This window comes from Arachis ipaensis, chromosome B2, assembly GCF_059453495.1.
Source record: "Arachis ipaensis isolate K30076 ecotype BB chromosome B2, ASM5945349v1, whole genome shotgun sequence".
NCBI lineage: Eukaryota > Viridiplantae > Streptophyta > Magnoliopsida > Fabales > Fabaceae > Arachis > Arachis ipaensis.
The window spans coordinates 121,120,054-121,192,142 of record NC_142437.1 but is presented as its reverse complement, the minus strand read 5'-3'; the positions used below and the strand labels follow the sequence as shown (position 1 = coordinate 121,192,142).

At 29.2% G+C, this 72,089-nt stretch overlaps 11 protein-coding genes and 2 pseudogenes across 11 annotated transcripts in view; 9 read left to right on the top strand and 4 right to left on the bottom strand.

The window, feature by feature from the left end:
* Window positions 1-2,793, top strand: part of LOC107626183 (pectinesterase) — a 3,159-nt gene extending 366 nt beyond the window's left edge. The window contains exons 1-3 of the mRNA XM_016329000.3: window positions 1-733; window positions 1,084-1,407; window positions 2,233-2,793. The exon at window positions 1-733 is cut by the window's left edge and continues 366 nt beyond it. Of these exons, the coding sequence (XP_016184486.1) occupies window positions 1-733; window positions 1,084-1,407; window positions 2,233-2,600 (1,425 nt within the window). The 3' untranslated portion in view covers window positions 2,601-2,793. The remainder of the gene's footprint in view (window positions 734-1,083; window positions 1,408-2,232) is intronic.
* An 11,485-nt stretch (window positions 2,794-14,278) lies between these two features.
* LOC107626182 (putative pectinesterase/pectinesterase inhibitor 41) lies at window positions 14,279-17,365 on the top strand. The gene is made up of 3 exons (XM_016328999.3): window positions 14,279-15,097; window positions 15,390-15,832; window positions 16,271-17,365. Exons 1-3 carry the CDS (start codon window positions 14,328-14,330, stop codon window positions 16,960-16,962), a joined length of 1,905 nt encoding a protein of 634 aa, XP_016184485.2. The 5' UTR covers window positions 14,279-14,327; the 3' UTR covers window positions 16,963-17,365.
* A 2,313-nt stretch (window positions 17,366-19,678) lies between these two features.
* Window positions 19,679-20,564, bottom strand: LOC107627954 (uncharacterized). Its single transcript, XM_016330762.3, has one exon. It carries the CDS (start codon window positions 20,523-20,525, stop codon window positions 19,962-19,964), a length of 564 nt encoding a protein of 187 aa, XP_016186248.1. The 5' UTR covers window positions 20,526-20,564; the 3' UTR covers window positions 19,679-19,961.
* Window positions 20,565-22,235: 1,671 nt separating this feature from the next.
* On the top strand, window positions 22,236-23,118 carry LOC148575441 (uncharacterized; annotated as a pseudogene).
* Window positions 23,119-23,599: 481 nt separating this feature from the next.
* LOC148575440 (uncharacterized) lies at window positions 23,600-24,708 on the top strand. Its single transcript, XM_088506236.1, has 3 exons — window positions 23,600-24,008; window positions 24,098-24,460; window positions 24,557-24,708. The coding sequence occupies exons 1-3, from the start codon at window positions 23,600-23,602 to the stop codon at window positions 24,706-24,708; spliced, it is 924 nt and encodes a 307-aa protein (XP_088362362.1).
* A 3,556-nt stretch (window positions 24,709-28,264) lies between these two features.
* LOC148575439 (RING-H2 finger protein ATL2-like) lies at window positions 28,265-28,855 on the bottom strand. The gene has a single exon (XM_088506235.1). The coding sequence runs from the start codon at window positions 28,853-28,855 to the stop codon at window positions 28,265-28,267; it is 591 nt and encodes a 196-aa protein (XP_088362361.1).
* An 8,969-nt stretch (window positions 28,856-37,824) lies between these two features.
* LOC148575438 (uncharacterized) lies at window positions 37,825-39,267 on the top strand (annotated as a pseudogene).
* A 6,785-nt stretch (window positions 39,268-46,052) lies between these two features.
* LOC107626181 (uncharacterized protein At5g01610) lies at window positions 46,053-46,724 on the top strand. The gene has a single exon (XM_016328998.3). It carries the CDS (start codon window positions 46,163-46,165, stop codon window positions 46,658-46,660), a length of 498 nt encoding a protein of 165 aa, XP_016184484.1. The 5' UTR covers window positions 46,053-46,162; the 3' UTR covers window positions 46,661-46,724.
* An 836-nt stretch (window positions 46,725-47,560) lies between these two features.
* On the top strand, window positions 47,561-51,260 carry LOC107627953 (uncharacterized protein At5g01610-like). The gene is made up of 2 exons (XM_088504137.1): window positions 47,561-50,461; window positions 51,035-51,260. The coding sequence occupies exon 1, from the start codon at window positions 49,946-49,948 to the stop codon at window positions 50,447-50,449; it is 504 nt and encodes a 167-aa protein (XP_088360263.1). The 5' UTR covers window positions 47,561-49,945; the 3' UTR covers window positions 50,450-50,461; window positions 51,035-51,260.
* On the top strand, window positions 47,996-48,544 carry LOC107626180 (uncharacterized protein At5g01610). The gene has a single exon (XM_016328997.3). The coding sequence runs from the start codon at window positions 47,996-47,998 to the stop codon at window positions 48,542-48,544; it is 549 nt and encodes a 182-aa protein (XP_016184483.1).
* A 2,042-nt stretch (window positions 51,261-53,302) lies between the features above and the next one.
* LOC107628585 (indole-3-acetic acid-induced protein ARG2-like) lies at window positions 53,303-55,265 on the bottom strand. The gene is made up of 2 exons (XM_016331213.3): window positions 55,139-55,265; window positions 53,303-53,924 (listed from the first exon to the last, which is right to left on the bottom strand). The coding sequence occupies exons 1-2, from the start codon at window positions 55,219-55,221 to the stop codon at window positions 53,699-53,701; spliced, it is 309 nt and encodes a 102-aa protein (XP_016186699.1). The 5' UTR covers window positions 55,222-55,265; the 3' UTR covers window positions 53,303-53,698.
* A 3,114-nt stretch (window positions 55,266-58,379) lies between these two features.
* Window positions 58,380-59,545, bottom strand: LOC107626179 (indole-3-acetic acid-induced protein ARG2). Its single transcript, XM_016328996.3, has 2 exons — window positions 59,369-59,545; window positions 58,380-58,799 (listed from the first exon to the last, which is right to left on the bottom strand). Exons 1-2 carry the CDS (start codon window positions 59,419-59,421, stop codon window positions 58,577-58,579), a joined length of 276 nt encoding a protein of 91 aa, XP_016184482.1. The 5' UTR covers window positions 59,422-59,545; the 3' UTR covers window positions 58,380-58,576.
* A 1,832-nt stretch (window positions 59,546-61,377) lies between these two features.
* LOC148575437 (uncharacterized) lies at window positions 61,378-63,846 on the top strand. The gene has a single exon (XM_088506234.1). The coding sequence runs from the start codon at window positions 61,378-61,380 to the stop codon at window positions 63,844-63,846; it is 2,469 nt and encodes an 822-aa protein (XP_088362360.1).
* Window positions 63,847-72,089: the final 8,243 nt, after the last annotated feature.

The window sequence follows — 72,089 nt, the reverse complement described above, 5'->3', positions numbered from 1 at the left end:
CAACAAAGCTTAGAGTATTTATCAAACACCTTCACCACAATCAATCAAACTAGTAATAATAATAATAATCTTCTTCCATCTTCACAAGCTGAAGATTTTCAAACATTTCTTAGTGGGGTTTTGACCAACCAACAAACTTGCTTAGACGGTTTATCATTACAAACCTCTACTTCTAATTCGGATCAAGATTTGAAGAATGAACTATCTTCATCATTATCCAATGACACAAAACTCCATAGTGTTTCCCTTGCTTTATTCACAAAAGCTTGGGTACCAAGCAAGAAAATCATAACATCATGGCCAAACAACAAGCACAACTTCAATTTCCATCATGGAAATCTACCACTGAAGATGTCCAAAAAAGCTCAAGAAATTTATGATCATGCTAGGAATTCCAAGCATGGGAGGAAATTGCTCCAAAATAATGCGAACAACGGCAGCAGCAGCGGCGACGATCAGAGTGTTTTGGTGAGTGATATTGTGGTTGTGAGCCAAGATGGGAGTGGAAACTTTACAAGCATAAATGATGCCATTGGTGCAGCACCAAATAATAGTGTTGCTAGTGATGGATACTTCTTTATCTTTGTAACTGAAGGTGTGTATGAAGAGTATGTTTCCATTGATAAGACCAAGAAGTACCTTATGATGGTTGGTGAAGGAATTAACCGCACAATCATTACTGGTAGTCACAATGTTGTTGATAATTTCACAACATTCAATTCCGCAACATTTGGTAAGCAACAAAAACTTTAGCCTCTCTTATATTTGACTCGTTTATAGATAGACACTTCAGTAAAAATAATTACTTTTCAACGTTCAAAAACGTCCATCACTTTTTAAAACGCGAGACATCTAATTTTTGTCGAGAGATCGATTTGTCTTTATATATTTTAAATTGAAGAACTTAAATATCTCGTATTTTAGAATGTCAAAAATGTTTTTGTATTTTTAATTAATCAAAAATTTATATATGTATCTTCGAATGAAAAAATTAAGAATTTATTTATCTTTTTCTTTATATTATAATTAACCCGTCATCAAAAATAACTATTTTTTACGTTTGCTCGTATGAATTGCATGCAGCTGTGGTAGGTCAAGGGTTTGTAGCGGTAAACATAACATTCCGCAACACTGCTGGACCAAGCAAGAACCAAGCAGTTGCTTTAAGAAGTGGTTCAGATTTGTCTACCTTTTATAGTTGCAGTTTTGAAGGATACCAAGACACGCTTTATACGCATTCTCTTAGACAATTTTATAGAGAGTGTGATATTTATGGTACAGTTGATTTCATATTTGGTAACGCTGCTGTGGTGTTTCAAGATTGTAACATCTATCCTCGCCTTCCAAACAAAGGACAGTTCAATACTATCACTGCACAAGGCAGAACCGATCCAAATCAAAACACAGGTACGGTTTCTATAAGATAACTTTACTAATCACTGACGTTAATTGTGTTTTTGTTACATTATTTTGTTAACAATTATGTTAGATATATATATCAAAAATCAGCCATCAAATTTATTATTCGTGTAAAATATATATTAAAAATAAATTAAACATCACATGATAATTGATTTATTGGTTAATTTTATTATACTCATAGTATTTTTGTTTTATTAATTATATTATGTAAAGATTAATTACTAAAAATTATATTTCAACTATATTACATAGACACTAAAAATTATTTTAAATTTATGGTTCATATAAAATATATATTAAAAATATAAAATACACATAATATGTGGTAACAATATATATGTGATAACAAACTAACAATTATTGTATTCTAACGACGATTTTTTAGAGTTTTCCGGATTTTAGACCAACCTAACTCAGAATTCCTATAACTTTTATGGTTTTGAAAATCGGGTTGAGCTTACTGTTTCAATTGGATTAATTAGAAATTGGTCTCTAAATTTGTATAGTTCAAGACAAAATTCGATCGTAAGCAATTTGGTCAAAAACTCATAAATCAATCAAAGTCAGTCGATTTTTAACGATAACCAATCTAAAATAATATAACAAAAAACATTCTTTTAAAAAATATATTTCAATGATAAATATATTATATTATTATATTTAGTTGAATTTCATTTGAGTTCCATTAAATATTTACATCTTTGAATTTCTAGTTCTAGGTACCTGTTTAATGTCAGATTCGATTGTTGAATACTATACTCTCTTGTGAATATTACCTTAATTATTATCTGTTCGAATCTTTAATAACAGGAACTTCGATTCAGAATGCAACCGTAAAACCTGCCGATGATTTAGCACCAAATGTTGGTAGTGTTCAAACATACCTTGGTAGGCCATGGAAGAATTATTCAGTGACAGTGTTCATGGAATCATTCATGGATGGTTTCATAAACTCTGCAGGTTGGCATGAATGGAGTGGTGATTTTGCGCTTAGTACATTGTACTATGCTGAATTCAACAACACTGGGAATGGTTCTGACACTTCTAACCGTGTTACATGGCCTGGTTATCATGTCATTAATGCTACCGATGCAGCTAATTTTACGGTTTCTAATTTCTTGAGTGGAGATAATTGGATTCCTCAAACTGGTGTTCCATATTTGAGTGGATTAAATTAATGCAGTTAGTTATAAATCCAAGTTAATTAGACACCAAAGTTGTTCAATTATTATTCATTTAATTGGTTTTATTATTTATTAGTAGTTCATGTATGTGTATTATGGATTTGATTTGTTGTATATGTATGTTTAATTAGATATGAATAATAAGGCCTTTATTTTGTTATTATATAACATGTGCTGAATTAAGGAATTCTTATGAGCTTGAAATTATTGCTTGATTATTATATTGTTAGATCACTTAGATGATACTGATAGTTGAGTAGTTAAGTTAAAAAGATAGTTTTCACGGTTACTTGACATAGAAGCATTGTAGCAAGTAGTTGGGCTTGGCGGGAAATTCTGTTAGGAAGAATGCCAGCTTGGTACTTGGTAGTTAGAGTGGTCATTAGGAAGTGATGTAATCTGGTGTGATTAACCATTAGGGGTGAAAAAAGGCCAGCAGCCTTGTCTGTATTTAGTCTGACCTGTCCTGTTATAAAATAGGTACAGCCTCAAATTCATATAAAAGCTTTAATATGTTAGTAGATCAGGTCTAAACTTATTAATTAATCTTATTGGTCTATCAGACCTACTTGAACCTATTAATACATAATGACATATATAAATAATTTTTTTATTACTAATAAAATTATGAGATATTTTAAATTTATTATATTTAATTATAAATACTTTGGTATATTCTAAATATTTTAAAAGTTTAAAAATTCTTATAAATATTAAATATGACATATTACATATAAATATTTTTATTTAAAAATAGTTTTTTTGTAACTAATATTTTTATTTTGTAAAAAAGAATTATCAAGTCTTTTAACAGGTTTTAAATCAGGCCCGACTGAATAACAAGTCAAGTTTAGTACTTAAAAAAAGTCTATAACAAACTGCAGACTAGATTCAGGCCAATTAACTACACGACAAATTAGGCCTATTAAAAACAAAACTTGGCCTGATGTGGTCTGTTTTCATCTCTATTGACTATAATGCACATTTCCTAGTTCTAATTTTTTGCTAGTTTCATTGCGACTCGACTTTTTCTGCTCATTCTCGAATTGAAAATTTTGCTCTCTAATGCATGATTATGTACCGCATATTTAAATTTTATTTAGGAGTTTATTATTAGTTAATAAATTGATGCATAAATAAAACGAAATTTGTACTCACAATATTTATTTAAATATGAGTGAATTGACTATTCCAACTAAATTCAAATTGATTTATTAGTATGTTTGAATTTCGATGGTGAGACCTCTCTAAATGTCTAAATGCATGGGACATGGGAGACGAGATAGAGTGAATAGAATTATAAAAAAAAAAAATAGAGTGCTTACTAATGTTATGAAATAAAATAACAAGAAATAATTAAATATGTCCGTGGAATTTTTTTTCCCATCCCTTTTTGGGTGAAAAATTAAATCTCTTCTTTATTGTGTTGGTTTGGTGGCAGAGGATATGCATATATAGCTTTACTTTTATTTGTCTTCTTCAACAACTAACCCTTAATTTTCAAAAGTCAAACCCCTCCAAATTTTGCGTATATATGGATCCATGTTGGAATGATGGAAGGTTGTTGGTGAATTCATAAGTTGGTGAATTCATAAAAATTTGATCTGTTCATTATTTGTTTCCCCAGTAGTTAAAAAAATGCTTAACTCGGTCTTCTGAAATGAGAAAATTTATACAACCATAATGACGGCTAAGAATTTAAAATAAATAAATAAATAAATAAAATTACCTTTGTTCAAGTCTTCCAAACTTTAAATCAAATAAACATGAATGATAAACAATACAAATTTTCATGCCCAAACACGCTTTGAAGGAGTCTAAGGACAAATTTGGATTGGATTTTTAAGGAAAGAATATATTTTTATTGAAAAATATTTTTATATAATTATAATATAATGATGTTTGTATATATAATTATTAAAAAAATACTTTTATTAAAAAGCAAAAAAAAGGGCTTAGCTTTTTGAAAAAATAAAATTTTAAGAAGATTTTAATGAATTATTTACTAAAAAAATACTTCTTATATTTTCTCTCCAAATACAATATTTTTTAAATTAAAGAAATTAAAAGCAATTCAAACTCACACTAAAACTCTTAGAATATGTTTAGGCATGAGATGATATATAGACAAAAACATTATATTTATTTTAGGTTTAATTATTTTATTGGTCCCTATTGTTTTATTAAATTTGTAATTAGGTCTTTATATTTTTTTTCTTTTTAATTCGGTCTTTATATTATTTTTAATTTTATAATTAGGTCCTTTTTAGCGTAAAAAATATTAGAATTAACTGAATATTTTTTTACAAATTAAATGTATTTATAATTAAAAATCTAATTAGATTTTTGATCGAGTGTATTTTAAAATAAATATCTTATTAATTTTAATATTTTTGACATGAAAATAATATAATTACAAAATTAAAAACAATATAAAAATTTAATTAAAAAAAGTATAAAAACATAATTAAAAATTTGATAAAACTAAAAAGACGAATCAAATAATTAAAAATTTTATTTTATAAAGAACTTCTAAATTTTGATATTTTTTAATATCTTAGCAAATTTGGATCCAAAAATAAGTTAAAACCTACAAGCCTACAACGAACTAAGGGCTCAACAAAACCAAATGCATTCGCATGTCATATCTCTTCCTCTTCAATTTAAAAGTCTCACATTCAAATTCTATCAATTATAATCGAGGAAAAAAAATCTGATAAATATGTGAGAGGTGTGTAGGTGTGTATGTTATGTACTTAGAATTGAGAATTGTCCAATTCATTTAGAATACTTAAAATTGGAGATTGTCTAATTCACTAACAAAAAAAACAAACACATTCATTGACTTTTCTATTACTTCAACTCAAGATTGTTGGCTTTATTATAATTAGTTTAGCCATATATATAAGGCTAAATCATGATTAGAATAGGTTTGGCAGAATAGACATTGGAGAGGAAGACTTCTAAACTTGAGAGAGAGGAGTTGCTGTTATATATAATCTTTTCTACATGTGTTCTTAAATTACATTCAAAATAGGTTACTCCTTGGTGTCAAGTGTCAACTAGCTTTTGGTAAGAAAACTTAAAACTAAAGAACAAAAGACAGTTCCAATTGCACTTCATTTGAGTTAGGCATCTAAATAAAGTGACCAAAATATTATTTGTAATTGAAGGGTAACCAAAAATTGATTAATTACAAGGCTTGACTTTTTTATTTAGTTTTGATACGAGCATTAAGTTAAAATAGAATTATATATACAACTTTAATTTCTTTATTGCAGAACTGTTTGTTGGTTAATAAAAGTAATTAAATAATTAAAGAGAAAATTCCACTCCCCTCCCCTGCGAGATGTTAAAATGACACTCTCCTCTCCTCTATTTTATAAATGTACATTCTCTTCCCTTCTAACTTTTAAAAAACCTCCTCTTTAATCTATTTTAAATTTTTTGTGTTAAATAATGTTAACTTTATCTATTTTTAAGAAAAAAAATTATTTTTTGAAAAAATACCCATTAACAAAATTTTTTTTATCATTAAATTTTACTTACCAAAATACCCTTTAATAAATTATTCTTTTATTGATTAAATTGTATTTTTACCAAAATATTTTCAAAAAAATTAATAATTAAATTATTTTTTTCTAAGATACCTACCCTTCAATAATTTTTTAATTATTAAATTGTGATTTTACTAAAATTTTTGTTAACAATTATTTTTATATTTACTATTAATTTTTCGATATCAATATATATTATTTTAATATTAAATAAAAAATCTTATCACTGTTAATATGTATAACAATTAATATATATTGATATTGAAAAATAATCTTACTAAAATTTTTTATTTAATATTAAAATAATATATATATATATATATATATATATATATTGAAAAATTAATAGTAAAATATAAAAAAATTGTTTACGAAAATTTTGGTAAAATTATAATTTAATAATTAAAAAATTATTGAAGAGTATTTTAGAGAAAAAAAAATATAATTATTAAATTTTTTTAAAAATACAATTTAATTAATAAAAGAATAATTTATTAAAGGATATTTTGAGAAGCAAAATTTAATGATAAAAAAAGATTTTTGTTAATGGGTATTTTTTTAAAAAATAATTTATTTTTTCTTAGAAAATGGATAAAGTTAATATTAGTTAACACAAAAAATTTAAAATAGATTAAAGATGAGGTTTTTTAAAAGTTAGAAAGGAGGGGAATGTATATTTATAAAATAGAAGAGAGGGGAGTGTTATTTTAGCATCTGGGAGGGAAGTGAAATTTTCTCATAATTAAATTAAGGAACAAATCAAACAAAACGAATATTATATAATAAGTTGGGTTTATTTAGAGGAAAAGGGAAGAAAATAATGAGGTTTATTAGTGTTAAACCTTTCTTCTCCCTTTAAATGAATTTCTCTTCTCTAAAATCTTTTCTTTTTTTTTTTTTGGTGACAAAATTAAACAAACGCTCTTGTTGACTTGTTAGCAAATTCTTTTGAAATTATTACCTATTCAAGCTTTGATATAATCATTAATATTCAAAACTAAAAACGCGATATCTACTTATAATTGAGGACTAAACCATCGTTTTCAGTACCCATCACTCATTATCAATAGTTATGACTTGTTTATTTACATCTTGACTCTTATGCAGTCATTCAATTCTAGGGATCAATAATAAACTAATTAATTAACCTCATCTACTAACATGACAACTTGGAGATTGAAGATTATAATTCACTAAAATTAATACTCTATATTTGAATACTCTTTCGGTCTAGAAAACGTGTTACCTTTTTTGGAGTTTTTAAATAAATTCCAATTTAAAAAAGTCATGTATGTGAAGACAATTTTTTTTCCAATCATAACCTTTTGAATTTATTTATTGGCATACTTTTTAAATTGTTTGTATCTCTTTTAATTAGTTTAAATTTTTAAATAACATAGTTCATGATATAGTATTAAAATTTTTATAATTTAAAAATTTGAAATTTGATCCTTATTATTCAGAACAAAAGAATTCGACATAAGATAAATAATAAGTAACTATTTTAGTTATTTATGGGTAATTTACTCATATAAATCATATCAATACTAAAATTATGAGATTGTCCTAAAAGTATTATTTGGGTAATTTATTATTTAAATTGTTTACTATTTTTAATTTCATATACTATTTATAGAATATTTAAAAAATACTGTTGCACTTAAAGAAATATATGGATATAAAATTCTAAATCTATATATATAATTGAAAAAATTATATTAATCTGTTGTTAAGTGTTTTTTATTATTTGAGGAAGATAAATTTAATATATCTTATATGCAAAATATAGATAAAATATCATAAAAAATTTTCAAAATCAAATATTCCAGAAAAGTTGAACAAAGATACTTTAAGTATAAATACTAAGTAGTATTTTATAATAAATATTGTGTGTATTTTATACTTAATATTATTAGTAAGCAGTTCAGCTCCACATTATATAGCTCCGTTGAGTTATATTACCGATGCAATATAATTATGCAAATTTACAGTGATAACTAACCTTAGCTTTTGGCTTAAGCTTTTAGTTCGTTAGTTGTTACCCAATTAGAATCCAGCAATAGATAACATGATATAACTTCACGCAAAAGCCATTTGTAATTAGCTTATTAATTCTGTGTTAAGTAAGCTAATAAAGATCACATCTTCTTCATTAATCTTGATAGGGAAATATAATGACATCCGAAATTCATATTAACTAAATTTTGTCATATTTTTATTCAATTACTACTAGTAAGACGGAATTTGATTTGTGTATGTCTAGAGATCCAAAAAAAAAGGGACGATATATTGAAGAGAACATTTTTTTTTTCCAAAGAAAAAAAAAATCATTTGTCTGATTTTTTGTGGAAAATTAGCACTGGAGTGGCTATCATTTTTATGGTAAATTTTAATATAATTTTCTGAATTTCTAAAAGGGAGAGACAGATACAGAGAGTTGGTAGGTGTGCTTTTTATTTTATTTTTTAATATTTTATATTTTTAAAATATTGTAAAAAATAATAAAATTTTATTATTTGTTTCTTTTTTTGTTATTTTTTAAAAATAAAAAACACTAAAGTTAAAAACACGAATTAAAATCACAAATTAAACGCACAATAGGAATGCAATTCTATCATCTCACCGTTTTCGCCATTTTTGTCTTGTAACGAAAACCATTAACCAAAATGGTAGCGTAATATATGGGAATTAAAACAGGCGAAGAACTTTTAAATCAAATAAAATATTTCATCATCTAATAAAAGGAAGTAATAATAAACTATTGCTTTGCTAGTTACGGGTAGAAGAATTATTATAGTGTTCTTGAATTTGAACGCAATGAGATTCTAATCAACAGGAAATAATATTATATATCTATTAGGTTTTGATTTTGATATGGTGCTTATCCAACTTAATTCCTTTATAGCTCTCTAAATAATCATAATCATTACACCATGATTGCACTTTTTCCATAAAATCATCATCTAAAACTTTACGTTTTCATTATTATTCTTCCTGATTAATTAATCAGTGCACACTAAGATGCATGCATGATGGCTTAATAAGTAATAACACATACTCTTAAATAATTTAATTTTTATGTATTATTTATAAAATAATTTTACACCTACATTATATCTAATTATATGATATCATATCAATAAAAATAATTATTTTTTATATTTATTATGTGAATAATTATTTAAAAAATAAATATAATTAACAATATAAAATATTTTACATTGTCAGTATATCAAATTTAAATTCTACTTTTAAAACTTAAATTTGCTATTTTTTTTCTCTTACCCACTAAATGAAGTCAATATACTAAATTTGACTTCTAATTACAATACTCTTTTATTCTTTCATATTAAAACCATTTTTAATATCCGTTTTCAAAATGTAGTAGTTAACAGTGCACTGTTAACTCAGAAGAGTAGTGTATATCATAATGTATATATTAGTATAATGTCAAATTGCATTCATGCAAAATAATGCAGACCTATGTTAGATGAAGCTTCGTGACATTTTCAAACACCGCCACATATATGAATAATGAATCATTTCCGCGTTCAATTTCCAAGGCTAGAACTGGGATAGTGGGGCTCTCTAATTTTTTTCCTTTCTATTTATTGTATTTTTTTATTAACTTAAATTTTTAAAATAATTTTATAAAATGATATATATATATATATATATATATATATATATATATATATATGATGAAAAATTTGGAATTTAATTATTCTTATTAAATAATCACCCTTCAAAAAGCTAAATTTTTTGTACGAAGAGAAAATATTTATATTAAAAATATAATTATTTTTATATTTTTTATTAATTTAAAATTTTTAGAATAATAAAAATTGGAGAAAACAACGAATAAGTCCTTAAATTTTTTATTCGAAGATATTTAAGTTCTCGAAAATTTGAAAATACATTTAAATTTTTAACCTTTTCAAAATTTAGACATATTGATCCCTTATATTCACTTGGGTCTGTCAAATTTAACGGAAAAATCAAGCGTGACTCCCGTTGTACTGATCTGATTGATACGGATGTACACGTAAGAGAGTTTTTAAAATTAAACAAATGAGACTCAAGGATCGATATGTCCAAATTTTGAAGAGGCCAATGATTTAAATATATTTTTAAATTATCAAAAATTTAAATGTCTGCAAACTAAAAAGTAAATTTGTCATTTTCTCTAAAAATTGTGTAACATTTATTACAAGCATATTATACTATACTACTATACTGGTAGACTTTGCTTTTTTCGGTCTTTCTATGCTGCTAGACTTTAATTTCTATGGTTGAGTGAAGTCTTAACTGTATATAATTTGTTGACTCAGTTGTCTTGTGACACAGCTTGCAAAATTTGGCATTTTATATTGAAAGGTTCTAAGATCTTCAACGGTTTGTAGGGAATATGTATGTAGGGACATTTATTTCTGTAAAATTTCCAAGAGGTGACAAATACTTTACGCGTTTAGAATCATAAATTCATAATAAAGGTTTTTCCTAAGGTCAAAAGTAGATCCTAGACAGTACTCTTCTTTATCAAACATATATGTAACCAATCATCTTAGTCCAAATTGCATCAATCTTCTCGTAGGTAGTTCTTTATTCATTGATTGGTTTTATTTTGTTTTGTTTTATTTGGATTTGCAAATAAAGTAGGATATTCATTAAATCATAGTCCAATCTTGTGGATTTAGTTAAACTTTGATCCCTTTATCATCACAATACTTTAAGGGTGTTTATTTATAGATACAAAATATTGAAACAGAAATATAAAAATATAAAATTATATTTAAAAATATTAAATTCATATATTTTATATTTATTTTAATAAAAAATATAAAAATATTAATAAAATATATTATTTTTTAAATTTTTAAATAAAAAATAAAATAAATTAAAATTTTTATAATTTATTTTAATTTATTATCAAATAAATATAAAAAAAATACTAATTTTTTTATTTTTATTTTTTTATTTTATTTTTAATATTTTATCTTATTCTATTTTTCGATCCAAATCAGCCTTAATTATTTCAACTAGTATATCGTAAGTAGAGTATTTTTCCTTTTTTTTTTTTTTACGTACACTTATTTCACTTCTATAGATTAATTGTGAATTTCACTCATTTATACTCCTCTATCTTTTTTTTTTTTTTTGACAAACTACCATCTTCACCTTTAAATCTAAGATGTAAAGTATACAACAAACTGGGTTGTATAGTTATAATTATCTCTTTCTTTGTTTTGGAGTCATAAAAATGCTCTGATGACATACATTGACATTGATTTAAAACACTCTATCGCTATAGAAAAACACTAAATTTTTTAAATGATAATATATTAATATATCATAAATATGGCATAGATGTATATAATTGTAATATTTATACTTTTTAATAAAGCACACCATCTGGATAATAAACCTTTTTTTTTTGTGTCCGGATAACCAATAATTGGCCAATGGATTCAAATTACAAAACTTTAATTTATCACATTAAAGGACCTATTCAAAAATACACTAATCAAAACTTTAGAAATACACACTAACTAATTCGGCCTCTCTTCTTTTAATAAAAAAATGTGTGATAAATTAAATCAATTATATAATAATTGTTAAAACCGAACCTGTGATTAAACTGATCAAACTATTAAATTACTGAATCATTGATTCAATTGATAATAAATCACTGATTATATTGATTAATTCAATCCTACGTAAATAAAAATTAAAATAATAAAAAACTTAAAATTAAAATCAGACCAGACCCTTGGCAAGTTCACCTGATCTGATTCCACTCATAAATCCAAATTATATCAATCTTTATATTTTGCACCTTCTATAAATTATATCTGACTATAATGATATTATAAAATAACTAATAAAATTAATAACAGCGTTAGTTTTCTTATTTTCTGAATGTGGTTCCAAGTTAAAAGTCACAGATTTGCCTAATTTTCATTATTAAATGAAGAGGTACTTTATGAGTAGTCATGCAATGCAACTAGTTAGGCATGTTATTGACAATACGTATATAATTCCAAATGCATTGATACCAAAAGGAGGCAAACTTTTACCAAACGTTTTCCATCCCTTCTGACTGTCCCTTGGCCCCTTCAATATTTTCTCTAATTTTATGTATTATATTTATATATATTGTATGTCTTCCTAATCTGAAATAACATTGGACCTAGTAGCTAATTTACAATGTTCATCATCATTAACTAAACTATATATGTAATTAAATTGCATCTAAACAAATACAAGTATTAACTACTTGAATTCAAGGTGCATTTAGAAATTTAGATTGTATACTACGCTTATTTTTAAATGCTCTTTATTAAATAAAGAGTGCTGCATTTTCTTTTACCTAAATAAATTTTAACCATCTATTCATTATATTTTATATTAATAACTTAAATTTAGAATTTAAAATTTTTTATTTAGGCTTTAAATTTTTAAAAACGCTACATTTTCTTTTTTTTGGGTACGCATTAAGCCATTAACATTTGTCCATATATATTACGACGTATACATACGTAGTAGATATATTAATACTTAAAACTTTTAATTTGTGGTAAACCTTAGCTTTATAATGACGTCATAATCCATTACTATAAAATTTTAGATATTCCATGAAATTAAACAAGTATACAACTGATTACGGAAAACTTTTTAAGCGGTTCAAACATGAGCATTGATATTTTAGATACGTAGAATATATGACTCAAACTCTCATTGATAAATGCTAAAGGAATAAGAATAATGTATATTGTCAATATACATATACAACCCTTGCAAATTTCAATATCTATAAATTGAGCAATAACAATGCTTTTGGAGAAAAGAAAAAAAAAACTAACTAGATATTTCAAAAAATAATTACATCCGCTAAAATAGATCATGACCCCAAACATACACATTAAATCTAACTTTAAAACTTTTATGATTCATAATTATTTAATGATTTCTAATCACCGAAAATCTTAATAGTTAATTATTCTAGTGGGAAATCCATTACCACATATAATCGCCAATAATATAATCTAATTAAATAAAGTATTAATTTGAGAGTAGTTAGAAAGTATGCATACATATATATACCGTTGAATGCATGATCCTATTATATATTGACCCCGTCGTCCAAGTTAGAAACTTTGCATACAGCTAGGTAATAATAATAAATAAATAAATATATAACATCCTTCCATCCTTAATTGTTATCAAATTTTATCGGATTTTATGTGACGGTAGTAGGGATCAACGCGCATCAGACAATTGTTTTAGTTGACTTCACACACGTAATTTAAGCTGCTCTACAGTGCATATATACAACACCGTCATGAAAACAAATATTAGAATTTTATTTGAAAAAAAATTACAAGAGACACAAAACACAAAACCAAAGACAATGATGTATTAAAGTGATAGTTATCTTTGAATTTTAATTTCTAGATTAGTTAAAAAATGTTAATGCCAATAAGATGAATAATTAAGTCCATTTAAAAGTAGAAGTGTATGCATTAATAATTTAGTATAGAAAAAATAAAAAAATTTCAATCATACAAATTTTATTAATATTATATCATAAGATTATTTAAGTTTAATTATTTTGTTGTTCTTTATAATTTTATTAAATTTTTATATATATTTTTTAATTAAGTCTATATATATATATTTTTTATTTTGTAAGTAGATCCTTTTTAGTATAAAAAATATTAGAGTTAATTGAATATTTTTTTCACAAAATAAAGGTATCTATAATTAAGAACCTAACTAAATCTTTAATTACATATTTTTTGAGAGAAGTATTCTATTAATTTTAACGTTTTTTACATGAAAAAGATCTAATTATAAAATTAAAAATAATGTAAAGATCCAATTAAAAAAAATTAAATATAAAGACCTAATTTAAAATTTGATAAAATGATAAAGACTAAGAAAATAATTAAATCAATTATTTATTCAAAAATTAAACTATTAAATGGAGATATATAAATAATTATATTTAAAAAAATAAGAAAGAGAAAAAAAAAAACTACGTTCAATGTAGAAAGAGCTTTATTCTTTATTCTTTATATATGCTATTCTATAGTAATAGTTTTTGCCACATTTACAACGACTAGTCTTCTTTCTATGGTATGTTTGCACTTTGGCAGCCAGCATGTATAAACTTAAAAAACCCATCACGCAATCACAAAATCATAATCTAATTAAAAAGAAAAAGAAAAATCCCTCACTTTTCTCCCCTATAAATTCAACTCAAATCCAAAACCCAAATCACCAAAAAAACACTCATCACACTCTTCAAATAAATATCAAACTCCATCGCTCTCATCATAATAACTTAAAACACAAGTTATTGTTACACCCAACAATGTCTAAGCTTCTCAATCTCATCATTCTCTTTCTACTCCCTTTGTTCTTTGCTTCCATAGCTTCTTCAGACACACCTCCTTCAACTCCAATCACCCCAACAAATCTATGCAAATCCACACCCGATCCAAACTACTGCAAATCCGTTCTCCCTCCAACAAAAAACGCCAATGTCTATTACTATGGCCGCTTCTCAGTTAAAAGCTCCATTTCACAAGCCACAAAGTTCTTGAGCCTTGTCAACAAGTATCTTCAACGGAGCAACACGCTTTCTGTCCCCGCGATTCGAGCACTTCAAGATTGCAAGACACTTGGAGAACTGAACCTGGATTTCTTGACGAGCTCGTTTCAAACGGTGAACAAGACGACGAGGGTGTTGGGGAGTTACCAGGCTGATGATATCCAGAACCTTCTTAGTGCCATTCTTACGAACCAACAAACATGCTTGGATGGGCTTCAAGAAGCTTCTTCAGCTTGGAGTATCAAGAATGGACTCAGTGTTCCACTTTCTAATGACACTAAGCTTTATAGTGTCTCTCTTGCTCTCTTCACTAAAGGGTCAGTATTGTTCTTCGCTTCGTTCGTCACCTTAATTTTGAGACAATTTTTCTTATAAAAATATCTTCGTATAAAAATAATAATTTAAATATTAACACATATTATATTAAATAATTTAATTATTTAATAATTTTTTGTTAAAAAATTTTTAATTTGTAACCTCTTAAATAAATATAAAAAAATTATGCAATTTAAGTTATAATTCATTGGATTGATATGATAATATATAATTAAATATTTGTACACGAAGTTAAAATATTTTCATTTATTTGACTATTATTTTGATTTATAGGTGGGTTCCAAAGACAAAGAACAAAGTTGGAACATCTTCAGTTCAAGTGACTAGGAAGCAACTTGGATTCAAAAATGGTCGCATGCCTCCAATGCAGATGTCGAGCCAAACCCGAGCAATCTACGAGTCGGTGAGCCGCCGGAACCTTCTAGAACCAGTGGTGGGGACGCAGGTGAAGGTGAACGGCATTGTAACCGTTAGCCAAGACGGCACAGGAAACTTCACCACCATCAATGATGCCTTAGCGGTTGCACCCAACAAGTCCTCGTCCACGGACGGGTACTTCTTGATCTATGTTACTGCTGGAATTTACGACGAAATCGTGTCCATTGATAAAAAGAAGACTTATTTGATGATGATTGGAGATGGAATCAACAAAACAATCATTACAGGAAATCAAAGTGTCGTTGATGGCTGGACAACCTTTAATTCCGCCACTTTTGGTACGTATAATGATACATCGTTTTCAATTTTCATACTTTATGGATGATAAATATGCGCTATTATTTGTTTTCACGCTTATCTTATATGTTAATTTGACTGTGGAAACTCAAGTGCAGTTGAAACTCAAGTGCAGTTGACTTCACGTAAAACTTCACCTTGAGTTTCCATCTAATTTTTTTACATAATTTGTTTTACAAAAACTTTTCTGTTTTTAGAATTATTTATAAATTTTTCTATTACTACTTTTGAGTAAGCTAAGAGAATTTGAATCCAGTTCACACCTGCCAAATTGTCTTGAAAAAAAAAATCAATTAAATAATGGCTCAATCAATGCAAAGTAGTTAGGATTTGAATTGAATTTATTTATTTGTTTAATTAGTAATTAAAATTAAATCATACATTCATCTTAATTAATAATATCTTTGACTATGTTGCAGCCGTGGTAGGCCAAGGATTTGTGGGAGTGAACTTCACCGTCCGGAACACTGCCGGCGCTGTGAAACACCAAGCCGTAGCACTCCGAAACGGGGCCGATCTATCCACATTCTATAGTTGCAGCTTTGAGGGGTACCAAGACACACTCTATGCACATTCTTTAAGACAATTCTATAGAGAATGTGACATATATGGTACCGTTGACTTTATCTTTGGTAATGCTGCATCCGTGTTCCAAAATTGTAACATATACCCTAGACTCCCAATGAGTGGACAATTCAATGCAATTACCGCCCAAGGCCGAACCGATCCAAACCAAAACACTGGAATTTCAATTCATAATTGCACAATCAAGCCGAGTGATGACCTGGCCGCGAACAGTGGCGCGGCCGCGACCTACCTTGGTAGGCCGTGGAAACAATACTCTAGGACGGTTTACATGCAAACTTTCATGGATAGTGTGGTTGATTCTAAAGGGTGGAAAGAATGGGATGGTGATTTTGCATTGAGTACATTGTATTATGCTGAGTATGATAACAATGGACCCGGTTCAAACACTGCCAATAGAGTCACTTGGGCTGGTTACCATGTCATTAATTCTACGGATGCATCAAATTTCACTGTCTCTAATTTCTTGCTTGGAGATGATTGGTTGCCCCAGACTGGTGTCACTTACACTAGTAGCTTGATATAGTTATTATATTATACCGTAAAAACTTATATGCAATTAACCTTATATGAAATTGATAGTTGAGAGTCGTTAAATAATTTGACAGTTTGATTAAATTGTTATTTTACGACTCTCGTCTACTATCAACTTTATATAAAGTTAACTGTTAGCTGAGTTTTTACTAAACTATATAGATAGCTAAATATATATACATGAATTAACTTGATCACATCCTTAATTACTTTGTTATTTCATATTTTGTTGTATTGATTCTTTTGGTTCTCATTCATATAAAATAAGTGGTGGGCATAGTAATATAATTAACTAAGCCCACGCATCTTGTATGTGCAATGTCAAAACTACACATTGTATGAAAGTTATTTAATTAATGAGATTTATATATGAAGTCAAGATTATTATTATATATTAATTAAGGTTGTAATACATCTTATAGTTTATTGTTGTTGTGATGACCCACCTAATTACTTAATTTTGTATCAAGTGCTTGTCAGCTGTTTAATTCAACCGCTGATTTTGACTTAGATATCATAGAGAATAAATAAGATATAATACGTAGTTGGATCTTAGCATTATTGCATACTCAATTGGGAATAGAAAAGATCATTATTATTCCTAATTTCTTTGCCGCGTCTAAGATTGTTTAATTTGACTAATGTAACATCATTGACCTCTTTCTTTTCTTTTTTTTTTTTTTCTACATACCTCTTTTTTATTATCTGATCTAGCTAGTGAGATTTTTCATAGTCTACTAAAATAGTAATATCATTGACAAACACTTTTTCCTTTGTTAGACACCGTTACAATTTGCAATTTCGAAAGATCAGATGTACTAAAAATAATAACCAGTATATATAAAAGAGAATGAAAGAGTAATTTTTTTAAACTATATTTCTTTTACTTCCCCGCTTATTTGCTTTTCATTATTTATGGTTCCAAGTGGTTTTTTTAAGCGTTTCAATTAAGAAAAAAAAAAGAGTTTCAATTAAGAAGTAAATTTTTTTCGGTCAATATTAGTTAATTTTTGTAAAATAATTATTTTTATCTTAACTTTTAAATTCCAATTTATAAACTCTCATTTTAAATTTTAAATTAAAAAATAAAAGTTTCACCATTAGAAAACAAAAATTGACTAACGTTAATTAATTAAAATTAAAATATTAGTTTCCTATTTTTTTTTAATTAGCAGAAACATGCAGCTTTATGCATGTCTCTACAAATATTATACCTTTTATTTTTAAATTGGCTAAGTTACAAGTGTTATCAAGTAAAATCACACATTGGAATGCCATGCATGTAAGATAATTATTATACAGGGTAAAGTATACTTTTTATCTTTAAAGTTTGGTAAAAATTTTAAAAATACCCCTAAATTTTATTTTGTTTTAATTTTATCCCAAAAGTTTTCAATTTGTATCAAATATACCCTCGATGGCTGAATTTTTAAAAAATTTAAGACCAATCTAACAATAATGCATAAAAATTATGCTTAATTTACTTGTGTTGAGGGTTGTTCTTATGAAATTGTTGTTGAATTGATCTTAATTTTTTTGAAAACTTAGCCATCAGAAATATATTTAATACAAATTAAAAAATTTTAGGGCAAAATTAAAACAAAATAAAACTTTAAGATATTTTTAAAACTTTTGTGAAATTTCAGGGATAAAAAATATACTTTATCTTTATTATATAATATATGGTATAGTCGTATGGATCAATAATTATTCTCCCAAGTTCCAAAGAAAACCAATGGAATACAAACGCTGCAACGGTTGAAATTAAATTAAATATGGAACAAGTAAAAAAATATAGATAATGTAATGTATCCCCCAAAAAAAGGAAAAGAAATCCAAAGAACAAAGAACAAGTGGTTAATGGCCAAGTCAAAAAAGGACAAGCGTCCTATCTTCAACGTTAATCACCATTTCCACTGGCTACCATATCGCCTTGTTTTATTAGTCAGTCAATAATTCTCATTTCAAAATACAAAACTTGTAGAACAAGGTGGGGATGCACAAGAGTCGGACCAAGTCAGGTATAATTAAATTTCAGTTTTATCTTAATATTTTATTGAATTTATTTTAACGATTTAAATTTGATATTAAATTAATTTCAAATAAATTAGATTAAATTGAATTTACTTAATATATATATTTTATATAATCAATTAATACATTTTTAATATTATAAAATAAATTTAATAAATATTATATAATATTTTATTTTTATTTTCATAATATATATTATTAAATACGACTTGAATCTAAATCGATTCTTAGATTCAAGTCTACGTAAAAATATGACCCAAACCTAATTCAAAAGTTATATCGGATCAAAATAATAAATCTAAATTTTGACCTGATAAAACCTATTTTGTGTTATCATCAAATTTTAAGTGGAGTTAAATCTTAAATCCTCCGAATCAATGGCGAAACTTAAAAAAAAAATTGGATATGCAAAATAAAAAATATTAAATAATATATTGTATCTTTAAAAAATGAATATTCTAAAAAAAATATCAAACTAACCATATTAAAATTATTTTGGATAATTTATACCAAACAAAGAATAATTGTTTTAGTGCATATATATAAATAAATTCATCACCTCAATTTTTACACACTTAATAATAGAAATGGTGGGTTAATTAGCAAAAATATCTACAATAAACAAAGTAACTAATAAGATTCACTATATGTTATTTGCCAAAAAAAAAAAAAGAATAAAAAATAAACGATAATTAAATTTGTATGTATACAAAATTGCTGCAATCAAATTAATTACATACAAGTTTTTCCTACAAAATCCAAAAACGGATTTCATGCTCATGTAAAAGTGTACACATAGATAAGATGACATGATACATAAAAATCATCTCTCTTTATAACAAAATTTATGAGTAATAAGATATAGAAATTCAACCATAATAATAATAAGGTAGCAAAAATCTCCAAAGAGATGCTATAGTAGTAGTAGTAGTAGTAGTGGTGTTGGTTAAATTAGAATTATTTAGGCTTCATCTTAGAAGAAGAATCCAAGGCCTTGCTAAGAGAAATGGCAAGGTTGCAAAGATGGCGAAAAGCTCTACTTTGTTGGGACAAAATATCATCATCACCAGGAATTGAAGCATCACAAGTATCAATGGCTGCCAATGCTGCTTGAAGCCAAACTTGAGCATCATGTTCTTTGTTTGCCAATGTGGCAGCAATGGTGTCCTCAAGTTGACCCTCGGCATCCAACAAGGTCTCCTTGCAATCAGCCAGACCTTGTTGGAATGCCGGGTCAAAATTTGGGTCGTCGATAAGCGTCTTGCATTCTGTTAGGATGCCGGACGCATTCGCCGCCGCGACCTTAAGAGATATCAAGACTAGGTCTTGTAGGCTTGCTTGAGTACATGATGGGTCCGAGGTAAGTACCTTAAGACATAGATCCTTTGTTTGTGACTCGCTACATACTAGGTTGATTAGTTCGTTCCCTTTGAGGTTTTTATCAAATGCAACAGTTTTGTGATTTCCTAGGATAATGCAAAAGATGGTCAAGAGGGGCAAGAATGTTGTGATTGTCTTCATGTTTTTATTTTTATTTTTTTGGTTTGGAATTTGTTGTGATAAAAAAATAGTGTTGAAGCTAAGATCACAATAGTGTGGGAGTTAAATAAATAACATTGAGAATGATGTTTTTTTTTTTTTGAATGGTTGTGTTTATGTTTCTAAATTGGGGATGTTAATTGACGATGGGTATTGTTCATAGTCTTGATTGACTAACATCAATTGCTAAATTCGATTTGTTTGCTATAATTGACACCCAATTATTGCTGATCAACGTTCATGGCTTTCTATTTTCGATTAGACTAACATAAGTTTAATGGTGATACTAGCATGGTTTACCCGTGAGATGCGCCTAATGGCAATATTTCATGCTAATTTATATTAATTTAAAAAGTGTATATTATTAAGAGGTGATTTTTCACACTGCTAGAATTTATAGTGTTAACAATGAATTTTTTGTTAACAAAAATGTTTATATAGTCGTAACTTTTTAGAGGTGTATGAGGCTACTTTTTAGGAGTAATATATAATTAAGCAAGATATTTGATATATGAGTGAATGACAAATTAAAGAAAGTGAAATTAGCTGAAACTCAAATGCATTGAGTGAATAAAAAAGAAGCCTTGTGGTTGGAAGAGAGTATACTAAAGTTGTTAGTACCTCGTTAACAGTATCATTATATTCTAAAAAATGAGGCAAATAAATGTCTTTAATATAATTATTCTAACATGTGGATATAATGGTTTAATTTGGACGTTAAATATATATTCAACTGAAAAATCATGATAATAATGCTCAGTTATACATGGCTGGACATCTTGTCACAATTATGGTCTTTTGTTTGTTGCGAGAGTCATCACAACAGATTATTACATATTGATAAAAATCAAAATTTAATCACTTGTTCTTTTCAAAGATGTCCCTAGACCCTAGCTCACTCAAGCAGCTGTTACTTCTATATGATTTCAAATTAAATTTTTCAATTAATTACATCCATGTCTAAACCTGTCATGTATATGTGATTACATGGTTCTGAAAACCGAACCGGATTGATCGGTTCAACCGGGTTATCGAGAACCAATCAGCTGGTCGATCCGGACAAGTCTAGAAATCGTCTGGTAAAAAACTAATGAAAAATCGGTCAAATCGGCGGTTAACCAGTGAACCGATAAAACTGTCCGATTTTTTAGAGGGTTTTTGGTTCAAAAACACACCCTCTAAAACGCACCGTTTTGTGTATAAAAATTTAAAAAAAAAAAAAGAAGAAGAAAAAAAGTAAGTGCTGAAGTGAAGTTTGAACCTTAAATCACCAATTCAAGCCACTCATCTCTCCTCTCTTCCCTAAGAAGTGAGAACTATTGCAGCCACCACCACCAATCGAGCAGCCCGCCGCCACCGCGTTCCGCAGCCTCCGCGTCCCGCAGTCACAGCAGCGACGGGTTTGACCACCGCAGCCTCCACCGCGTCCCGCAGCCGGTAAGTAATACTCTGTTATTTTATTCCTCCTCGCCGCCTTCTGATTTTCTGTTCCAAGATTTTCTGATTTATTTATTTGCTGGATTCATGATTTGATTTATTTGTTATTTGTTCATGATTTACTTGTTTGCTGGACTTCATGATTTTGGTTGCTGAATTCATGATTTTCTGAGGTTATTTTGAATTTATGATTTGCTGTTTTCTAAGGTTATTTTGGTTGCTGAATTTATTTGTTTATAAATTTGTATGTTACAGATGGAACAATCACAAAGTAACCCACAACCACAAGATAATCCTTTTCAAGATTCTCAAACTGGTTCTTCTAGGGATAAATCTGATCCAACTTGGTAATATTTTACAGTGAAGTATGACAAAAATAACAAGGCTCAATATACATGTATTTTCTGCTTGAATACTTACAATGGAGGGGGATATATAGAATGAAATATCATCTTGCAAAAATTCCTGGACAAATTAAAGTTCGTAACAAAGTAACTGAAGATGTTGAACTTCAATTCAAAATGCTTTTGGAGGAAAACAAAAAAAATAAGGCAGAAAAAACAAAATTTGCAAGTGATTGTTATGATGTGAAAACACAAGCGAAAGAAGAGTGTGAGCCTAATCCTGTACAACCTCCGGCTCCTGCAACAATGGGAGACAAAGGAAAGAGAAGAGCTATTGCTGCTACTCCAATTGGAAGTTATTTTAAGGGAAGGACTACGCCAGACTCTCAATCAACTTTGAAAAGTGTCTTGGCCAGTAAACAAGTTGTGCACAAGGTTAAGTTGGGGCTGCAAAATGGATCGTTGATGCACGTATTCCATTCAATACAATTCAATCACCTTACTTTCAACCTGCTTTGGACGGCGTTGCTGCAATTGGACCTAGTTTCAAGGGACCGTCATATGATGAAATGAGAGTTCATTTGTTGGCCGATCTTAAGAAAGAGTGTCAGCTGTTTGTTGAAGGCTTTAGGAGCTCATGGAAAAGCACTGGTTGTACACTGATGGCAGATGGCTGGACTAATCAAAGGCAGCGTACGTTAATTAATTTTCTAGTTTATTGTCTTACTGGTATGTCATTTGTTAAGTCTGTTGATGTTTCTGATATGATAAAAAACTACCGATACCTTGTTTAAATTATTTGCTGAGGTTATTGAGTGAGTTAGGTCTAGTAACATTGTGCATGTGGTTATTGATAATGCTGCAAATTATGTATATGCTGAAAAACTCATTCATGAAAAGTATCCAAACATTTTTTGGTCTCCTTGTGCCGCTCACTACATCAATCTTATTTTGAAAGACATAGCAAGTATACCTCACATAGCTGACCTTACCTCTCGTGCTTCAAAAGTGATTGTGTTTGTTTACAATCATATGATTTTCTTGTCATGGCTTAGAAAAAGACCAAATTGAAAAGAAATTGTTCGACCAGGAGTTACACGTTTTGCTACTGTTTTCATTACTTTGAAAAGTATATATGATCATAAAGAAGACTTACAAATATTGGTGGTGGACAAATATTTCACTTCTCATAAATTATCCAAAAGTATCAATGGGAAGATGGTTAGCTCAATTATCTTGGATAGTAAGTTTTGGGAGGATTGTATTACTACTATTATGATTGTTGGTCCTCTTATTAAGTTATTGAGGCTTGTTGATGCTGATGAGAAACCTTCTCTGGGTATCGTGTATGAGGGCATGCAAAGAGCCAAAATTGCTATCAAGACAATGTTTAGAAATAGAAAATATGCATACACACCTTATACAAGTATCTTGAAAATGTGGTGGGATAAGCATTTGAAGCGTGACCTCCATGCAGCAGCATACTTTTTGAATCCATATTTTTTCTATAGTGAGGGGTTTGTTGAGAAGGCAAATATCTTGAAGTCTTTGCTTGATTTATTTGATATTGAAACTCTTTGCGCTGACTCAGTTTCCGCAATGCAAGAGATACAGTTGTATCGAGATCGAAAAGGAAGTTTTGGAAGGGAAAGTGCTTTGAAAGCAATTAAGAGACTTGAACCTGGTAAGTTATTATATTTCTATGTTCAATTTACTTTGAAGGTTTTTTAAATATTGAATGAGAATTGATGTTTAACTTTCATATCCTGGTAGGTGAATCGTGGAGGCTACACGGTGGGAGTGCTCCTAACTTGCAAAAAATAGTGATTCGTCTTCTTCATCAAACATCTTCATCATCTGGATGTGAGAGGAATTGGAGCCTCTTTGAACAAATCCATTCAAAGAGGAGGAATCGATTAGAGCATCAAAGGCTAAGTGACATTGTTTATGTGACTTATAATCTACGCCTTCAATCTAGATTGCATCGCAAGAAGAAGAATTATGATCCAATTGACATTCAAAGCATTGACACAGTAGATTTTTGGGTAATGGCGGATGAAGATGATCCTGAATTTACTAATGGAGATATTGAAAATTTAATTTACACGGATAATGCTATGCCTTCATATCCTAAAGGTGATTGAAATAGCAAAATTTGTTTCATTTACTAAAGATATATGTTGTAAAGTTATAACTTTAATTTTTTCTTGGTTTTTTATTTTATTTTATTAGATGGGGGAGATGTGGAAGTTGATGTGGATTTGCCTGATGTCACTGTTTCTTCAAATACAACTTCTTTTGGTGGTACTTCTGAAGATGGTGGCTTTGGATTATCTATTTATGATGAAGATATTAGAACACTTAATGATGATTATGATTTTTGATGAGTTGCACCTTTGATTAGTTGAAAACTTGCTAGTAATTATTTCTTTTGAACGTAGAACATTATGATGGGTTTGCCATTATGTGCTTTTTTTTTGTTTTTAGTTACAAACTTTGATGTTTGAAGTTGTTTGTGAACCTCTAATATTAAGTTATGTTTAATTTATTATGTGAAATTTTAAATTTTATTAAGTTAGAAATGGTTGAATTTATATATTTAAAATTATTTTTAAGTTTCTTAATAATTTTATTTAATATTTAATTAAACCGGTTGAATTTCGATTAAATCTCGATCGAATCAATAAATTATTGAATCAGTGATCTTACCGGTTTATTAACTAGTTCGGTTTTTACAATCTTGTATGTGAAGTCTTACGTCGGTCGGATTGGTTGAAGATGAACAACACATATCTTATAAGAATGTAAAGATTTTTTTTTGGATGCGATTTAATGGATAAATATAAAAGATTTTGCCATCATTCTTATCATATATCAAGAACAAAATCGTAAGGTTCGAAATGTTAAAGTAGACAATATCTATAAACAGCTGAACTGAACTGTTATAGATAATATAAGAACTAGATGGATCATGGATGTGCTAACAAAAACGTAAACGAACAAAAATTGTAGATGTATTTCTTTATTTTCAATAAATTATTATCATGTTATCCATAATATAATTCTCCTAGCGATGCATGGCAGTGACATAGTGTCCACGTTTTGGTGTAGAATGAATTTTGGTACGGTGGGGAGCTTTAATAGAATGTTATATTAGTCCAAGTTATTTATGGTAGATACCAAAAAAAATGTCGTTTACCAAATACATATCAATCAGTACTCATGCAAATTTATTGTAGGAACCAAAATGAAGAGGTTTGAAGGACAAAAATTCATTTTGTTTCTACTACATTGCTGTACATCCGTGACCATATCACTTTCATCCATGAATAATCATGAACCATGTTCCAATGCAAAATTGTATTCAGTTGGACTCAACATGTTATATATCTTTCAAGTATTAAATTATATTTATTATTATTATTATTACTATTACTATGACTATTCAAATAAAATCATCAGCCACTTCAAAGAAAACAAAATACTCACTCATTGTCAACATCACTCCTCTTCACCGCTACCGCACTCTGCTCTCAAAATCTCTTCACTTACCCAACATACATTAAAACAGTATAGTTTAAATTATAAATAATTAAATACATGATATATAAAAGTTTACTAAATAGAAAATTAGAAATCTTCTAAATAGCAAAAGCTTAATTGCACATATATTTAAATTTTATTATTAATAGGATATTATTTTATATAAACCTACTTATTAAATGCGTATATATAGCATGCAGGCAGGTCTTGGATATATACTCTCATTCCTCTCACTTGCATACACAACAAGATGAACGATAAATTACGGCGAAAAATTATCGGCGGATTCTGAAACCGCCGTGAATTAATGGAATAGCGACGGTTTTGATAATATTTTCATACTTTATTAAAAACTAATGAAAATAGTGGTAGTTTGGTATCCAAACTGTCGCAAATAACATTTTGATCAGTTTATTAAATATTTGGTAAAAACAATCTAGTGCTATTTTTTTCGTTTTTGTGCATATCCTAGGAGAGAAAAGGCGCCAATCACTAATTCTAAAAATTCTTGCCGTTATATAATTTCTCTCTATCAATCCTAGCTACTATGTCTTTTTTCGTTACTAATCTGCTTCTTCCGCCGTGTAACTCCCACACGCGCGAAAAGAAAATGAAAGGGCACGTCTATATGGTAGCGTTTGGTAGAGAGATATAGACAGAAAGACTGAGACTGAGAGACAGAGACTAAGAGACAGAGATTGAAATAAATCTCAGTATTCTGTTTGGTGCAAAATTGGAGACAGAAATTGAAACAAGAATAAAATTCTAATTTAATTTGCACAAAGAGTAAAATTGGAATTAATTAATTAAAATTAGGGTATTTTAGGTATAAAATATTATTAAAATTTCAGTCTCCATCTCTAAAAATTTTAGTCTCATGTATCCCTACTTTTTGGAGATACTGAAATACTGAAATTTTGGAGACAGAGACATAAATTTTAGTACCTGTCTCTGAACCAACAAACATGATATTGAGTCTCAGTTTCTCAATCTCTACCTCAGTATCTCAAAATAAACGCTACCTGGGAACGAAATTTGTCTCCATATCCAAATATTTCTTTCTTTCTTTTTTTCACATTTATCAAATCACGCATCTCAATTAGTAATGTACAAGGATATGAAAGAGAGTTAAATAACTTAAATTAGTGAACCGAGTAAAATCAAGTTAAAGTTTAGGGTTCAATTAACATGTGTCTTAGGGTATAAATTAATATTATTAATTAAAAAATAATCATAAAAAATACAAAATTTAGCTTTTGATGTAAATATTATGTATTTATTAAAATAAATTTTTTTTAAATTTTACTTATAACAACTTTAATTTATTATATTCTTAAAGCACATATTAACTAAATTCTAAATTTTATTTATGACTTCATTCATTAATAATCCAGTGAAATCGTATGTTCAATTTCATTCCTCAAAATACCTATTGGACTCATGAACAAAGAAAACTATCAATTGTATATTGTGTTACGGAAAATATTAAAAGGCTAGTAGAATTTATTATTTTAGCCAATAATTAATTATTAATATTTAAAAATATAAAATAAAAATATATTATTAAATTATTAAATTAAAAAAATTAAATTAATAACTAATAAAAAATACAGACTAAAATTTATTAATCTTCTTAAAAATTTCTCATGTTATTATATATTATTTAGTGTCGCTGCTCAATATATACTACTATTACAAAAAAATTCGTTTTTATTAACTACGTATACTTTTCCTTCACATAATCGAATGTTAATGGTTGCTGTCCAATTTTTTCACATAAAATCTAGCAATAATAAATGCATATCTAGTAGTGTGTATATATACGAGCCATCTCTATACAGGCTAATAAACGGAGTTTATTCAAGGTTGAATTCCATTCATTTACACAAATTAAATAATCTCCTAATTTATTAAGCTATTAACAAATTAAATTCAAACTAATTTATCATTTAATTTGACTCACTTTTAACTCTAATTCATGCACAAAAGCATTTATCACAAAACAATCACACGATTACTATTGTTGTTACAAAAATATTAACTGATTTAATTAAAAAATTATCTCTCAACTTAATTTTTTTAATTTTTTACGATATTTTTTTTATCCTAATAAATTAAAAATTAATTTTTTACAGATCAAAATTCCATTTAAAAAATTGTTCTTAGCCAATAATTATTACATGTACAAAATTCAGATTCAAATGTCCGACAATAGCAATGCAAGTTGGTTTTAAACTTTTTTATTTTATTGCAGTATAATTAACCATGTTGTAATGTTACATCACCTAACCACGTAACATAAGTGTGGCCACACAGTTAAGTATAGCGCTACCAAAAAAGAGAGAATGTTACATTACACATAATTAAGTATACATATATAGTGCTAACTATTAATTATTAAAGAGCCATGATATTTATACAGTAACTACTATTCTTCATCTTCTGCACTTTCTCCAATTCCAATTCCATCTCCAACGGTTTCTTCTTCGGGCACCAAATCGGTTCAGGAAACCACTTCTCCAGACCCGGTTCAATAACGACCGAACCGTCTTGAACCGGATGAACCGGTTTTCTACAAAGCGGGCAACTCGAGTGAGAACCCAACCACGCATCTATGCATTGCGAATGAAAAGCGTGGCGGCAAATCGGAAGGACCCGGCCCTCGTCGCCGGCGACGAACTCCGACATGCACACGGCGCAGCTGTCGCCGCCGCCGGCGGCGGAAGGAGAAGAAGGTGGGTGTGTGAAGGTTGGGAGGGAAGTAAGAAGGGAAGGGTGGATACCGTTGCTGGCGGGAACAGCGTGTCGGTGGCGGTGGTGACGACGGTGGCTGTTACGGCGGCGGATAGGAAAGCATGAGTGTCGGAAAGTGTGGAGGAAAATGATGAGGAGGAGGAGGAAGAAAAGGAGTACGGTGAAGGTAAGGAAGAGGATGCCGTTTTTGGCATATAACTTGGAATTATTGGATTCGATTTCTGATGAATCCATGAACATGAAGAGAGAGAGAGAGAGAGAGAGAATTGAAGAAAGGGAAGTGAAGTGTTGAAGATGAAACAGAATGTAATGTATGTGTAAGTAGTAGATAGAGAGAGTGAAGAAGTATAAGAGGAAATGAAGAGGAAGGTTCCTATAACTTCATTATTATTATTATTATTATTATTATTATTATTATTATTATTATTATTATTATTATTATTATCCAGGCGAAAGCTAGTGCACTCCAGACAAAATAGGGAATGCAGCACTCTTTAAAAGTTAACCTACTATCAAAAGTGATAAGGTAAATTAAATTTATTTATTATTGTTATTTTTTTTGTCATGGGCTGAACAGACAAACCGACACTAACAAAAAAAACTAATTCGCTCGTTTAACACAGGACTATCTTTACACCAGAAAAGTATTCAGAAAAAATTGATCGAATTCTTCCACTATTGTTCTGTCTAGGTACAGATTTTGACGCTCTTGAACCCACTCCATTTCACCTCTACCATAAATTGACCTTCAAAGCCCGAAAAATTGCTGCCATAGAAAAGAAAGACGCTGTCTGTCGCCACTGCTGGTTGGCTAACTCCAAATGTAAAACTGATTCTGTAGAAGAACCTAGTCTCCATGAAGGCGCCATGATTCTCAGATGACGACGCAGTCAAAGCAAATACATGACAGTTACAACAAGTCCATTATTTTTTATTTCAAATTATTCTCAACGTGTACGTAATAGAATGAAAAATTAAAATACAATTATATTTAAACAATTATTTGTATTATTTTTTATTAATTTATTCAAAAACTAATTAAATTTTGAAGCTAATTGGTATAAAATATTACAGATATAAAACTAAATTTTTTTTTATTTGTATAAGAATGAGTCTAATAAATAATTATTCTATTTAATATATAATTAAGAGTATTTCTTTCTTTGTCAACGAGTTATAGTTCAAATGACATAGTCTCTATATTCATCTAAGAGTTGGTAAAAAAAAAAAAGAATACCTCTTTTTTTTATTAACTTTTTTAAACATTAATTATTTATTTTACATACAATATAGAAATAAATGAATATAATATTTATTGAGTAGACGCAGTTACGTAAAATTTTTTTATTGTCATAGTATTTGAACTAAAGAAAAGAAAGTATTATTTTAAGAAAAATTAATAATATATTTTTAATAATATTCTTAATACAAAATAATAAATTTTAAATATTTTTTTAAATAATATATATTAACTAAAATAATATAATTATCCCAAATAATATATTATAAATATAGTAAAATGACATATTTCAATAAAAAAATTGTTAATAAAAAATTATATGAATTTTTGTTTCACACAAAATAAAATTATTATATGTTTGTTTGTTTTTTACGTTGTATATATGTTTTTTCAATTAAATTAATATAATACAAAATCTTTTATCATTTTATTCATATTTAATATTTTAATTTTGTTTCTCACAAAATAAAATTATATATATATATAACACAAAATTTTTTATTATTGTGTTTATATTTAATATTATAATTTTATTTCACATAAAACAAAATTTATTTAAATTTTAATATTATATACATAATATATATGTAACACAAAATTTTTTATCATTGTGTTTATATTTAATATTATAATTTTATTTCACACAAAACAAAATTTAGTTAAATTTTAATAATATATACATAATATATGTTTAATATTATTTTTTTAAGATTCTAATATATCTTTTTTTTTTAGATTTAGTACATGAATTTTCAACTTATTTTTTATGTATTATTTATTTTAATTATAAAGTCCAATAACTTTTTTTTTGTACAGACATATTGTTTTTAATATTTATATACTATTTTTTTATTTTGAATTTCAGTCCAATGAGACTTACAAAAAAAATCTAAAACTTGTAAAAAAATAATTAACCTGATTAATAGGTTACCTTCTTAAATCCAGACCATTCAAATAAAATATAATAAATAAAGAGTTCAGATTTAATGAATTCACAAGGTGTGCAGCACTCCATACTTAGCAAAGAGCGTTTAAGGATGAGCCTTATTATCCATCATGAATATATATATATATATATATATATATATATATATATATATATATATATATATATATAATTTTTGAATTTAATTTAGAGAAATATAATTATTTATTAACATTGATAATGATCGGTGTCTCATTCAGTAGTCTTTTTTAATAATTTTATTTGATCTAGTTGATTTTTCAAAAAGTAAATAATAATTTTTTTTAAGAAGATAAATAATTAGTCAATTTTTTTTTGAAGGTCAAATTTTTTATTTAGGAGAAGTGTTAGGGGCCAATAACTTTTGTGATTTATAACCATCAAATAACCATCAATGATGATTTTAATGGTGTGAGATTGGTGTGAAATTTCATTCAATGGCTCATTTTTTTTGCTGGTTATATGCTGGTCAGAATTCAATAAAGTTGCTGGTCCCCTAGATTTTTCCTTTATTTAGATATCATTAACAAAGACAGAAAAAAATATTTTCTTTAACTCTTTTTCTCAAATTTATTATTTTATCTTGAAATTGAATTAGAGATTTTATAAATTAAACACTCCACACTTTTAATTATACAAATACATGAATTTTCAATTTTATATATATTATTGTTAGTTCAATTTTTGTACTAAATTAATAATATATATACATGTTAAATTTATCAATTAAAAATTGTATAAAAAATACAAAACTTAATTTTTAATATATTTATTTTGTATTTATTAAATAAAATATTCAAAAATTTTACTAATAATATTAATATATATATTTAGTTAAGATGCATATTAACTAAACCCTTATTTATATATGTACCTCATCGACAAATTATTTGATTAGACTCTCTACTGTATCTCAGAAATCTTATAAGAATATAAACTGATAACACATAATTGAATGATAATAATATAATATAGAATAAGAAAACTTAATTATATTTTATACCCACGAGGACCAAAAACTAATAGTAAAATATTCTTAATTGAACTTATAGTTGATGATTGTGTGCTTCTTGTTAATTATTATAACTGGTTCTGTTCTTATAATAACTTAAATAAAAATAGAAATGTTTTATGGATTTTTTTTTAAAAAAATATTTATTTAATAAATTAAAAATATAATTATATTTCTGTAATATCTGAGGTTGAGATCTATCCAATTATTCATCATATAAAAAAAATTACTTTCTTTGTACTTTAACCAAGTGTCTAAAAACTTGTTAATCAAAATCAGAAAAAATATTCATAATTAAATTATCTTCCGTTCTAGTTTCTATTATCTTCTTGTCTTTTCCTGTCCCTAATAAAAAAGTCTTAACGATCATACTGAGACCACATTAATTATTCATCTCCTTTGGAAACAAACATTCATTCAAGAGTAGTAATGTCCAAATAGACATAATAGAAACACATATATATAAAGTGACAAAAATAAAAGATGGATAAAAAGTGACAATTGGGATAGTCCACCATTTGTTTTGTTAAAGAGAAACATCCATTTGATGTTAATTATTAAGTTCATGGAGGTTATTAATTAAATGACATTTTGCTGCACCATAAATATTGTCCAAATTTATACATTATTATTAAGGACTACGAAGTAAAAATGTAAAATGCACTTTATTTTAAGTTTTTTTTTTTTTTATTTTGTTCGCCGTTATTATGGAAATCTCTTTTATTTTCTTTTTTTTTTTTTTGGCTATTAAGATTTTGTATTAGTCATTTTTTAAGAGGAAAATATAAAATAAATTAAAGTATTTCCTTCATCGCCTCATTTAATTTTGATTAAGACCATCTGAGTAAGTTTAGTTTGTAATAATTGGTAAAACCATGGTTTGATATATTAATAAACAATTTTTAACAATGTTTTTGCTTTTTCTTTTGCTGAATTTCATAGTTTAAGACTTAGAATTTGCTTGGGTGAGTTTCTAAAAAAAGATCTTTTTTCGAGTTATCTTTTTTTAAAAGATCTTATGGAAAAATAAAAGTAATTTTATGTTTCGGTATCTCATGCAAAAATATCTTTTTATTTATCAATTATGTTTGGGTATAATGATATAAAAGTACTTTTTGTTTATTTATTACATAAAAAACATCTTTTTTATTAAAAAAGATATTTTTTTATTTTTCTAATACTTTTACTTTTACTACTAAAAATTTGACAAACGCGTTAAAAAATAAAAAAATATATTTTTTTATTAAAAAAATATTTTTTTATAAAAATAATGGCGCCCAAAAAAACACTGTAAAAATTATTCAGAAATGTAGCTTAACCAGATTTTGTGGAATATAATCCAATCCAGTTTTTTTCCTTCATTTTTTATTTTAGAAAATCTTCAAAGTAAATAATCCTTTTTTCTTTTTATTTCCAACCTCTAACATACAAACAATAATACCAAAACAAATTAACAAACACACACAATATTTGTTATTAATGTTTGTATTTTAAAATTTTGTCCGTTTATAAACAATCTATTGAACCAACTTTTATATCAGTTAACATTATTCAATTTTTTTATTATAAAAATTATTTTTAATTCTTATCTTTTAAAGAGTTTAGAGTGAATATATATATATATATATGTAAAAATAAAAATCAGTTGAAATTAGCTGAAAATTAGTAAAAAATAATGGTTCAAAAAATATTAGCTAAAATTAATTACCGAAAATCGATTGCCTAATTATTGGACTACTCTTTATATAAATCAATTCATGAATATATTATTGGTAGATTCTACAATAAAAACTTTATAATTATCTTCATGTAAAAAAAAAAATTATTTTGATTCTTATATGATAGATTGTATAGTTAGATTTTAATATGGTATAAAAATATTGTCTTTATTTAAAGTATAGCTAAATAAATAAATCACATTTTTAAATAGAACATCTTCATAAAAAAATATTTTTACTATCTTCATTTGAGTAATTACCTATATTATTTTCTTTCTTCCCTTTTTTACGCTTCTCTGTCTACCTTTTTTCTTCTCTCCCAAAAATTGGATAAACCAATCACTACTCACATGTGTTTGTTCCCATGCAAAAAGCAAGACTTTCACTACGTACAAGAAGAAAGAAACATATTAAATATACAAAAAGGTGTGTCCTACAAAACTCAATGGGTCTGTGATTATTTAGCAATAGATCAGTATAGTAATTATTAAAAATAATATTAATCATCAATAATGAAAAAAATGACTCTTTTGTTTTGAACCGAATCCGAAAATGTTTACCTAATTACCTATAGCAAAACCAAATAATCCAGGTCACTCATGGTAATAGTGATTCTAGCTAGTTTCATCGGATTGGAATTAGAATCTTTAAGCTTCAAAGATTTAGTGGTAATATTTTATGGGTGAAAATTCAGGTGTAATTAATTTCATATGAAATTGATAATTAAAAATTATTAGATAATAATTTAGTCAAATCTATTAAATAATTTAATAACTCTTGACTATCAACTACTTCACATGAAATTACATCTAAAAGACGGTCTATTATAAATCATTCAAATCTTTGAAAGCTACTCCTTAAAAATACATATATTTTACCAAATTTTAGGAGAATTAGTGCACTTTGCCCTAAATTAATAGCATCATAATTATTTCTAAAAAAAAAATCAGCCTTGTTTTCCTTGCAAACACCGACGGAAATTAGAATAATATATAATAATTTTCTACAAGATCCAAATTATTGTTTTCGTCACTTTTATGCAAACTAAAGTTCCTAAAGCATATACCCTTGAATTGATACAAAGCATGAACAAAAAGTGAATCCATATATATAACAGTGGCAAAGTGGTCCATAAGTATATAATGATGGAAATGTACCTCAAGATGTTCAAAAGCAATATAAATGGTTATAGTTGCCTTAACATGTATATGTATAAGACATTTAGTATAAAGATATTATTAGGGCCTACCAAAAGATAATTTGTCTTTGTTCTTATAAATGTTGGTTGGCATAGGATTTCACGGTAACGTTTGGAGGATTAAATAGTTTAATAATAAAATAAGTTTTTTTAATTTTTTAATAATGATTAAATAATTTTTATTTAATTTTAATTACAATTTAATTTTTTATATATTATTTAATTATTAAATTTACTCTCTATTTTATAAATTATTATTTTATTATTGATTTATTAGTAATTAAAAACAAAAACAACAACGAAATAAATCTTTCATTAATCGTGACCTTCATAAATATTTTGGCAATGCGAATTAATGAAATTTTTTTATACTTGATCCGTTACATTTGTAAACGCCAGAAAAATTGTATTTCTTGTAATTCAATCGATTAGACGTACAACACAATCGATTGAATATAGCAGGTTTCTTCAAAATTCAATCAATTAGAATTGTTATCCAATCGATTAAATTGTGCTATTGAATATAGATTTTTTCTTATTCAATCGATTGGTAGTGTATGTTACCCGATGGATCGAATTTCACAAAATAATAAGAGCAAATCGATTGGCATGGTAACATAATGATTGAATTGTGTTATAGAATAAGTTTTCTCAAAATTCAATTGATTGTTTTTGTAACAATCGATTAAACTTTATACGTGATTAAAGGTATTCTTGTATTCAATCGATTGGTATGATATAATAATATAATCATGCAAAAACAATGTATCCAATTTGTATATATAAAATTTTATTTTATTAGTTACGGAGTCTTCGTCATGTATTAAAATTATATAGATATTACTTGAAGTATAACTTTTAATATATTAAAAGTGTTCAACTAGCTACGATCGAATAATAGTAAAAGTAAGGATGTGCATGGCCCGACCAGACCCGAATACCCGACCCGATACCGAACACTTTAGGGGCTAATTTGGTGTGATTTCATCGGGTCTAGGGCCGGGTAATGGTCTTAAAGAAAGACCCGGTCATTATTTTGGGTCGGGTCCGGGCCATGGCTCGGGTCACCCGAACTCGGTCCGGTGGCCTGATCATCATATACAATTAATATTTTTTGTTATTAGTGATAGATGATGGTTATTCTTATGTGGAATTTAAGCATTGTAAACCTTAATATTTTGTGTTATTAGTTATTATAAGACTATAAGTTAATGTTTTATGTTTAAAATGCATAAGATTTTAGACTAATGCATAATATTGTGTTATTTGTATTGATTTAAATATTTGGTGTTATTACACAATATTAGTACTGATTATGGTTATGCTTCAATTTCAGAGAAGAGTTAGTTCTTGTTATATTTTTCTAAGTGAATTTTACCATGTCAAATAATGGTTGGAGTCTTGGAAATTTGGATATTTTCACATGCTAGCTTATAAGAAGGTATCAAGGTAATGTAATGTTAATGGCCCGATTTTCACCCGGTTTTTTCCCGATATAATCGTGGCCCAAAAGTATATAGGTTTCATCAGGTCTAGGGCCGGGTCGGTTCGGGTCTAACAAATAGGCCCGGTATATATTTCGGGTCGGGTCTGAGTCACATCAAATCCAGTTTCACCCGATCTATGCACACCTTAAGTAAAAGTTACACATTTTTGAAACAAAAATAAAAAAAATTTCATGTTAGCCATGGCAAAAAATTCATTCTACAGTACAATTCAATCGATTGTATTACCATACCAATTGATTGAATAAGAAAACACCCTTATTTCTTTGTAAAATTCAATCGATTGGATAGTTACAATTGATTGAATAAGAAAAAACTTATATTCTATAGCGCAATTGAACTAATTGTGTAACAATTCAAATCGATTGAACTTTGAAGAAACGTGCCATATTCAAACGATTGTGTTGTACGTCCAATCGAATTACCAAAAGATACTATTTTCGTGGTGTTTACAGATTTAACGGATCAAGTATAAAAAAACCTCGTTGATTCGCATTGTCAAAATATTTATAAAAGTCATAATTAATGAAAGATCTATTTAGCTGTTGTTTTTATTTCTAATTGCTAATAAATATGATAGATGAATAATAAAATAATAATTTATAAAATAGAAAATAAATTTAATAATTAAATAATATATAAAAAATTAAGTTGTAGTTAAAATTAATTAAAGATTATTTAATAATTATTAAAAACTTAAAAAAATATGTTTTATAATAACATTCATAATACATAATAGAAAACGGAAAACAAAACACAAACAAGCGTCTTGTAGATTATACGGCATAATTGAAGTGCCTTAGGAGAAAACTTCTTAATAATTTTATCTAAAATTTTCTTAGTCCTGGTATAGTTACAAAACTGCCCTCCATCTATAATTTTATATAGAGTAAAAAATAAATAGATCGCTGACCATTTTAGATATGGACATTTTTGTCCCTCAAAATTGAAAAATATATTTAAATTCTTCACTTTATAAAATGCGTGACAATTAGACCCTTCCGTCGAGTTAGGACTCAAAACGACAACGGAGAATGCCGACTTAGAGGGATGATGATTGAATTGTCCGTTTTACCTGATGATGTGGATGGGGAACAAATTATTAAAGAACAAATTCGTTCTTATGCTTTAAAACAATGCCGTTACCATCCCCCACCTTATTTCACCCTTCGTAATTCCCATAACACTCAGAAACCACTCCAGATATTACAAAAAACCCTACCAAAAGACAAACAGCTTTCTTCTCCCTCTAAAAAAAACGTCTTCCTCTAGTTGAAAGTGGTGGTGTGTTTAGTGGACGTCGTGGTTGGCGAAGGGAACAGCAAACTTCGTCTGGCAAGAAGTAGCCATCTTCTACAAAAGTAAGGATAATAGTCGCATGTATACGTGTGTTGTTGTTTAAATGTTTGTGACAATATAATGCATGGGATTGGGCTTAGGGGTGATTACATGTTTTATCTCTGGTAGAAGAATGAGAAAAAAGCTATGTGGAGTTTACTGATTTCTAAATTTGAGGCACTTGATCTAAGGTTTAATGTCTGATTTATGTTGTTGTGGATAATATAGATGGATGATATATATGTGATACCTGTTTTTTTTTTTTTTTTTTTTATCATGGAGGCCATTTTGGTAGAGGACCCAGTGGAACTCTTGAGTATATTGGTGAAAAAGTTGAAAATTTTCGAAGATGAACTTGGACTTTGTGAATTTTGGGAACTTGGTGACATTGTTCAAGGGTCTGGGATATGCATCATACAGGGCAGTTTATTGGTATGACCTAACAAGCAGTGACATTGAGTCTGGACTGCACATTCTAAAAGGGGATGTAGGAATAAATGAGATGCGAGAGAACAAGCTGAGGAATTCAAGCACCAATGAATTTTACATTTACTTTGACCACCCCGTGGATGAGCCACATATAGTGAAAGAAGATGCTACTGCAGAAATGGGAGCGAAGAATTTGATGATCACATTGATGTTGATAGCATCATGAGGGAGCTTCAGTCATCACCATCCATAAAAGATGATGGGTATAATAGTGGGGAGGACGAACTGTATAAACCTCCTCCGGCTGTCTCAGAAAATATTTCTAATGATGATTATTCTAGCTGTGATGAGGAAAATGATGATACAAAGAGAAAAAGAACTCTAAAAGGAAAGGAGAAGGTCCTGCCACAAAGTAAGGTCAATGTCAAGGAAGGGACAAGGATAGAGTCAAGTGAAAGTAAAAAAAGAGCTGAACCAAGAAGTATAAGTGGGAGTGATGCCAAAGGAACCAGGACAATTGCAAAATCCAAAGAAACTGGGTCTACTGTAAAGTCCAAAAGGACTAGGCCCGCTGCCAAGCCTAAAAAAACTGGGCCTAATGTAAAGTCACAAAGAACTAGGTCTACTGTACATGTTGAAGAAGCTGTGTCTACTGTGCAGCCCAATGATAGGCCTCCAATTGGACTCTATGTGAATGAGGAGGTTTCAGATGATGATGACCCCATTTATGAGTATGAATCAGAGGATCTTTACATACCAATGACTTTAGAGGATGAGGAAGAGAAACATAAATTTTCAGTTTTTAATAATGAGTATAGGTTTGGGGAGGGTAGATTTGAGATTAGAACCAAGTTTGCAACCATTGATGGGTTCAAAGAAGTGGTAAGAGATATGTTTATTTCTGAAGGGAGGGAATTTCTGTGGATAAAAAATGATAAGGAATGGGTGAGGGTTGGCTATAGAAGTAAAGACTGTCCTTGATTGGCACATCTATCCTACAACAAAATACTATTATGTTTCTAGGTAAAGACTTACAAGGCAGAGCATACATGTGCTAGAAATTTGGGTAGTAATGCTACTGATCAACATTGGATCAGTAAGAAAGTGGAGAAGAGAATGGCAAGTCAACCTCATATGACAACTAACGAGGCAATTGACTTTCTTAGAGAAGAGTTTAACCTGGTGGTGCATCCGAAGATGGTTTACAGGGTAATGAAAGAGGCCAAAGAGAGGATAATGTGAAATGAAAAGGAACAATATGGGAAGCTCAGGGACTATAGGATAGAGATAATTAAGAGTAATCCCAGGTCGACAACAAGAGTTGATGTGAAGCCTATTCCACAATCCCTCTCTGTGTTTGACAAAATATATATCTGCTTCGAAGGCTGTAAGCAAGGCTTTAAGAGTGAATGTTGGCCTTTCATCCATCTAGATGGAGCTTTTCTGAAGACATACCATGGAGGCTAACTACTTTCAGTAGTTGCACAGGATGCGAACAACCAATTCTATGTAGTGGCATATAGAGTTGCAAAATCAGAGACTAAGGAATCATGGAAATGGTTCCTCACACTGCTTCAGAAAGATTTGGGTGATGCCAGTCAATATGGTTGGAACTTTATGTCCAACTAGCAAGAGGTTAGACTTTTACACTGTTTATTTAGGTAGATTAAGCTAGTAATAAGTGGTTTGCATCATTATATTCTAGTAATAAGTCAATATATTTAGGTAGATTAGGCTAGTAATCAATCAATATGGTTAGCATATTGCATGACTTTGGACTGTTTTGACAATATTATGTGATAGCATCATTATATTCTATGTAGGGCCTGCTACCAGCCTTAAAAGAGGTAATGCCGAGAGCACATCATCGAAACTGTGTAATGCATATGTGAAAAAACTTCATTAACCAGTTCAAAAACATGCACATTAGAAACATAGTATGGGAGTGTGCTAATTACACAACGAAACCAGAGTTCAAAGAGACCATGAAGAAGATGAAGAGGGTTAATAAGGCAGTATGGGAATATTTGATGAAATTTAAACCTGCCACTTCGGTTAAAGCTTTGTTCAGCTACGGACCCAAGGTGAATAACCTTACTAATAACATGTGCAAAATTTTTAACGTAAAAGTAGTGAAGTACAGAGTTAAACCAGTGTTGACAATGTGTGAATAAATTAGGTGTTACTTAATGAAAAAAATGATCAAGCACATTAGGCTGTTAGAGCACCATAGTAGAAAGCTTGCTCCAGTCCAGGAGAAACGGTTACAGAGACGGATAAAATCCAACAACAGATGAATTGCTAAGTGGGTGGGAGACAATGAAAGAAAGAGATTTAAAGTTAGTAGAAATTACAGGTACATCAATCATCTTCAACCTTTAAGAAATATACAGCAAGAATAACAACAACTACACTAATCACAGTAATATGCCACAAATTCATGAATTTTTTCTTTTAAATAGATAACAGCTTCCTCTAAAAATCCTCCATTTTTTTCCAATTTTTGCCTTTGAAACAGCTGTTCTTCAACTTCTATTCCCTCACCATCATCCACAGCACCAAAATGCTTCAGACTCTATGGCCCTGATTTTTTTCAGGTATTTATCAAACCAGAAGAACCGGCGGTGACGTTCTTTAACCTAGAGCAAATTTTTAGAAAATCACTCAATTAGACACATTACAGTCTCATCCAACTATTGCTAAAATAGTAAATTACCTTGAAGAATGGACACCCGAGAAACATTCTGTTAGGGTTAGTAGTTGTTCTTGACTTGTACAGAATGACGTATACACCGCAGAAGTACTTTGGCACAACTCTATCTCGCTTATATCCTCCTAGCACAACGAATGAAGACCTTCCTCTAGGTTTTGTGCATGAAGAATCCCTTTCACTCATCATGGACGATCGCACCATCAATGGCCATGGCTTCGTAGATGCATTTCGATCAAATAAGGCTCATTCTAGGTAACGGCGTCGTTTTGGAACATAAGGACGAATTTGTCCTTTAATAATTTGTTCCCCATCCACATCGTCAGGCAAAACGGACAGCTCTGTCATCATCCCTCCAGGTCAGCATTTTCTGTTGCTGCTTTGAGTCCCAACTCAACGAAGGGGTATAATTGTCACGCGTTTTATAAGGTGGGAGATTTAAATGTATTTTTCAATCTTAAGGAACGAAAATGTTCGCATTTAAAAAAGTCAAGAACCTATTTATCTTTTATTCTTTTATATAAAATTTTTCATTCACGTTAATTAACAAAGCGTTACAACTACTTAGTAAATTAAAATTTGAGAAACTCTTTTCTTTTCCTACTATTTTACTGCAAAACAATAATTTACAAATATAATAAGCTAACAAAAACGACATCAGAATTAAAGTTCATATAGTTCTATATACACTGGGTGTCATTAGTCATATCAATATGTATTTTATAGTAAACACTTTAATAGCAGTTGTCTTTATGTGAAGTTGATAATTAAAATTTATTAGATAATATTTTAGTTAAATATGTCAAATTTTTAACTAATAACTTCACGTTAAGATAATTGAATATGAATTTTCACTTTATTTTATATCCCAATCCTAATCTTTATATAATTGGTTCTGAATTTGGATAAACGAAGAAGGCTGTGTCAAGTCATTACACTAAACCTTTATGACACATGGATCATAATTGAGTAAATAGGTTGTCTTTTTTCTTGTATTCCAACGGGCCTGAATAAAAAAAAAGGTTGATAACTAATTATTGGTCTCTAGGTAGATATCTTAATAAGCTAGAAACATAGGCCATTTTTCCGAAATAAATTATGACCTATTTCCACTCAGGTTCAAATAAGCAGTCTATTTTCTTATGACCCGGAGAAAAAAAATATCTCATTTCTTACCTTCGTAGTACGTATACGTACACTTTATTTTAATATAATACATTAGCCAGCAGATTTATTAAAATTTGGCCAGTACTTAGTCAATAAAAAAAAAAAGAGTGATTTTCTACCGTTAGATGAAATCTCACACCATTAAATACATTAATAATAACTAATTGATGATTATAACTCACAAAATCTGCTGCCCCCTAATACTCCTCTAAAATAAATATTAGGAAGTATGATAAAATACATTAGATAAATATACTTGGTAATTAACTTGATCTAGCCTTCATCGCATTTTTGTTGGATGATTGGATCATAGTATCAAAGTTTATTTATTCTCCATAATAAAAATTTGAATAATTTTAATAATCTCATCCGTCATGAATCCTCAATGTTTGTCTTTTTACTTTCTTTTTTTTGTTTATCATGGTCTTTTTACTTTCGATCTGAAACTATATATTAAAAGAATTCTCCAAGTGTTGGACTTCGAAGTGGCGAAAGGTTGTGTGTAACAACAAATTGTGGCCCGAATCTATTCACTATATTTATTTGGAAACGCCAAAATAAATAAATAAACACAAACAAAAAAATCTTAAAATTTAAAATAATAAAATATCCTAACAAAAATAACTAAATATTATATATGTATTATCAAAAAAAGCTTTAGCAATCCAATTTTGATTATATTTTTTTAAATAAAACATAAAAAAAAAACTTTTTATTTTTAGAATTCGATAATTTTATGTCAAGCAAACTTTTTTACAAAATGTTTATCAAATATCAAAATTATTTACAACTAGTTAGAAAAAGTCAACATTATTTTTTATTATATTTTTTAATTTTTTGAAATTTTATTTTTTGATATTTAAAAATAATTTTATCAACACTAAAATTTTAATAGATATTTTTTGTAATTTTTTTAGGGTTAATTACAATATTGGTTTCTAAGGTAGAAGTTGAAAATTTTTTTTGTCCCTAACTTTTTTTTTTACAAAATCGTTTCTAATGTTTAATTTAATTTTAAAATTATCTTTTTTATCAAAATTTTAATTTTTATTACCAAATTATTCATAACTAAAAAAATATATATAAAAAAAAGAAAAACGGGATAAGGAAAAGGGAATCACGCTAGGAAGAGGGGGGATTTCCTAGGGAATAAGAGGGGGAAGGAAAGGTGGAGAAGAGAAGGAGAAGGGAATCCTCCACCGCCGCTACTGCTCGTCGTTCGGTCTTCGCCGCCAAATCTCGCCGTTCCTCTTCTTCGCATATGTCGCATCGTCTGCCCAGTCCCTCAACAAGCATCGTCGCAGCGTCGCACTCTCGCCCTCCTTGCTGTTGTTGCTGCTGCAACGATGACGTCTTCTGCATCTGTTACTTCTACATCGTCACATTGTTGCACTCTCTGTCTTCTTTGTTCTTCTACTTCTATTATTTCTATATCTGATTCTGCTTCTATTTCTAATTTTGATGTTTTTTATTTTGTTTCTGTTTTTAATTCTGCATCTAATTTTTTGTTTTTTAAATTTTGATGTTTCTGTTACTTCTGTTTCTGCTTCTATTTCTATTTTTAATTTTGCTTCAACTTTTGTTTCTCATTCTGTTTATACTTCTGCTTCATTGTTGTTGCTGGAGAAGAAAAAAAAAAAAAGAGATAGCTTCATTGTTTTTGCTTTTGATTTATTGTTCTTGTGCTTCTGATTCAAATTTGGATTCATTGTTCTTGTATTTCATTGTTTTTTCTTTGATTCATTGTTGTTGATTTTATTATTGTTGTTACTGTCTTGCTGGTGATTTTACTGTTGTTGTTGCTGTGGATGGAGAAGAATGAGAATTAGAATAGAAATTGGGTATTTTGGTGAAGAAGAAAATGGGTATTTTTGTCCGATTGACGACTTTAAAAATAAATTAAACTTTAGGGACGATTTATAAGCAAAAAAAAGGTTGGAGACGAAAAAGAATTTGCAGTCCCTACCTTAAGGACCAACATTGTACTTAACTCTTCTTTTTTACTATGGCTGCACACAGATCGGATCGGATCGGATACGATATCCACGTAGTTAAAAAAAAAAACTGTTTTAAGGCCCTATTTGATTGTTTTTACAAAAAAAATGTCTAAAAAATTTATTTTTTCACATATGTTTAAGCCTATTTACTCTTAAAATATTATTAATAAAAAAATTTTTGAATAAAAAAATTAATAATAACACAATATCTAAGTTTAATTATTTTAAGTTAAAGTATAATATAAGAAATTAAAAATAAAATATTATAAACTATATTATTTATATGAGACATACGAATATGCAAATCTACAAATTAGATCCACAGATATTATTATCAAATCTATAATCTGATTCTACCATAGTACAAATTTAATATAATCCTATTTGATAATTTTATGAATCGAATAATGTTCACAAAATTAAAATTAAATACAAATAATTACCACGAATATGAGAATATTATCCAATGTATATGCACTCCTACTTCTTACCTATATATTCATCTTTTGCTTGACATCAACAGCAATTAATAAAATAAATACTTGAAAGGTATTTTTATTCGTCACTATCTTATAGACATTAGTGATTATTTCACGAGAATGCAGAAAAGCTAGTTAAATATTACATATTGTCAGATTTATATGAATTTAGTTAACGGCTAACATCTGATTTAAGGATATATGTTAACGTTATTAGTTAAAAAAATTTAAAAAGATACAAATTTAGTTTTCAATACAAATATTATGTATTTATATATTAAAATAAAATATTTAAATTGTTTTACTAATAATAAAAACATATATTACCCTATATTTTATAAAGTTTGTATGGGCGTTTAATTTGTAATTCCTTTAAATTTTGTGTCTCGTTTTCTGATACAGACAAAGACCTTTTTCTCAAAATGCACATCTCTCACGTGCTACGCGAGTTTCTCGCAATTATTAGAATATTAATTAATAATGGTAGATACAGATCTATACCATGCGTAAAAATAAAAAAAAGATTGAAGTTGAAGTGAATAGCTCAGCAAAACAATGGGGCTGGTCCCTCGGATGATTGTCATGTTGAAGTTGAAGGTGAAGTTGGTACAAACAATGAAACAATTGAGAAAAAAAGATGCACCCAAAATTAAACAATCAAGAAAAAAAAAAAAAAACTTTTCCTTTTCATGAAAAAAGGTATATTTTCAATCTAGGAGTAGGATGTGCTTAACTATTCCGAATTAAATGGTGTTAACACAAACACACTACTTTTTTAAATACTAGTGTAGTTTTTTTCCAAAAAAAAAAAAATTGTGTCATATTTTAATTTTAAAATTAAAATTTATTTTAAATATTAGGTGATAAATAAAATTTATTTAAAATATTAAAATCATAACAGAGAATCAAACTAAATAATAGAAATATTATTATTATTTTTTTTTTTAATTTTACGAACCAAAAATTCAACTATTATATTTTTATAAAAAACATTAGCCATTAAATCAATATAAAATATAAAGAAAAATGTTATTTGTACACTAAAATCAGCCACTAAAATCAGTTACTAATGTATTTGTGTATAAATATATGTGTGGTTTAATTTATTTTTAATATTTATTTGTATTCTAACATGTATTTTATACCGGTAGCTGACGTTATTGGCTGATTTTGATGTACACGTAGCATAACTCAAATATAAAATATATATTAAGAATATAAGAAATAACACACATAGATATGCAGCTCTCCATTTATTATTCCAAGAGTAAACACTAAATTATCTCCGATAAAATTTAAATATAATTTTTTAACAAATTTTTATTTGTTAATCTTTTTAAATTATTTATATTGTATAAATAGGTATTTTTTATTTTTAATATATATATGTTAGACAACTATATCACTTACAAATTTTATTATTTTTTTGGTGACTTTATATTTTTCTGGTGACTACCTACAAATTTTATTATAAAATAAATTAATTTTATTCAAAATAAAAAATATCAATTTATTAAATAAGAATAATTCTAATAAAGTTTAATTAAAAAATAAATATCCAAAATTTACATAATCAATTTTTATTATTATTTTGACTTTTCCACCGAACCAGAGCTCGAAGAATCCCTTTCTCTCGTCTCACTTTCCCATTTATATTTTATTATATAACACCACATTCATCTTCCCACAACAAAAACAAATCCAAAATATCTCTAAAGACGAGTATTTCATCAATTCAAATCCAACCTTCCTAACTTGAAATTTTCATCACACTAACAATAACCATGTCTTCAATCACCACCAAATTCCTCTTCTCCCTTCTCTTCTTCCTCTTCTCTCTCAAATCATCATCATCACATGCTTCTTCAATTCACGAAGATGAGAAGCTATCAGCCTATGATGTTCTCCAACAATACGGTTTCCCTGTCGGTCTTCTCCCAAAGGGTATAATTGGGTATGCACTCAACAAAGAAACCGGCGAGTTCGCTGCATACATGGATGCCACGTGTTCGTTTTCTATTGAAGGTTACACCCTAAAGTACAAGTCCACCATAACCGGTGTTATAACACAAGGTAGGCTCTATAATCTTAAGGGTGTTAGTGTTAAGATTCTTCTCTTGTGGCTCAACATAGTTGAAGTCAAACGTGACGGCGATGAGATTCAATTCTCTGTTGGTATTGCTTCTGCCAATTTTGGAGTTGAAAATTTCTATGAGAGTCCTCAGTGTGGCTGTGGATTCGATTGTGTCACTGTTAACACTCTTCCCCTCTCTTCAATTTAATTCAACATTTTGCATAGTCCAAAACTCTTGAATGATTTAAGATTGGATATGGGTTTTCACCTAATTAATATCTTATCATATGTTATGATTTTTCATCTTACAAATTACAATGTATTTATTTAGCATCGCTTTATTTTGTCTTTGCTCTTATCATTTATCAAACACCTCCACTTCTACATTGAGCACATCGTTGCAGCTTTTGGCGTTTTTTTCAATTTTTTTTAATTTTATTTTCTCTTTTTTCTATAAAGTCGGTACTATATAATATCGTAACATTAATATGGTGGTCCTACTATAAGTAAATAAATAATTTGTGTCATGACTTTTTTATTTTACTGTCCGCTTAGTTTTAAATAATTGTATCTACCGAGAAATGCTACTTAAAATAAAATATAATACTTTCCGTCCTTTGATACCTCATCTAATTAATGTAATATTTGTTTTTAAAAAAGAATATTCTAAGTAATTGTGTAGTTGTTCTTTTCAGTATAATGTATAGATACGTGTATTTTCGATAGCCGCACAAGCTACATACTCTCATATACATGTTATCTAAGCTTTATAGAAATAGAGTTTATAGGATTTTATATTTCTTTAAATATTTAAATTAAGCATGTTGAATTATTACTTGGAGAAATTTAATTCATTAAAAAGAAATATTAATAAATGCACAAATTATATTATATATAGAATCTTATATCTAGTATTTTCTTTGATAAAAATTTACATACAATTATTTTTATATAAAATTATTAAACAATAATTTAATATATTAAATATATTAAATTATTATTTAATAATTTTAATTAATAATTTTACATAAAAATAATCGCATGGTCAATTTCTATAATTATTTTTTGATGCTTACAAGAACACACCCTCTTTAAATAAAATTTAAATTTTTTAAATTTTAAATTTTTATTTTAGAGAATAAAATATAATTTTTTATTTTTAAATAATTTTTTTTATATTTTTTTTATTTTATCTATAAAATAAATAATAAAAAATTATATTTTCTCTTTTAAAATAAAATTCAAAATTTAAAAAATTCAAATCTTTGAATAAGAGGCCCAACCCAAACTTACACGAGTTGCTATTAGTCAATTAGTCAAACTCGTGGGTGTGGAGAAAATTAAAATTTATCTGAAATCCAACATGCTTTTTGGTCTTTCCACGTGTCCACTGGGAACTAAAATATCACCATCCATTATGGTAGTTGGAATCTACGGTCTAGAAAATAATAACAAAATAAAGAATCCAAGTAACACCATCATCAATCAAAATGTTCCTCACACTCACAACACAGTAACACACCCATAAACCCAAAAGAAAAAAATGGGTACTATCAATTTTCAAGCAAAACCCATATCCCGAAATCTAATATTTCTCACAACCTTGATCTTGATCTTCATCTCAACCCCATCATTATCCTCTAATGAAGAAAACACAACCACCTTAACTGCTTATGATGTTCTTCAAAAATTCAACTTCCCAATTGGGCTTCTCCCAAACGGTGTTCTAAGCTACGAATTAGACCCTTCCACGGGTAACTTCAAAGCTTACTTAGATGGCACTTGCACGTTCAAGATTGAGTCCTATGATTTGAACTATAAGTCAACCATAACAGGTGTCATCACCAAGAACAAGATCTCTAACTTAAGTGGTATTCAGGTTAAGGTTTTGTTCCTTTGGTTGAACATTGTGTCGGTGACACGTGTTGACGATGAGTTACAATTCTCGGTTGGGATTGCATCTGCTGATTTTGCGGTTAGTAATTTCTATGAGTCTCCCACTTGTGGTTGTGGATTTGATTGTGTAAATTTGGCTAATAAGGTCATTAATCATGGGAACATGTCATCACATGATTATGTTATGTCTTCTTAATTAGGGTTGTTGGATCGGAGAGAACTTGTTAATTAGGTGTGTTAAATAAGATTATATCATGGTTTTGATGTTGTATTTGGAAGTTTTTACTTTTTAGTACTTCATCTTCCATATCAACATGGTGAAAGGGACTAAGGTTTGTTTTAATAGCCTTTTATGGTTCTCTTCATAAGTTCTTATGAGATTTGTTTAGAGAAATTTTTGTGAGTTTGCCAATCAATTGATTTTGTCATAAAATGAAGTATTTGTCACACTTAATAATTGAATGTCACAATATGTATAAGTGACGAAATCTTAAATATAATTAGTTAATTACACATAAAATGGATTATATTATACTTCACTAACTTAACATGTTTTCTTGTACTTATTAGTTTGTGTGTTGTCCTTTCGCACATGATTTATGTGGAAAGTGGAAAGTACATTTGATTAAGCATGTATGTGTATAGTTTATTTTTATTTTCCTTTTAATAAGTGTAACTTGGAGAGTGACAACCGTGATGATATTTTCGCGTGAAAACGATATTGCGAATCGTTAGATGGTTGATCGATCTTATACATCGAGTTAATGTACATTTTTTTTTATCAATGGATGAAGTGTGATATCTATTTCATATTAATCATGAATATTATTTAACGGAAAAGAGAATTCTGTCGATTCCGTATACAAATCATCAAAATGATGATAATTGAAAACATTTCGCAGCTTAGAGATCCGAAGCTGATGATCACATGGGTATCCACTTTCCAGGTGCTTGGTTTAGGTGGGAAAATATGGCTGGACTCTATGGTTATGTTTGTTTCTAATTCTTTTTGACAATTTAAGTGGATTTAGGATTGAAAATGTGAAAAAAAAAAAAGAATATTCAATTATGATGTAATTATTTATTAGTTCTCTTTCAGATCCTAAAATGGAGAGAAAGAAGGAATAAAAGTATACTTGAAAGTTTGCACACTGGATACGATTACACTTTAATCATTTAATGAGTTACGGTCGGAGTGTATAAATGGTGTGCATGCGTAACTCGTTAAATGATTAAAGTTTAATCGTGTCCAGCTTGCGAACTTTTAGGTGTACTTTTGTCCCTTCCTCCTTTATTAAATTAATTGGAATTTTTAGATTTAAATCATTCATTAATCAATGCATTCTTACGACGCTCATTTTGGGCCAACAAAAAACACATGGTAATCCAATTCTAACACAGCTGTGTCATGAGTCACATACCAAACAGTCAGATCCATTTAATTTAATCCACCAAACAAACGAAACGACGTCGTTTTGTTAAACCCCAGTCCCCACTTCTTTCTTCTTTCATTCATAGTTTCATTTCATACTACCCGAAAAACTGAACCAAAAACCCTTCCACCCCCCCCCCCAAAAAAAAAAAAAAAAACACCGCCATGGCTCCGATCACCGCCATTTTTCTCTTCCTCCTCCTCTCTCCGCTGCTCACCACTTCCTCCGTCGCCGGAGAACCTACCGCATACGAGGCTCTCGCGAGCTACGATTTCCCCTCGGGAATTCTCCCTGAAGGCATAACCGGCTACGAACTCGACGAATCCACGGGCAAATTCCGCGCGTTCCTCAACGGAACCTGCAGCTTCTCTCTGGAAGGTTCCTACGAGCTTAGCTACAAATCAACGATCAGTGGCATTATCTCGAAAGACAAGCTAACGGAGCTCAACGGCGTCTCCGTTAAGGTCCTCTTCTTCTGGCTTAACATCGTCGAGGTTGTGCGTAACGGCGACGAGCTCGATTTCTCCGTTGGAATCGCCTCCGCTTCGTTCCCGCTCGATAACTTCTTCGTGTCGCCAAGGTGCGGTTGCGGATTGAACTGCGACGACGACGACGATTTCCGAGTGAGGAAGCTTAAGTTGAGGAATCCATCGGTTTCGTCATCGTAGAAATTAAAAAAAGTATAATTTATTTTTTTTCAGAAAATTAATTAGGTTTCTCTGTGGATTTTGTGTTGCTTACAGCTGAATAGTGTTATCGTAAATCAATTGCATAGTTTTGATTGGTGGTTTATTTTGTGCATGTTCTTGCTTGATAATTAGGTTATTATTATGTTAAAATTAAAAAAACTTGAGGGATTCTTAGGTACTTCTTTCCGCTATTGTTAAAAATTAAAATTGAATCGAATAAGAAATTTGTTATTCGACTTGCTGTCATGCTGTGACATAATCACAAAATCCAAAAGAATTTCTCTTAAACAATAGTATAGAGAGTCAGAATTTTGTCAGTTTTTGCTACAATGATGTTGACAGCTTGACATGTTTATAGAGTCACTTTTGATTGTTCAAATGCTATTTTTTGTATGGATTCAAACATGATGAACTATGCTTTCAGTAACAAAAAAGGGAAGGGGCCTTGTGTATGTTCATGTGGTATTTTCCTAAGCTGTTTTTGCTTCTGTGTGATTCATTATTCTGTGCTTTTGGACTGTTAAAAAGCTTAATTAATTTGGTTGATTTGATCATATTCACCAGGGAATAAGGATTGGAACATTTTCGATTTTCACTGCAATGCTCTTTCTAGATCTGGCATTTAAACCACAAAATAAATACAGTGTAGTGGTTTTGCTTAGTGTCTTGAAGAACAGGACTATTATAATGGCATGTTAAATTGCAATTGTAGCTTATATTAATCAATTTGTATGAAGAGGATATGGGAATCAATCACTGATGTTTTATTCTGATGGAGGTTGTTTACCTGTATACCATAGATCTTGTTACAGTAATTTCTGTTTGATACACTATGCATAAGCAAAATCTGAAAATTGTTTGATATGCACAGTATTGGGAAATTCTCTGGATAAGCAACTTAATTGTAGTGTGGCATAGGGAAGTTTTGAGAAAAATTCTCAAACTTATTTTAGAATAATAGTATATATAAAGTGTGAAATAGTAATAAAAACTACTAAGAAATCAGAAATGTCAAAATGTAATTTGTCAAAATCTGTTTGTTTGGTGGAGATGACTTAATAATGCAATAAAGATGGTGTACAAAGTGTTGTGGATCAAATATCTGGAATTCCAAATAGTGTAAACTTCATTTCATTGCTTAATGCAATAATGATGGACCTAAAAACTACCCAGATTTTGCTAACTACTCGCATAACCCATTCACCAATATCACGCCTTGCAATCGTTGGGCAAGCTTGCAATGCAACCATCTTTGCTAACTTAACATGAACTGTGGGGCTTGAAGCTCGCCTGGACTATGGGTTTTCGAAGATTGGAGGTAGGAGATGCAGCAGTGGTAATGAACTTGATCAATGGAGAAAGAAACCTCGGCAATCACCTCGATGTTCTTGTTTCAAGAATTGATGAGCCGAAAAGTAGAAATTAGTGTTTATTATTTACATGTTTACAGAGAGAACAACAGATATACTGATTGTCTTATTAGAAGGAACTATCTCGGAATCAGCTAAGTTCCTCAATGAGGATGAAGAAGGAATTAATTTTTTTGGTCATTATATTACTCACATGCCTATACACCCACATTACGAGGTTTTTAAATCTCATCCCAGTCTTAATTGGGATTTGAACTTGATGCAAGTTTTTAAGATGCAACTTATTTTGTCATCTGATTTAGCTCTCTGTTGCAAAGAAGAAACTACTTTATTCCGTAGAGTCTGTATTTAGTTTTCTTGTTTTTTGGGATTTTAGTTCTGTATAAGAGCAATGCTAGGGGACCAGCAACTTTTGTGATTGGTAGCCATCAAATAGCCATCAATGATGATTTAATGGTGTGAGATTGGTGTGAGATTTCATCTAACGATTCACCATTCTCTGCTGGTTACATGCTGGCCAACATTCAATAAAATTGCTGAGCTCCTAGATTTTCCTCTGTATAATTAAAAAAAAAGGTAGAAAATTTCCCAGCCTCCAATCTTGCAACAATTAGGAGGATAATCAAAATAAGTGAGAATTTGACGTCATGCAAAGTGCACTTTCAAAACTCTTTAAAATGTTTAAAACATGTGGATGCACAAACACCTCAAAATCATTGCATCAAATAATTTTCACCGACGTTTGTTATGTTTTGAAATGTTTGCTTGAAGGACATGACATAGGTTTATATAGTCAAGTTTTCGTGCATTTATGAAAATTATATTTTTGTCGATAGTTGAAAGAGCAAACTGTGTGGCATTTAAGAAAATTAAATGACTTAAGTTCAAATTTATCAACAGAGAAATTCAAGAACCATAGACTTTAAGTCATAGGATTAAAGTCATGCAACTCCCAGTCATTTCAAACACTAATACAAGACAAATTCATCTACTATGACTCCGATGCAAACAGTTGCCCAAGTAGTCTTGATAAAATCTTATTAATGTTTCAAATTTAAAATACTCATACTTTTTATTTGGTCGTAATAATCATATTTTCCAACGTAACATTTTTTTCGTAGTTGTTCAAATTAACTTCTTAAACTTTATGCCCGAGTCAAATTGGTTGCTTAAATTTTCATTGAATCAAATAGGTTCCAAAAATTATCTACCATGCATCGTTTTAGTCAAATAACATAAAAAATGAGTTAGAAACCGATTTAATAATTCAATAGAAACTGGAATACCAATTTGAGTATTTATTCCGAAAAAAGAAAATACAGTAAGAGTTGCTAATATTCGCCTAGAGGTTCAATTAAGTAAGGTTCACAAATCACAAACGATGCTTGAAATATTAAATCGGGAAAGTATGAGGAGCCAATAGAATATTTATACAATGTGTACAATAGAAGTTTAGGAAGTATTAGAGATATAATCATTAGTGTTACCTTTTTCTATTAGCTGAAGTTTTTGGGATGAGCGGTATCATGACATAGTATTAGAGCTCTAGATCTAAAAGGTCAAGAGTTCGATTCTTGGTGAACCCCAAAATTAGTTTAAGCTTTTGAGAAGATGTTTATTATCGCTAGTACTCGGATGGTTATTCTAGATAGTATGGAAGATGTTCATTTTGTAACTCAATAACCCATTGTACACATTGTACAAATAGTCCATTGTCTCCCTAGCGGGATCCTATTAAATCACAATCTTCATGTCCGAATTCATCACCTTTTGCTACTAGTATATCATACATGAAACATAATCAGAATTTTATTGTTGTAATCATAACCTATGTTTTGTTGGAGTCACATAATTATTATTAATGGTTGAATTTTTTGGTCAAAAGTGAAGCTCTGAGCTCAGCAACATCGATCTCATTGGTGTTTTCTGGTTTGTAGTAACCGGTGACTGTGTCCGGCATCCATGACACCTTTTTAGCAATTGCCACCTTTTCTTCCACCGTCGCCGGCCCCATTTTGCTGCCACTTATGGTGGCTCTTCCTCCGCTTGCTACACTTTGTGCTGTTGCCACCGCGTACGTACGTCTATATATACTCCACAAAAAAAAGCATAGTATAAATGTATAATTAATTAAACCCTTCTTGATTTTTGAGATTCGGATTTGTATTATTAAGAAAAAACTATTAAAATGGTATTTAAAAGTTGACGTCACTAAAAAAATTTTTAAAAGATGCTAATGATAAAAAAAAATTTAAAAAAATTTTAAAATGCAACAAAAACAAAACTAGATATTAAATATATATTCTAAAAAATACTTTAGATATTAGATTTTGACGAAAATTTTTTCAATCATTACTATAAAATTAAGAAAAACCATCTTTTTTGAAAACTAAAAAAAAAAAATTAGAGATCAAATTTTGCTCTGAATTTTTTTATGTTCTTTTTAAATATTTATTTAAATATTGACACAAAAATTCGGATAAAGTGGATAAGTCGGTTGCTAAATACAAATTTTTTTTGTGACTCAAAAATATAATATTTAATGGTTAATTTTGTCGTATTTTTAAATTTTTTTTAATCTATTTTTTTGGTAATATTTTTTAAATTTTTTTTGCAATCGGCTAAATCTTTTGGATATTAAATTGGTAGTTAACACTTTTAATAATTACATATGTCAAGTATATTTGGTACTTATAGAATGTATTTTTCATTCATGATCAATATAATATTTGTCAATAATTTAACATTATAATTTAATATATTCAAATACAGATTAATGTTGTGAACTTTATATACAAATATACTTATTTAATTTATCTTATATTAACAGGTACGAGGATAGGAAAATAACAAAATTAATCAATAATCATCCAACGTGAATTTTGGAGTCTAGTTTTTGGATTTTGGATGTGTGATATTTTAAATTTTGAATAATAATGTTTGAACATTTTTTTTACGATTATTAGTTTATTTTTTGTTAATTTTTAGGAAAATCCATATTATTATTGAACAATAATATCCATGATTTTTTTATTATTATGAAGCAGCCATTAATAACATCATTCATTTTGTAAAAAGCCTTAGACTATTTACCAATAAATTTATGTATTTAATTTTTTTTAAGTGATAAATGTAAAAAACAATAATAATTGTTTAATAGACACAACAAATATATGATTAAACTTTTATAAAAAATTTCACTATCTAAGAATTATGTAGACTAAATTCATGTACGGACTAAAATGTAAAAAACTAGGTAATTAATTTTCACATCAAATAGGGTTAAAAATCTTTATACCTGGTAATAAGAGAGATGGAGAATCCTCCAAGAACATGAGCAGAGAGAAACTTCACATTATTAGTGAAAAAAGAGCTAGCCATGTTTTATTATTATTTGTAATTGTGATTTGTGATTAAACTTTATTGTTAAGTTGTGATGAGAACATTTTAGTGGGGGTGTTTTTATAGGCAAATAAAGACAATGAACATACATATAGCTCCGTCAAATTTAATCTACTAATACCATAAGCTAATTATAATCATCTATCTTAATAACTTGAACAAATTCAATATCTAATCTTAGCTAATTTTGTTTATTGATCTAGCTAGAAGTACTTTACTACATGTGTCTACATTTGTAGTTACGTTTTGTACAAAATTGTTGAAGTCAATAGATGTGCTTATAGGTTATTAATAAAGGAAAAAGGTAGGTATATCTAGTTTTGTTAAAGACTCTAATAATGAATAGGTATAGGAAAGAAATCAAAGTATTATCATATGATTTTCTGTTAATAATTATGTGGAAAGCATTATCACATGTATATATTAATGGTTGATTATCACGAAGAGTATTAATTTTCTCAATTTTTTTGTATTAAGTAATTAATGTTGTTAAGTGTGATTTTTATTAGATATTATCTTTTATCATATGATTTTTCTTTGTTTCACTTCAAAAATGTACAATGAAAAATCACACTTTATAACACTAATTAAAAAAAAAAATCATACTTTTATTTATTTATGTCCACCCGTGGTCTTGAGATAAAGGGAAAAAATTATGTGGTCACAATTTCGGTTTTTTATCATGGTCCATATTATGTGAACATGACTCATATCACGGGTTCCCAAATATATATTATATATACATATTACTGATGGTATTTATTTCAATGGTACTTTCATGGTTAAAATTCAGTGTATTTAGTTACATTTCAAAAAACTCCTGTCTTATAATTTGAAGGATCCTGGAGAAATTTCTATTAAGTAGTTGAATTCTTTCAACCAGTTTAATTATTTTGTCAGTTGTTATAGTTTTATTAAATTATTAATTAAATTATTATATATATTTCATTAATTTCAACTTTTTTTATAATAAATATTTAATTATAAAATCTAATATAATATAAGAATTGAATTAAAAAAATAAAAATATATAATTTAATTAAAAAATTGATAAAACATAGCAACTGACAAAGTAATTAAACCTATTTTAAACACCAATACTTTGAGAGTTTGTGACAAGTATTTAACTAGGTTATAATAATTAGATTGTCAACAAATTCTTACTATTTCTATCTCATCTAAAAGATAAGATCTCAACAAACTCCTAAGATATAAGATAAGATAGAACTACCGTCACTAGGGCGATAATCAAACTCTACTATAAATACACTGGCACCCCCCAGATATAACTCACGTTCTAATCTACAAAAATCCTGCTCAAAGACCTTACTAACTTAAGCATCGGAGTCTCTTGCAGGTACTACCTCCTACCTCCTCACGAGAAACTCGGACAGGCGGCACCTCGACACCAAAGAGGTCGGACGTTGCCATACCAAGAGATCTGGACCTCACGTTCAATTCAATCCCAAATCACCGTTTCAAATAACCCTCGAAACATTGGCGCCGTTGTTGGTGACCTGAAATTCATCCCATAACGATGGCCGACAACCAGCACGAAGACAGCCACTCAGTATATGAATCCAAAAATGAGCCCCAACCAAAGAGCAACGTCATTATACTGCCTCCTCCACCTCAAGAACAGGGCCCCTAAGGAGAAGGGTCATCGGCCAACCCTAGACAAACACGGATTCATTCGAAAATCCATCATCTCAAATAAAGAAGAAGAACCTCCACAAACCGCCAAAATATCGGGTCTCGTCCGAGACCAAAGAGATCGGTTAGAACAACTCGAGTACAAGGCTGAACGACAGCGAGAGGCTGAACGATAGTTACGAAAGGAGGTAAGACGACGAAGACAGCTAGAAGAAAAACTCCTGAAGTTGAAAACCGACCTTTGAATTCGAACTACCTAAGCAGATCGGGAAGACAGCCCTCTAGGTGGAGAAGATCCATTCTCAGAAGAGATCATGCGAGCCAAAGTACCCAGGAATTTCAAAACCCCCGATATGAACTTCTACGATGGAACGACCGACCCTAGATATCATCTCAACAACTTCAAAAGTAGCCATGAAATGGTTCGACACCTTATCCCCCAGGTCGGTCACTAACTTTGACAACCTGTCCTGGAAGTTCCTGACCAGGTTCTCCATCCAGAAGGATAAAGCAAAACACGTACTGAGCTTGTTAGGGATCAAACAAGAGGTCGGAAAAACCCTCCGAGAGTATATAGAAAGGTTCAACAAAGCATGCTTGGAAATTTAATAATAAAGAAGAGTAGTAGATTGTGTGAGAATAGAAATTTATCTAAGTGGTATATATAGAGTAACAAAATATTAATTTATTAATAATAACGGTAATATAATAACGACTAGTTTCTAACGGTTAATTTTACAACGGCTAATTTAATATAATAATATTTAATATTAATTATGATATAAATAATTAATATAAATTATTAATTAAATAAAAATTTAATTATTTAATCTAATTAATTATTATAATTATTAATAAATTAATTATTATTTAATTACTTAATTAATTATTATAGTTATTATTAAATTGAATATTATTTAATTATTTAATATAATTATTTATTTAAAAAGTGTGACAAGTTATCATTAGTTGTACATGAGTCCCTCTGAATAGAACTCCTTTACCTTGAACTACATGAAGAAATTCGTTTCTCTGTCTCTCCAACGGGTGGAACCAAAATTTGTTAGAAAAAAAAAAAATGAGACCTCACCCGTTGGAGTTTATGTAAATTTTGTCTAATTTGCTTAAATGTAAAAATAGCTTAAAATAGAACTCATCATTTTCTTAGACCATTATATATTATATATTATTCATTACATAAAACTAAATTTAGATAATCTCTAATTTTATTAGTTTAATGTTCGAGTCTTAGAATAAAATCAATATAGAAACTCACATATAATTATCTATATATAAACTAAAGTTATTAATTAAAAATCATTAAATAATTTGACGTATTTAATTAGATTAATATTACTAACAACTTCGGATAAAAACAAATCTATCTAAATTTTCACTTTAAAAGAAACCAACAGTAACTTATATGACTTGGGAATATTTCTTCAATGATATCAGATTCTGAGCAGGCAGAACAGAACACAGAGTGAACAACAAAAATTTAGAAATTAATATATGTATACAATAATGGACCTCTTCCCATACATACATGATGAACTAACTAGTTTTCATGCATGGTTCATTCATATATGAAATTAAATCTTAACCCCTCCTAATTATAATAAGGTTATACATGTCACTCAAGATATTCCTCAATCATAATTTTTTTTTTTTTTATGAATTTTTAATGGTTGAACTTTTTTGTCAAAAGGGTAGCTCTAAGGTCAGCTACATCAATATCTTTGATGTTCTCTGGTTTGTAGTACCCGGTGACTGGATCTGGGACCCATGACACCTTCTCCGCAGCCGCCGCCTTCTCTTCCGTCGTCTTTGGCCCCATCTTGCCGCCGCTTATGGTGGCTGCTCCTCCCCTAACTGCACTTTGTGCTGTTGTCGCATATCCCTGCCTGTATTCATATAAAATGTCTAGATACATTAATTTTTTAATATATATTATTTTAAAAAATAAAAAATAAGGTTGAATTTAAAAGAAGGAAAAAAGTACATACTAATCTTAGTATGTAACTAATATTATTTAAAATGTCTCTGAATATAAAAATGATGCTGTCTTTTTCATATTTTTGTTTCTCTTAGCTAGCTTCCATGTTCTCCTACTAGAGAAGTTATCATTTATTTAATAATATATTCAAAATTTGTGATAAGTTATATACAAAAAAAAAAAAAAAAACTAGTATATACTTAATTATTGACTTTTACATATGATGAATATATAATGGTTAGATCTATTTTTATAATATCCTCTTTCCCAAAATCAAGAATTTAAAAAAATAAAAAGTATTCATAAACACACTACTTGAATTCCTTCATGAAGGAAAGCATATATAGATTGTAGAAAAATACAAAAAAAAAATCAAATAAAACAATATATAGATGATAGAAAAACACAAAAAGAATAATGTATTTCAACATTTTCACACTATTATAAAAAAATTGCAACTATTTTTTGGGTACCAACCTGGTAATAAGAGAAGAAATGGAAGCCTTCACAGCAGAGAAAGAACGAGCCATATTATATTTGAAACAATCTAGTTAAAGCTCGTTTTGTTTGAAGTGATTTTTGTATGAGAAGAATCACTTAATTAAAGAGGGAAAAAACAAAGAATGAAGAAGCTATTTGATGAGTTTGAGGGAACAAGCATTTCAATGGGGTCTATATATAAGCCAAACACAAGGGAAAGAAGGGACACGTAAGACAATATACAAAATATCAAAATAAGAATAAGAATATTAAGAATAATAAAAAGAATTTAATTTTAATGTATTATTAGTGTAAAATCATTTTATGCGTGTATTTAATTACATAATGTTATATTAACAAAAATAACTACTTTTTACATTAATCGTGTGAATGATCATTTCAAAAAATAATTATAATTATAAGATTGTATAAAAGTTTGATTATGTGAAATACATCAAAATTAAACTCTAATAAAAGTATAAAATACCCTCGTCTGAATTTTAATTAGCATCTACCACATATTTTTTCAGACACCTATTTTCTTGATTCTTAATGGTGTCCCTTCTGATCTGATTTGTGCTCTTTTTTATTTTTATTTTTATTTTTTACCTCAAGTTCTTGGTTTTGTCTTGTTGTCTCAATCTTTTATATTAATATAAATATTTTAGTGTTGTTCCTCTCAAATCTTTTTTAATTATGTGACACACTGCGGTGTGGAGTAGTGATTGATATTCTAAGAAAATGTTTTGGAAGATTTAAGAGAGAAACAAGATAATATCATCTTTAATTTATTCTCTATAGATATATCATTTTGAGAGAATATTAAAAATCACAACTAAATCATCTAGCTACAACCTTAGATTTAGGGGAACTATAACACTTTTCTTTAAAGTTTCAAATTACATTATTATAAATAATAAAAAATAAAAAATATTATTATTAATTATTAATTATTATAATTATGCTATATATACACAAAAAATTAACTATTAAATCAATTATTCATATAAAAATACATATTCAAAATAAAATAAACAACACAAAAATCAATTTAAATTGAATTTTTTAAAAAAAATACTTATATTTTTTTTAAAAAATTTAAATAATAAAAACATCTTTTATTTTTAAATTTTTAAAATAAGATATTATTAATTTAAAAAAATAAAAATATATTTTAAAAAAATACATCTAAACAAATTTAAAACTTAATAAAAATATTTTATTTTTTATTATAATATTTTTGTTTACTTAAATAAATCAATCCAAACCAACATATATATTTATACACTTCACATCCATCTCAAAAATTTCTGCCAAATAATAACGGAATTTACGCGCTTAATGTTTTATATTGTTTATATAAAAAAACTTAAATACTAATTGACGTGTACCCCATAATAATCGGCGAACAAACTGTCACGAACCGACCCCAAAGAGCGGAAACAAACAAACAGCACGTCATTAATCACAAGGCCAACGTTATCCTCTAAAACCGTTATCCCAAAACAGACGACACTACCCAAACACGACTCTACACAAGTCAAAGATACTGATAACTGCACTCACCTGAGAAATCGGAACCTACGAGGTCCACCACTAACTCAAGACGTCTATAAAACTAATCTCTCTAACTCGTGAAGACTCATGTCACATATCTTACTTCAGTTTATTATTCTTTATCCCCTTATAATTCACATACTTACTTGAGCGTCGGAGTGCTTTGTGCAGGTGCTTCTGCCGCCGTGTTTCAGATACCCGAGGTTAGAACTGTATCATCGTACCTGGACGACGTTAAGCTCCGCCAAGTATCCAGGTGCTCGGTTGGAAGTCACCAACCTCGGCGTATTCAGGATGAAACATTTGGCGCCCACCGTGGGGCCCAATATCTAACCCCACTTTATTTCCACGATACACTTTATTTTCTTCTTTTTCGCAGGGTTTATCAACCTCCCGACATGGCTGACAATGGAGTTCATCAACTCAGCCAGGCCGAACTTATGGCCTAGATGATCGAGCTGCAAGCGGAAGTCAAAAGGCTAGCAGAGCTATCAACCCAAAACAGCAAAAAAAAGGAGGGCAATTCCCAGGGCTCAACCCAAGGCGGCACCGATCTGATAGGTGTCAACCCTCCCAAGGAGAAACTGACCTTGGACAACCCATTCTCTGAAGAAATCATGAATTATCAAATGCTGAAGCATTTTACACTCCCCTCCTCTTTGGAGCCATACAAGGGGATTGGTGACCCCCGGGCTCACATTAAAAAATTTCAATCTATGATGTTTTTTAACGGACCTAATAACGATCCTGTGCTTTGCAGAGCTTTCCCTACCTACCTTGACGGAGCTGCTTTGCTTTGGTTTTTGAAATTACCTGCAGGGTCAATTGCCTCCTTTGAGGAGCTAGCAAGGTCTTTCATCGACCACTTCGCAGCTGCACGGATCTACGTACACGGATCGGACTATCTTAGCACCATCCACCAGGGTCCCCAAGAAAGCTTGAAGGATTATATGACCAGGTTCACAGACGCCACCATGGAAATACCTGATCTCAATCCCGCCGTCCACCTACATGCCCTCAAAGCCGGTCTCCGACCCGGAAAGTTCAGAGAAATAATCGCGGTTACAAAACCAAAGACACTAGAAGAATTTCGGAAAAGAGTAGTGGGACAAATGGAGATTGAAGAAATCTGTGAGGCCGACAAAACTGAAAAAAGACCAAGAAGGAAAGACAACAGAACACCCAGATCGGTGAGCACTAAAGACCTCGGCAAACCATTTAAGCTCACCCCAAAATTCGACAACTACACCAGATTCAACACGAAGAGGAAAAAGATAATCAAAGAAATACTCAACGCCAAGATTATAAAACCACCAGCCATAGCTGGGAGCTACCAAAATCAGCAATTCGTCGACAAGAGCAAACACTATGCCTTCCACCAAAAATATGGTCACACAACCGACGAGTGCGTGATAGCCAAAGATCTCCTAGAAAGATTAGCGCGGCAGGGCCTACTAGATAAGTACATTGAAGGACGGAAGCACAAAGAGAGCAACAAAGACGAACGCCAACAAACCTCCGCAAGCAAAGACGCCAACAACAACCCACCTAAAGGGGTGATAAACTGCATATCCGGGGGATTCGCGGGAGGCGGCGAAACAACCTCGGCACGGAAGTGGAGCTACCGTGCAATGCTAGCAATTAAAGGAACAACTCCACCAAACATCAAAAACACGCCTGACTTAGAAATCACTTTCAACCAAACTGACATATGCTCGGCCGCCCCTCACTTAGACGATCCAGTGGTAATCTCTATCCAAACAGGCGACCTTGTGGTAAGAAAAGTCCTTTTGGACCCAGGTAGTAGCGCAGATGTCCTCTTTTACTCCACTTTTTCAAAAATGAACTTATCTGAAAAACTAATACAACCCTCCTCTGGAGAATTAGTAGGATTCTCTGGTGAAAGAGTGCCGATTAAAGGTTATATATGGCTAAGAACAACGATGGGAGATAACCCGTTATCAAGGACCTTAGACATACAATACCTAATAGTTGACTGCCCTAGTCCTTACAACATTATTCTCGGAAGACCTGCTCTGAATATGTTCAGAGTAGTTATATCTACTTATCATCTATGTGTTAAATTTCAGGCACAAGGCGGCAAGATAGCAACAATACATTCTGACTGTCAACAAGCTCGGCAATGCTATAATGCAAGCCTAAAAAGATCGGACACAAGCCAGAAACAACGTGAAGTCCAATCAATACATGGCACGGAAGTCTTGTCCCTGGCCAAACTTGATCCTCGAGGAGACACCCAAGAAAGACCTCAACCAGCAGATGAGCTCCAGAAGATTCAACTGACTCACACACCGGAACAGGTAACGTACATCGGTCAAGCACTACAGGGACAACAAAGGTCGGATCTGATAAGATTATTACAAGCCAATGCTGACCTATTCGCCTGGACCCCGGCAGACATGCCCGGCATAAACCCAGACGTAATCTGCCACAAACTAGCTACTAACAGGACAAGCCGACCTATAGCACAGAAAAAGAGAAACCTCGGGGCAGAAAAATCAAGGGCAGCCTTAGAGGAAACAGAGAAGCTCCTTAAAGCCAACTTCATCAAAGAAATCCGCTTCACCACGTGGCTCTCAAACGTGGTAATGGTAAGAAAAAACTCAGGTAAATGGCGGATGTACGTCGAATTTACAGATTTAAACAAAGCATGTCCTAAAGATGCTTACCCTTTGCCGTGCATCGACAAGCTCGTAGACAATACATCAGGTTTCAAAAGCTTGAGTTTCATGGATGCATACTCTGGTTACAACCAGATCCTCATGCATCCTGAAGACCAAAGCAAGACAGCATTTATAACTGAGCATGGTAATTTCTGTTATAGAGTTATGCCATTTGGTCTAAAGAATGTAGGTGCAACCTATCAACGACTGATGGACAAAGTATTCCGGCACTAAATAGGTCGGAACATAGAAATTTATGTAGACGATATGATAGCCAAGACCACCCAAGAATGGTCACACTGCGACGACCTCAAGGAAATATTCCAACAGATCCGATCATACAATATGAGACTTAACCCGGAAAAATGCGCCTTTGGAGTTCAAGGAGGCAAATTCCTAGGATTTATGCTAACATCACGAGGAATTGAAGCGAACCCTGAAAAATGCGAAGCAATACTCAACATGGCAAGCCCTAAAACAATGAAAGAGGTACAACAATTAGCAGAAAGAGTAGCTGCACTTTCTCGGTTCTTGCCAGCAGTATCAAGCCGATCATACCTATTCTTCCAGACGATCTTAAAAAATAAAAAATTCCAATTGACAACAGAATGCGAGAAGGCGTTTGCCGAACTTAAGACTATCCTATCATCACCACCCGTGCTGCAAAGACCTATAGTTGGTAAACCCCTATATTTATATTTGTCTATTTCCAATCATTCTATAAGCTCGGCTCTTGTCATTGAGACAGGAAAGACACAACAGCCAGTATACTTCGTCAGCAGAGTCATGCAACTAACGGAACAAAGATATCCGAGGATAGAACAGCTAGCCTTAACACTCGTGGTCACAGCAAGAAGACTAATACACTATTTCCAAAGCCACACAATAATAGTAAGGACAAACCACCCATTAAGGCAGATATTGACAAAACCAGAACTGGGCGGACGCCTGACCAAGTGGTCAATTGAACTCTCAGAATTTGGCATTCAGTTTCAGCCCAGACCGGCCCTCAAAGCACAGATCCTCGCCGACTTCATCATGGAACTGACTCCTGACGAGCACAACAAAACATGGGAGTTACATGTGGATGGAGCGTCAAATCAAGAAGGAAGCGGAGCCGGGATAATCCTGAAAGAAGGAGACGAAGTGGTAGCCAAACAAGCCCTCCAATTCCACTTCTCGGCAAGCAACAACCAGGCCGAGTATGAGGCACTCATAGCAGGACTCAAGCTCACCCTAAACCACCAAGTACAAAGCCTGACAGCACATTGCAACTCCCTCCTGGTAGTCCAACAGATTCGAGGAGAATTTCAGGTAAAAGATCCTTTGCTAGAACAATATTGACTCGTAGCAAAGAATCTAATTTCAAAATTCAGTTCATTTACTAAACTCATAGTACCCCATAATAATCGGCGAACAAACTGTCACGAACCGACCCCAAAGAGCGGAAATAAACAAACAGCACGTCATTAATCACAAGGCCAACGTTATCCTCTAAAACCGTTATCCCAAAACAGACGACACTACCCAAACACGACTCTACACAAGTCAAAGATACTGATAACTGCACTCACCTGAGAAATCGGAACCTAAGAGGTCCACCACTAACTCAAGACGTCTATAAAACTAATTCCTCTAACTCGTGAAGACTCAGGTCACATATCTCACTGCAGTTTATTATTTTTTATCCCCTTATAATTCACATACTTACTTGAGTGTCGGAGTGCTTTGTGTAAGTGCTCTTGTCGCCGTGTTTCAGATACCTAAAGTTAGAACTGTATCATCGTACCTGGACGACGTTAAGCTCGGCCAAGTATCCAGGTGCTCAGTTGAAAGTCACCAACCTCGGCGTATTTAGAACGGAACATTAATTATTAAACAACATACGCAAAATTATATATTTAATTATTTATTCGAACATAAAACTCGCACCATCGAATAAAGGTAGACAACAAGACAAGTGGGAGAGTTTGAGGTCTGAGAAGGCGTTGCGAGTTGTGACTTGTGAAAAGTTATTTCAGGCATTTTATTTTATTTTTTTATGGAATCGCGAAAAGTTATTCTTAGTGTTATTTAATTTGTATTATATACGTAATATATAGGTTGCTATTTTGCTCTTATTTAGAATAATGACGACATTATATATATTGTTTACCTTATTTGAAATATGATATATTTTGTCACAATTCGTAATATATAATACTATTCATTAGACAATTCATATAGTTAAGTGTTTAGTATGACACTGTTTAATATGATAGCCCGAATAATAATACTTTTTAAAAAAGTGAATAATAATAATTTTGTTTAGTATGACACTATAATATTCACTTTTTTTCTTCTTATATCTAGCTATTTAATTTTTATATTAACATTAAATTGATTAAACTTATTATTGTATGTGTTTTAATTTGATATTGCATCTCCTAGCTAGTTCTTATAAGTATCCGATCTTGCAAATTTTTCATTCAATATAGGTTTAATTATTCTGTTAGTTCTTATAGTTTTGTAAAATATTTAATTAGGTCTTTATATATTTTTTCTTTTAATTGGGTCTTTGCACTAATTTTTTTTTCAATTAAGTCCCTCTTGACAGTAATTAGTTTAATTTTATAGGAACCCAACTAAAAAAAAATTTGGTGCAGGAATCCAAATAAAAGAAAAAAAAGTGTGAGGACCTAATTAAAAAAAATTTTGGTACAAGGATTCAATTAAAAAAAAAAAATACAAAAACTTAATTAAAAATTTCATAAAACTATAGAAATCAACAGAATAATTAAACCTTTAATATAATTAATAAAGCATATTCTTATAATATCATAAAAAAATGTGGTTGCTAATTATTTAAAAAAAAAATCTTGTTATTTAGTTCTTATCATGAATTGTTATAAAACTATTTTAGGTTTGCAAAGCTGGCTTCTAAATTATAATTGCATGACATGTTAGGGTTTGTCTGGTTTCAAGAGTTTAAGGTAGGCCATGGATGTTGGACTCAAATTGAGTGAGTGAATTTATTTGGTCTTGTTTTAGGTTACCGGCACTTTTTAAACCTTTAATTTGCCAACTTATTTATTAATTATATTATTTTTTGAATTTAATTTTAATACTCTGTCAGTGTAAAACAGTTTTATATACGTGCATTCAATAACATAACGCTATATCATAAAAAATAACTATTATTTTTATTAACGACGTAAATATAATTATAAAAAAAATAAATATAATAATTACACAATTATATAAAATAATTTATATTATTAATACATCAAAATTAAACTCATTATTTACTTTTGCCAACTTATTAATTTGGAATAACCATCCCCGACCCATCATATTATCTCTTGGTATCTAATATAGTGCTTTCTGCATTGGCTTATCAATGCACAATATAATAATGGTGCCTTATTGAATTATTGGATTCTCCTTAATTATATGCTTTTTATTAGCAGACAAATGGAATGGGTTGAAATGGCAATTGGGAACGGACATAGACATGATGTTACAACATTCTAGAAAATTTCCCACTAATTATCATATAACAATAATCTTCTAGGATCAATAAAAAAATATTTTAAAAATATTTTAAAATATATAAAAATATTTAACTGTTAAATTATATATTCTCAAAAGTATTTAAAAAATTAGATTTTGATGGTATTTTTTTAAATATGCAAAAAATTAAGACATTTTTATCATTGTTAAAATTTGGTATAGTAGTGCATTTTTGCAATATTTTATTGAATAGCTATAGGCAAAATTATTTTTAAAATGTATGTTAAACGAATCAAGAAGAAATAGAAATTTTGTTTTTCATAAAATATACAAGTGATTTGCAAAATATAAAACCATTTGTTGTCACTAATTAAAAAATAATATTTTTTAATTTTTATCACCATTATTTAAAATATTTTAAAACCATTTTTTTGTCGTTAACAAATCCAAAAAAAATATATATATATATTATTTCAGGTGTCACGGATTTAATTTCTCTGAGACCACAAAGTTCAGAGATTCGACAATGAAACTGTGGACGCGGCCGCAGGAAAAAATAACTGTGTTCCAAGTTGGAAGATCAAATTTGAGTTTGTGATAGGCATAATAATGAATGAATCAAAATTTGTGGCACAGTGGCTTAACCTGAACCTGAAGGACATGTCTACAATCTCTATCATGCATCCACCCATCAAAAAGTTTTATATCCTCTCACGTGTGACCAAACCTCACCCATTAATACTTATATTATTATTATAAGGTTTCATAAAATCTGTTTTGTTGCTTTCCTATACCATACATTCAACTCCATGTGTATGCTTTGTGATCATATATATATATATATATATGCAAAGATATTTCGGTGGTTATGATAATTACAATAATATCTTAAAAATTAGGTTTAATTGTTCGGTTGGTTTGTATATATATAGTCTTCTTATTTTTGATAAAAAAATAAATAAATAAACACTAATGTACTTATTAATTTAATTTTTTAAAATATATATAATAATAAATAAACAAGATATTAATTAATATGATGATTATTTCATATTTTAATCAAGAGGTTTTGAAATTGAATTTTAGAAATAAAAAATTTTACCTTATATAACTTATATAATTAAGGTTATTTTAGGAAAAAGAAATTTTATTTTAGAATGGTAAAAATATTTGGGACAAATTATAGACAAATTTAAAATATAAACAATATTTTTATATTAAATGTTAAAATTTTTCGATAAACATTTGAAATTCATTTGAAAACTGATGCACTTTCAAACAGAATTTACAAATAATGTTATTTTTGTCCCAAATTTGTCGGAAAAAATTTTGGCTACTTCGAAGGATTAGTTATAGTAAAAGCATTTAAGACTAATTATAGACAATTTAGGATAGAATTCACATTTTTCAAAATACATCCCAAATCTGTCTGAAGTTAGTGTGCATATTCAGATGGAATACGGACGAATTATAATTTTTGTCCAAAATGTGTTGTTAATCTGTATGAAAATATTAGCACTATCTAAAAAAAATTTGGCGCCAAAATTTGGGACAAAATTTAGACAAATTTAGGACAGAATATATTCTTCCATAACCTCCATTAAAAGTTGTTCAACATTTGTCACAAATTTGTCCGAAACTAAAAAGTCATTCAGAATAAATTTCGTCTGAAATTTTTGTCTGAAAAAGTCTTATTTCTAGTAGTGATAGTTTCGTAAAATTTTTAATTAGGTTTTTATATTTTTTTAATGGGTCTTTGTACTAAATTATTTTTTTCAATTAGGTCCCTTTTAGTAGTAATTGACTTAATTGTATAGGGATCCAACTAAAAAAAATTAGTGCAGAGACTCAAATAAAAAAAAATGTAGGGATTCAATTAAAAAAAATTGATGCAAGGACTCAATTAAAAAAAAAGTATAAGGACCTAATTAAAAATTTCATAAAACTATAAGAAGTAACAGAGTAATTAAACCTAAAAATTATTATTAAAATATAAAACAACGTGACTTTAATTTTATTAATATTTTTATAATCATTATAGCTATCGAAATGTTTTCATAGTAGAATTTGCTATGTATATAATAATGCAAACACAATAATTATGTTTTAATTTAAGTAATAATTTGGTTATGTAATAAAAATTATAAGACTAATTAAGAAGATTAGATACATTATTAATAATAAAAAATTCAAAAGAGATAATTAAGAGTCACCGAAGACTTGAAAAATAATGCAGGAAACCATAGTAAAAACTAAAAGAAATTAAATTTAATTTTGATAACTCATCATCTATATATCTATATAGTATATGAAAAATATGATGATATGTGTTCTGCATAGATACATAGTCAAACACCTTCTAATTTTAGACATGAATATATATTCCAAGAACACTCTGATATATAAAAGACTCGGCTTTCCTGTGCTCTAATCTTATCTTTTATTAATTAAGTAGCATTATTATTTCATTATCATCATAACACAGGTCATAATATAAAAATTAAAGTAGTACAACAAACAGAACTTTAAAATATAAGGGCATGACCATGCACTTTGATTTCGGCATGTTTATATTTTATAATATATATATATGTTAACCTCTTGAATTTATTTAATGAAATATATATAAAGTAAGTAATTATAAGATATGATTTAAGCATAAAGTAAAAGCGATTAGACATTTTAAGTTTTCATAGTTATTTTGTTCCACTTGGTTTAAGCTATGTATCCTTTGGAGAATGACAAGGGTCATTTAAACATTATATTTATAACAATATAATTAATTCAAGAGAAAATGATAAATAGGTCCTTCACCTTTTGTTGTACGGATATTTTCGTCTCTAACCATTGAAAAATATTTTTAAATTCTTGATCTTCACAAAATTTGGACGGATCAGTCCCTCCGTCCGAATGCCTCCATCAGGGACTGATCCGTCCAAATGCCTTCGTCAGAGATTGATCCGTCCAAATTTTGTAAAAATCAGAAACTTAAAAGTATTTTTCAATGGTTAAGGACAAAAATATCCACAAGACAAAAAGTTAAGACCTATTTGTCATTTTCTCTTAATTCAATTCACTATATATTTGGCTCAATGGTCCCCCGAATAAGCTGAGCCATTTTGACCTTTCTTCTATTTTGGTTCCTTTCGGTTATTGGTTAATTATATTAATGCATTTAAATATAATAAACTTTTTCTGTAGTGGGAGAGAATAGAATATTGTCATGAATATTAGGTCAGAGATATTTGAATGATCCTAGCCAATAATTAAAATATACATTAGATTCTGAAATCTGAATGAACCACTTCAAATACAAAATAAAATAAAATATGAAACCAAAAAAAGCATGCACCGTGGAATTAAGTGGAAGATACTAGTTTGGATTGACTTTGTTATATATATGATTTACCAATGAATTGTCAACCAAACCATAACCATTAATTAACTTGTGAATTGTGATCTACATTCGCCAATTTGATGTATCCATATCCCTTTGAAGAAGTAGTGTGCAATTTTGTCACTTGCTAGTTGCTACATACGTGTGTTTGTTATAGTACTTAAAAATTGGTGTTTAATTATCAAAAGATAAATAATTAATAAAGTTTAAATATTTAAAATTTATTATAAAAATAAATTCAGTAAAAATTTAATATCAAGTAATAGGTATAGAAAAAAAAAAATATATATATATATATATATTAGTAATTACGATATTTTAAAAAATATTGTTAAAATTAAACTAGTATATTTTCTATTAAACAACATTTTTAAAATATATTGTTTAAAAATTTGTTATAAAATGTAAAAAATATTTTAATTTTAATAATACTTACACAAACAATAATCAATATAATTATTATAATATAATTGTTCATACCCTGTCTCAATACTAAGACCTACGTCCAAATAAGCTAGAAAGGCCCAATTTATAGATTGACCTTCACATGTAACCAACCTCCTTAGAAGAGGTCGGATTCGACACAGACTCCGCTCTATGGAAGTTGGGAGCGTATAAATAACTGCCCTTAAAATCTCTCAATCCACTTTTAAGAGCCATATCTCAACTTTCCTAAGATAAAGGGACAGTAACTACTCCAGCGGTGGTTATTGGTTCACCACTATAAATACACTGACACCTCTCAGGTATCATTAAGTTCCAATACTCTATAAACCTGAAAAACTCTTTACTGATTTAGGCATTGAATGTCTTTATAGGTATCACCCCCATTCTTTCATATATACAAGTCGGACGGCGGCTCCCGGACGCGAACAAAGTCGGAGACTACCTCCTTCACAAGTCCAACTCACTAATCTCCGATTACCTATCGTAACAATAATTATACTAGAATCAATTATATATAAAATAAGGATAAAGTACTAAATTAGTTTTTTATATTTAGATATAATTTTATTTTGGTCTTTAAAATTTAAAATATTATATTTAAATAAAAAATTCATTTAATTTTAATATAATCTCACTATAAAATTAAAATTAAATAATTAATAAAATATCTTATATAATAATAATATAAAAATAATATTAATAATCTAAAAAATAAATATAAACTCTAAAAATATAAAATTAATTATAAATATATTAATATATTTATTTATTATTCTCTTTAGTTTTATAAAAAATATTTTATTTAAATAGTAAGAAGGATGATAAGGTGAGTTGATATAGCAAACTAGCAAAGGTTCTGATCACACATTCCAAAAGAACATAGGTCCAAACTTCTCTTTGATATATATATAAAATCAATAAATATTTTCGTAAAAGTTCATTGAACCTGAATCCCATATAGATCCTGATTTTAGTACGTTAATCGGTATTAAATTTATCTAAGTTTGTTATTTTTAAATATAAAAAAAAAAATACAGGACGCCGAAAAAATAAATGAAGTAGGGAATAATGAAATAGATCTTTAGCATGCTGATAATGATTGTTTTTTATGTTAGGAAGAAAAAGTTTTTGCTTATTAAAA

Bases quoted from the DNA above. Each gene is read 5' to 3' on its own strand.
- LOC107626182 (XM_016328999.3), top strand. From the start codon at position 14,328: ATGTATAAACTTAAAAAACCCATCACGCAATCACAAAATCATAATCTA. The intron at 15,098-15,389 runs GTCAGTATTGTT...TTTGATTTATAG, and splicing joins CTTGCTCTCTTCACTAAAGG to GTGGGTTCCAAAGACAAAGA. The intron at 15,833-16,270 runs GTACGTATAATG...ACTATGTTGCAG, and splicing joins CTTTAATTCCGCCACTTTTG to CCGTGGTAGGCCAAGGATTT.
- LOC107627954 (XM_016330762.3), bottom strand. From the start codon at position 20,525: ATGAAGACAATCACAACATTCTTGCCCCTCTTGACCATCTTTTGCATT.
- LOC148575440 (XM_088506236.1), top strand. From the start codon at position 23,600: ATGATTGTTGGTCCTCTTATTAAGTTATTGAGGCTTGTTGATGCTGAT. The intron at 24,009-24,097 runs GTAAGTTATTAT...ATATCCTGGTAG, and splicing joins AATTAAGAGACTTGAACCTG to GTGAATCGTGGAGGCTACAC. The intron at 24,461-24,556 runs GTGATTGAAATA...TTATTTTATTAG, and splicing joins TATGCCTTCATATCCTAAAG to ATGGGGGAGATGTGGAAGTT.
- LOC148575439 (XM_088506235.1), bottom strand. From the start codon at position 28,855: ATGGATTCATCAGAAATCGAATCCAATAATTCCAAGTTATATGCCAAA.
- LOC107626181 (XM_016328998.3), top strand. From the start codon at position 46,163: ATGTCTTCAATCACCACCAAATTCCTCTTCTCCCTTCTCTTCTTCCTC.
- LOC107626180 (XM_016328997.3), top strand. From the start codon at position 47,996: ATGGGTACTATCAATTTTCAAGCAAAACCCATATCCCGAAATCTAATA.
- LOC107627953 (XM_088504137.1), top strand. From the start codon at position 49,946: ATGGCTCCGATCACCGCCATTTTTCTCTTCCTCCTCCTCTCTCCGCTG.
- LOC107628585 (XM_016331213.3), bottom strand. From the start codon at position 55,221: ATGGCTAGCTCTTTTTTCACTAATAATGTGAAGTTTCTCTCTGCTCAT. The intron at 53,925-55,138 runs GTATAAAGATTT...GAGTATATATAG, and splicing joins TCCATCTCTCTTATTACCAG to ACGTACGTACGCGGTGGCAA.
- LOC107626179 (XM_016328996.3), bottom strand. From the start codon at position 59,421: ATGGCTCGTTCTTTCTCTGCTGTGAAGGCTTCCATTTCTTCTCTTATT. The intron at 58,800-59,368 runs GTTGGTACCCAA...ATATGAATACAG, and splicing joins ATTTCTTCTCTTATTACCAG to GCAGGGATATGCGACAACAG.
- LOC148575437 (XM_088506234.1), top strand. From the start codon at position 61,378: ATGATCGAGCTGCAAGCGGAAGTCAAAAGGCTAGCAGAGCTATCAACC.